Below are 72,089 nucleotides of genomic sequence, written 5' to 3'. Positions count from 1 at the left end.
CGGACAGATTGAAACCCTATAATTTCAATTCCAAAATTTGACATCCATGAGTTGAATCGAAGCAAGCCACTTTGGGAGAAGCATCCACGTCTCAGGGTTCCAAAAGCCCTCAAGAACCACCGGCTATGGTGGCCGGAATCGCCGACTCCGATCAAGGCGATCTGCAGCTCCTCCGCGGCCTCTTCTCGACCTTGCCATGCCCACCATAGCACGACCCACGATGAAACACCTCCACAAACTTGTAGACGAGGTCGAGGCGAGCAAAATCCCCTTTTGAATAGAAGCAAACGGTGGCCGGAGGAGGGAGAACGACGCCGACGAAAATGGAGGCTGCTCACGGGCTCGGGAGAGAAGAGGAAAGCTCGGGTTTCCTTTTTGGGAAATCTGGGCTCTTTTGCAATTTTCCCAAAAATTCGCCCTTTTATACTAAAATGGAAAGTTTTTCCGAAGCCCATAACTTCTTCATTCGAACTCCGATTTCTGCGTTCCGCATATCCACGAACTCGTATCGACGCGCTCTACAACTTTCATGAATGAAGTTTTACGAGAATCCCAATGAATAAAAAGTCAACCCTTGCGCCCCCCCTCCCCCCCCCCCTAAATGACGCTTCTTGAATAATTATTCGCCCGAAACACTTCTGCTCCATCCACGAGCAACGAAATCGTCCAATAAGCACTAATTAAATTCTCAAAATCCTTGAGAAATAAATACGAATTTCGGGGGCATCACAATGCCACACAGCTTCAACCAATCATGTAGCACCATGTAAGCCCTGGGGTGTCAACCAACCAATCAAAACTCTCCAATAAGTCTATATCCCTTAAAATATATTATTGCCGAAATATATAGGATTTTTTTCTTTTTTTTTTCTCCAATTTCGGCCACAATATCTTTAGAAAAAGTAGGGAACGAATCCAGACTTGTTTTGAACCTTTTCTTGTTACACACACTTCTTCTTTCCTTAAAACGCTCCCTAAATCTTCTCCAAAGTAATCTTTTGATTTCTTCTTCATTTTCACGTTATTCTCTCTCCCTTTTCACGGCAACAACACAATTATCCTCCAAAAATATGTCTTTGTGCGTCAAAATAATTCCAATAGGCCTTCATTGTTTTGCCGAAATCCACAATAGTCTAGAAGGATCTTGGGCCTCCTTGCGTCATCTTCAAGCCTTATAGTCTCCTAGTGCCTCCAGGAATCTTCTCTCAACGTCATTTCCCTTTATTATTTCGATCATGCTTCCTGGTTAGCTCCAAAGTCTTGCTTTGACAAAGTTTCCTTTTCTGAACAGGGTTTCCTGGTTGAAACAGGAAAACTTCATTTCTTCATTTCAGCTCATTTATGCAGCCCTTTGTGTCTTGCCTTAGCTCCCTCCAACGTTGACCAGCTCCTCTTTCATCTCTTGAGCTCATTTCAGCTTGTTTGCTACAAGGACCTGAAAATATAAACTATTACTAAAAATAGAAACTTCCTAAAAACGGAAAATATAAACTTTCTACAAATAAGAAATGGAAATTTTATAAAAATAGGAAATAGAAACTTTTCTAAACCAAAAGTATTTATTTAAGGAAATAAAAAAGTAAATATGAGGAAATAACACTTAAAACGTCGCATTAAAATGCTTCTATCACCAGATTGTGAAGCGGCATTCCAGAGCTTGAAGGAATACTTGGCAGCAGTCCCACTTCTTTCCATTCTTGTACAGGGGGAGGTATTGTACATCTACCTGGCGGTATCACCATCAACGGTAAGTTACGCCATTGTACGACGAGAGGGTCAGGAGGAGCTCCTAGTATTCTACGCCGGCAGAGGCATGAACGGGGCAGAGACAAGATATACCCCCCTGGAGAGGCTCGCTCTCGCACTCATTGTCGCCGCTAGGCGCCTCCGCCAATACTTCCAGGCCCACACAACTCATAAAACCGTTTCTAGTACAAAGTATGACCGATGCTTATATAGGCATCAGTTGTCCTAATCATAATAGAAGTAGAAAACATAAATAAGGAAAGTAAATATCTGCTATTAATAGTGATGATTTATCTAATGAAGTTTATTATTCTTGGAGCAGTTGTAGTAGCAAGAATCAACATAGCTTTCTACATAGCTTGTAGTATCTACATGACAAACAATCATATCGTAAATAATTGGAAGCACAGTGAAATTATGAATGAGAAATAGATAACTTAAGTGAAAGTATAGGTACCAGAAATGGAGGGTTTGGTAATGTTGTTTATGACTTTGCTGATAGAACTCACACAATTACGAGTACAACCAAAGGCAATGTTAGAAGTTGGCACAATCTTGCAAGCAATCATGCAAAAGCCCACGCACTCTGCATATGTTGGGGGTTCAATTACACTTGCAGTGCAAGAGATGGCACACTTCTCGACACATTTTAGAGTACTTGTGTCTGGAATAACAACATATTCTTCAGGAGCTGGGGCTACTGCTAATGACTGCACAAGCATGCCTAGCAGACCCACACATCTCAACACAATATTAGTAATAGCCTCAATTGCTAAGCTCTCTTCTTTTTCTTGGTTTTGGTAGTGCTAGCTAATTGTTTTTTGTTGCTGAATGAAGTGGAAGTTAACTTCAAGCCTTAATTTTTAGGGTGATACTTTTGCCATCTATGGAAATGCTATCAATTTCCCTAGCAAACAGTATTTGAAAATAATGTGATATTTGTATTCATCTCTTAAGGAAACACACACACAGTATTACGTCCACGTTAATAAGCGAAAATAATTAATTCTAATCTAAGGGGATGTATTCATTTAAGAGTCAATAAGATTTTTTTTATATTTTAATAGGAGACTAAAATTCGTTTACCGCCCATATTTATAGTATTTTTATTAGTTTTGGTTAGGGAGCTTCTATTCATACCTCTATAATTGACACTTAGACCTCTCTATTTTTCTAAGTTATAGTTGACTTTGTTAACTCATGTTAAATTACCAATAAAGACACAAAAGAGGGAAAAAAATCTTCTTTTTTTTGTCGAAAACCTTTACTTTTCACCTTTACTTTTCATTGGTATGCAGATTTCAATCCCAAGTATCTATCGCACTATAGAAATGGGTGCCGGAAAAGAATAACTTGATAGACAAATTATGGACAGAAAAATGTAACAGTCAAAGTAAGGAAGAAGAAAAGCCCTATGATTCTTTACTTCTTTCTTCTTCTTTTTGGTTTGATACTGGTGTTGTCCAGTATTGCTTAGCCACCAACAATAGCTTTTATCTATGATGAGGACCCTCTTCATGGTCTACAATTCTGGCGTCACATATTCATATTGCATTGCATATAGGAGTGCTTAGCCTTCACAACCATATCAACATCATCCCTGAAAATTATATTGCCTTGTGGCCTTAATCCTATCCATTTCTAAAAGAATGTTTTCCTATCCATTTCGCATCTGTCCTTATAAAGAGTGAAAATTGAATCGAAGTAGATGAAGTCATACGTTCTTGGGTAAATAGACATGGCCTCACACCAATTTTGATCAGTTCTGATCAATCCACTTGATATACTTGCTATTAGTTGAAATTTGATTCAATGGTGGGGAGTAGATTCATAGTGTTTATAATAAATTCTAGTTGTGCATAACCCGCACATTAGCCACCAATATGTATCATGGGTGTATTTACTATCTTTGCAATTTTAAATATTTCAGCATGCGAAGCTTTCTTCCTCTTCACTACTGAACCAATTATTTCCCCTAGTTCATGGCCATCAGCACCCTGCCGAAGTGGATCTCTTAAGATGACCTCTGAAGGCCATGGACTTCGAGGCTATCCTCCTTCAAAAAAGAAAAAAGGCTTTTATAGATTTTATTGGAGGATGGGCATTGTGGGAAAGTCAGGGAGGTGTAAATAACATATTGGTTATTTGTAAAAGTAAGTTGGAGGTCTACTAAGTAGGGAGGTCTAAATACCAATTATGGAGGTATAAATAGAAGCTTCCTTTTGGTTATGCTAGCTAGTTTTCTTTGTTGCTGGACGAGGTGGAAGTTAACTAAGCCTTAATTTACGGAGTGATTCTTTTGCCATCAATGGAAATGCTATCAATTTCCTAGCATACAATAATTGAGAATAATGTGTTATTTCTATTCATCTCTTAAGGAGATTTATATACTATTCCGTTCATGTACATAAGGGAAAGTAATCAATCCTAATCTAAGGAGAGTGTATTTAATTTAAGAGTCTACAAGATACCTTTTTTAAAGAAAAAAAGAAAAAGAAAAAAAAAGGGGATTAAATTCAATTTACCACCCGGTAAATTTTTTTATATTCTAATAGTGGACTAAATTTCGTTTCCTACCCTATACTTAATTACTTATACCCGAAAATTATGTTAGTCCATACTCTTTTAATTTCATTAGCAACACCCTTACTAACCAATGTTCATCAGTCTAGTCTAATAGTTAACCAATCAATCAATTTTGAGCGTTAGGTAGTGACGTGGCACAAATGGGATCCACTCTTCTATTAGTACTAGCCTCCATTGCTAAGCTCTCTTCTCTATATATTAGTTTTGGTTATGCTAGCTTGTTTTCTTTGTTGTTGGATGAAGTGGAAGTTAACCTCAAGTCTTAATTTATAGAGTGTTTCATTTGTCATCCATGGAAATGCCATCAATTTCCTAGCAATAGTATTTGAGAATGATGTGATATTTCTATTCATCTCTTAAGGAGATTTATACAGTATTATGCTCATATACATAAGGAAAAGTAGTCAATCCTAATCTAAAGGGAGTGTATTCATTTAACTACTTAAGAGTTTACAAGATTTTTTTTTAAAAAAAATATTTTTAAAAGGGACTATATTCAGCTTACCGCCCTATATATTTTTTTTGTATTTTAAAACGGGATTAAATTCCGTTAACCACCCTGTATAGCTATATTTATACTCAAAAATCACTTTATTCTCTGCTCTTTTAATTTCATGAGCAACACCCATATACTTGCCAATTTGATCAGTCTAGTCCAACCGTTAGCCAATTCGTCAATTTTAACCATTAAGTGGTGACATTGCACAAATATTTTACATCTCGTACCCAGTTTTGGCGACATGGTGGAGTTTTCCATTTGTTGGCTAATATGTTGAGATTTTGGTTATTGGGTATCAACTAGAGCAAGAATTTTGTTTTGGTATGTGTTCAGAAATTAGTTTTATTTCGAGTTTTGTGATTTTAGATTGAGCAGATGCAAATGTTATATTATTTTATTGTTGTATGGTGATTATTGACATTTTCATATCATTTAGGAACTAAAGCTTCCTCTTGCATTATGCAAATTTGGGTATATGTGATTGTTGTTTTCAATTTGTAAATGGTGATCTTGCACTCATTATTGGCCCTCAATAAAACTGCCCATAACCCATAAAAGTAAGAAAATGGTGATTTAACACTCATTATTGATATGATAAAATTGCTCCTAGTACAAAGCATGATCGGTGCTTATACAGGCATCCAAGTCCTAATCATAATAGAAGTAGAAAACATAAATAAGGAAAGTAAATTTCTGCTATTAACAGTGATGATTTATCTAATGAAGTTTATTATTCTTGGAGCAGTTGTAGTAGCAAGAATCAACATAGCCATCTAATGAAGTTTCTTATTCTTGGAGCAGTTGTAGTAGCAAGAATCAACATAGCCTTCTGCATAGCTTGTAGTATCTACATGACAAACAATCATATCGTAAATAATTGGAAGCACAGTGAAATTATGAATGAGAAATAGATAACTTAAGTGAAAGTATAGGTACCAGAAATGGAGGGTTTGGTAATGGTGTTTATGACTTTGCTTATAGAGCTCACACAATTACGAGTACAACCATAGGCAACGTTGGAAGTTGGCACAATCTTGCAAGCGAGCATGCAAAAGCCCACACATGATGCATATACTGGCGGTTCCTCTATGCTTACAGCGCAAGAGATGGCACACCTTTCGGCACATTTTAGAGTACTTGTGTTTGGAATAACAACAGATTCTTGAGGAGCTGGGGCTACTGCTAATGAAAGCACAAGCATGCCTAGGAAACTCACACATCTCAACACAATAATATTAGTACTAACCTCCATTGCTAAGCTCTCTTCTCTTTTTATTGGTTTTGGTTATGCTAGCTAGTTTTTTTTTTTTGTTGCTGGATGAAGTGGAAATTAACCTCAAGCCTTAATTTATAGGGTGATTCTTCTCCATATATGGAAATGCCATCAATTTCTTAGCAAACAGTATTGGGAATAATGTGATATTTCTATTAATCTCTCAAGGAGATTTATATAGTATTATTGTATTACGTCCATGTATATAAGAGAAACTAATTAATCTTAATCTAAGGGGGATGTATTCATTTAAGAGTCTACAAGATTTTTTTTGTATTTTAAAAGTAGACTAAATTCAGTTTACAGCCTTGTAGATTTTTTTATATCTTAAAAGGGGACTAATTTCTGTTTACCGTCCTGTACTTAAACTTTAAAATCATGTTAGCCTCTGCCGTTTTAATTTCATCTACAAACTGCTATTCTTATCAATTTGATTAGTCTAGTCCAACCGTTAGCCAATCCGTCAATTTGACCGTTCAATGGTGAAGTGACACAAATGACACCCACTTTTTTATCAGTACTATCATCCATTGCCAAGTTCTCTTGTCTTTTTATTAGTTTTTTGTTATGCTAGCTAGTGTTTTTTTTTTTTTTGCTGGATGAAGTGGAAGTTAACCTCAAGTCTTAATTTATATGATAATTCTTTTGTCATCTATGGAAATACCATCAATTTTCTGGCAAACAGTATTTGGGAATGATGTGATATTTCTATTTATCTCTTAAGGAGATTTATATAGTATTAAGGTCACACTAAATACAGCACAAAGTACACAATTCACAAAACACAATTATATGACGATCCAACAGTCGGATCCTCATCTAAGACCATCCAACGTCTTCGGAACACTTCGACGATCAATAAATCAAAACTACAAGTCGATCGAACGGCTGAATCCTCACGGATCGAAAACCGAAACGAATCGAAAACCCTAACATGCTCATACGATCTCCAAAAATTACGAACTATATATCGAAATGCTCGTATCGACGAGTAGATCGAAATCAGGAACATAAATTGTCCCTGAGGTGGCCGGAAACCGCCCGAAAACACCACCACAGTGGCGGCACCGCCACCGGCCCAAAGTCGGAATCTGGCAAAACTTCCAACACCAAAGTTCATCATCTCAACTCCAATTGAAACTTTCATAACTAGCACAAAGTCAGAATCAAAGCCATTTGGCCGAAATTTACCTCGCAAGTTTTGAAAACCGATGAACCCTAGATTCCCAATCTTCCAAATTCGAGCTCCACAGGTTGAATCTTTGCAAGCCGCTTGGAGGGAAGCATCTACGTCCTTTGGGCTTCAAAAGCCCCCAAGGATCACCGGCTATGGTGGCCGGAAACGTGCGGGTGCCAAACTTCCTGAAGTTTCTGCGTCGTGCACAGGTCTACCCACACAGTGAAACTTCACAGGGTGCTAGGTGGGAGTGAGGCGAAGAAAAAGGGACAAAAATCACGGCCTATGGTGGCCGGACGGCGGAGAACAAAGCCGCCGAAGTTGGCTGGGCAGAACTGAGGTCGGGAGAGAGGAGAGAGAAAACTTTCCGAAAATGGAAGGTATTTTCTAATATTTTCGGATTTTTTTTGCTATTTAACCAAAATGGAAACTTTTTCCAACAGCCATAACTTCTTCATACGAACTCCGATTTTCGCGTTCCACATGTCCACGAACTCGTATCGACGCGCTCTACAACTTTCATGAAGGAAATTCTCACATAATCTAAACGTATAAAAAGTCAAACTTCGTAACCCCCTAAAACGTGCACTTCGAATAATTATTTGTCCGAAAATAATTTCACTCCACCCTCGAACCACGAAATCGTACAAACGAACACTTTATTAATCCCAGGAAACATTTAGGAATTAATAACAAATTTGCGAGGTCTTACATGCGAAGACACCAAAAAAGGGATTATGGCGGCATGATTGATCCCTTCGTCCATATGGACACATTCAGAAAAGTCACTGACAACAAGAGATTTGATGACGCCACACTCTGCCACTTGTTCAGCGAAACGCTAGATAATGAGGCAATGAGCTGATTCTTTGAATGCCCACCGGGATCCCTCGACTCATTCCATGCACTATCAAAATGCTTTCCTTTCTCGGTTCATCCTGCTGGCCGCGGGACATCACAACACAACTCAACTGTTCAACGTCAAGCAGGGGAAGAGGAAACTTTGAAGGCATTTGTCACCAGGTGGCGAGCGGCGGTATCTCAGTGCCGTGATCTTGATAAAACAATGGCATTAGCAGCCTTCAAGCAGGGACTCCTAAAGGGACCATTTCTCTATCATCTCAATTACAACCATCCAAACGCTGCGTATGACCATGTCATGAGCGAAGCCGTCATCCATGCACAAGCATAATTCATCACATATGGAGAAACCCCACCATCACCACCATCACCGACAAAGTCCACTCAGCCCTCCTCCAGCCATCTGGAAATCGCTAACAAAACCGCTGCTACGCCGCCAACCGAAAAGAAGATAGAGTGGCAATGGGGCAACTACCAGAGCAATGGCAAAGTGACCAGCATTACAACAAGGGAAACCGCTCATCCCATGGGGATAACAGTAACAAACAGACGAAGTCCTCTCAGCGGTACGCAGTGTTTACAGTCCTCACAGCCTCGTATGAAGAGATTTACAGTCAGTGTAAAGACCAAATCCCACCGCCACCCCCAAGAAAGTACCCAAGAGTGGGAAAACCAAGAAACACCGGCAAGTGGTGTAAATACCAGGAGGACAGCAGTCACAACACCAACAATTGCAACCTCTCAAAACAGCTATTGAGACTTTGTACCGTGATGGTAAGATGGAATAATTCAAGGTGCGCCAACCGCCGCCTGTGGTCGCTAACATTGGGGCCATGCACTGCATCAACACCATGGATGTCGGTGCTCCAATCACCAACGTGTCTAATAGGGCAAGAAAGCTCTATGCACGCGCTAACTACCCCAAAGAAATTTGTAATATTCGCTATGAGAGATCCGCTAAACTCCCAAGACCTGGTTGGGAACCCATTACCTTCTCGGAGGACGAAGAGCGCGGAGAACATCTACCCCACGACGATCCATTCTTGATTGACGCCATGCTCGATAAATGGTCAGTGGGAAGGGTCCTTGTCGACAGCGGATCCGCTGTCAACGTCATATTCAATGGCTGCTACAACCGACTCCAGCGACATAGGAAATTACTCCAGGATCATGAGCCACTGCTCAATTTCTCTGGTGACGTCACCCAACCACTAGGTTCTGACTACATGCGTCTAGTCATTGGCGCTAGTGCATGTACAGCGAAATACATACGGAGTTCATCGTTGTCCATTGCTTCAGTTCATAGAATGCCATCATTGGTCGACCGACACTCAACAAACTCAAGTGCATCATAGCCGGATACATGTTTCTCATAAATTTCCCTACACCCAAAAGGACAGGCTGTGTGAAAGGAAGTCAACAGTTGGCACGAGAGTGTTACTCAATAACGGTGGCACGGTCGACACGCCGCCATGAGATCCTAACAGTGGGAAACCATGTACCAGCAGCCAATATTTTTGAGGATCCTCAGAATGACGAGGAGAAATATGTTAAAAAGGAGCATGTCAACCCAGAGACATCCTTGAGGGTTATCAGCATCTTTGACAAGCACCCTGAGCAGACGGTCAGCATCAGCGCTCAGCTAGCCCCAAAGATAGCGGCCGAACTCACTCATTTTCTACGTGACAACGCCGCCGTATTTGCATGGTCCTACGCTGATATGCTGGGCGTCTCCCCTGAGATCATAACACACAAGTTGAGTTTCAAACCATCCTTCTATCCTGTCAAGCAGCGGCGAAGGGCCTTCGATAAAGAGAGATATCGTGCAATAAGGGAGGACGTTGCTAAGCTTTGGAGCATTTGGTTCATCCGCCAGGTCAATTATCCCCAATGGATTTCCAAGCTGGTCATTGTCAAGAAACCTAGCAAAAAGTGACGGATGTGTGTCGACTTCAAAGGTCTTAACAAGGCAAGTCTAAAGGATAGCTTCCCGCTATCCCGCATTGATCAACTTGTCGATGCAACCGCTGGACACGAGCTACTCAACATGATGGACGCCTTCTCCGTCTATAATCAGATCAAGATGCACCCCAGCGACCAGGAATGCACCACCTTCACCATCAACAACGGCCTATACTGTTACAATGTCACGCCTTTCGGTTTGAAGAACGCCGGTGCAACTTATCAGCGGTTGATGAATGCCATATTCGCTGAGCATCTCGGCAAGATAATAGAGGTATACGTGGATGACATGTCGGTCAAAAGCATCAAAGCCAGAGGACACGTGGCAAACCTCAGAATCATATTCGCAATTCTCTTGGCTTATGGTATGTGCCTCAACCCAGAAAAATGTTTCTTTGGCGTCACCGCTAGCAAATTTCTGGGTTACATCGTCAGTGAACGGGGCATCTAGGCCAATCCTGACAAGGTGCAAGCCATCCTCAACATGAAGGCTCCGGAATGGAAGGTGCACGTGCAGAGCCTCCAAGGCAAATTAACCACCTTCTCTCGGTTCATCTCCAGACTCACTGACAGGTGCCTCCCATTTTTCAAAGTTCTGAAGAGGACCCACAAGAAAGAAATTGACTGGACACCAGATGATACGCTAAAAGTAAGCGTATAATTTAACCCTGAAAATGTCTTCGTTAGTATACGGTAAATAGGGATCGTTCAAATCCGGGGATTGAGGGTACACCTGTCATTGTAAAACAAATAAAGAGTTAAAATAAAAACAAAGTATAATATTTACAAAAATATATACAAGTAACTAAATTAAGGGGGGTTTTAACATTAGGGTTTCGAAAATTAAACTAAAGAAAAGTAAGAAAATACAAAAACACATATACAAAGGTGGAACGTAGGAAACAAAGATCAAAACCAATTCCATATCATCAAATTCGATTAGAACCCTATAATTGATCATCTAAGTACGTTATGAGAAAGAAGTTGATCATGTAAACATTTGAAGCAAATGATTTTCCATATTTTACTTTCCTTTACTAATTAACCTAAGTGAAAGCACCTAGATCAATCCTATTAAACATGCAATCAAAGTCTAGAAAACTAGCTAATCAAAACATATTCAAAGCAAAACACAAAGAGAAAGGTTATCAACTTAAGTGCACAACCTGGTATGAATAAGTTCATCTATTTGCAATCCTTTTCAATTGAATTTGATTTTTGTCCAAAGCCTTTACTACTTTCGATCTATGTTCCCAAAACTATTAGGTGAATTGTTTATCTAAATCTAGCACCAATTACATGCAAATCCTATAAGTGTCGACCCAAATAAGATAAACATATAAAATATTTCTATCAAGCAAATTCAATCGAACAAACTCACATAAGCAACTTAGAATCACAATTATGGAATTCGAAATCTTTATTTAATCATAGAAATTGGGCTTAAACTTTTCCCTAAACGTTATATGTTAATTAGAACAAAATCATACAAATTCAAACAAGGAAAACCAAAAGAGGTTACAAGGAAAAATGTTGAATTACACCGTGAATGGAGATGGTGATGAAGAACTTGAACGTTGAACTATTGAATCTTGGAAGCAAGCTTCAAAACTCACGGCTTCAAGGTGGATTATGGAGGGATGGTCACGGCTTCTTCTTCCTTCTTCCTCCCTTGCTTGAAAACACAGACTTGCACTAGAGAATGGAGAGAGGGCTTTGACGTTTTTGTGTGAATTTTCTGAATGAAAGGAAGTGTTCAAAACGTCAAAGAAGGGGGAGTATATATAGGGGACGTGAACTTGGTCTCCAAGCTTCATTAATCTTCTATTATTTTCCCAAAAATTATTAAATCACGCCTATCACGCCCCTGATTTTTAACACAAATAAAAATCGATATATTATCCCATAATTATACATGCGCGATCGTTCAAACATTGATATAAAATACATGGAGACATTTTCCCTTTACAACAAGTACATATTGATGCCCTGAACCCACAATTTCAAATATTGACCCGCTTCACAGAGTCATGTATTACACAACTTACGAATTAAATTGTCATCACAAAATAAAACGTAATGCTCCTCAGGGCTTACTGTACAGCAGAAGTCATAACAATAGCAAAGCCAACAAAATTTGCTTCCTACCCGTTCAGCTACCAACAAGCTACCTCAGCTTCAGCCACGATTACCCTGACTTGCAGGATTAACTCCTACACTATAGAATGGTGCACCGAGTTTCCACACAACCAAACCCGGTAAGCTTATGAAAGCTCGAATGAGTAATTAATGAACATCAATCAACAACTCACATACATCAGCTTCAGGAAACCATGCAACCATGATTCCTTCTAACACTCCATAACCTTTCCATCGAACGGACAACATAAATCACCGCTGTGACAATGTTCTATTTGCTCACTTAACCATCAAGAACCAATTCAAGTCTCATCTAGACAATAAAGGAAGAATACTCTCGGAAACTCTCCTTTAAACTATATACTTATGAGTCTCCAGCAACCTCAACTGTTTCCCCCATAAGCTATAATGGCAAACAGACTATATCTCTACTGAAATCGTAACCACTGGTCCGGCCACGAACGTGATCACCTATTTCCTGCCTTGGTCACCATCTGTGACATATGATTTCAGGCCCCGTCTGGTCTCAAAGTCAAACGTTAAGTAAGTCGCACCTGACTGAAAAACGTTACAAACATCTAGTTTTGGCTTTCCCCATCCCTGCTCACCATATTTCACGTAAATATATATATAAATAGTCATTTACTCAGGAATGCCTACTAATACCAACTATAGTTTGCAGTTAAACAATTAACGCCAAAACAATAATGGTAATTCCGTTCATAATGAACCTTGAATGAACCTTGTGAGATTACTCACCTCGAAACTCTCGCTGCGTCTTCAATATAGCACAAAGCAGCCAATACACAAAATAACTGTCCAAAGTACTTCGTCAAGTACCTTACACATAAGGTTTCAACATAGTAATGATTCATATTTGATTTAAGTCTGAAACCCCTGTATTGAACTAAAATCCCCAAAGTGGCGCCAATCGCGGCAAAACCACATCCGAGACCTCCCAAAGTCTCTGGAATACTTCCACGATCAATATGTCCAAACCACAAGTCGATCGGAAGCTCGAATCCTCACGGATCGAAACATCGAACGGTCCGAAACCGTAAAAACCCTAACATGCTCATACGATCTCTAAAACTTACATATTGTATAACGAAATTCTCGTATCGATAAGTAGATAGAAATCAGGAACAGAAACTATTCCTGAGGTGGCCGGAAACCGCCAGAAAACACCAACACAGTGGCGGCGTCGCCGCCAAACCAAACTCGAAATTTGGCAAAACTTCCAACACCAAGGTTCTTCATCTCAACCCCAATTTCAACTCTCATAACTACAACAAATTCCAATTATAAACCAATTGATCGAATTTTACCTTAGAACAAATCGGACAGATTGAAACCCTATAATTTCAATTCCAAAATTTGACATCCACGAGTTGAATCGAAGCAAGCCACTTTGGGAGAAGCATCCACGTCCTCAGGGTTCCAAAAGCCCTCAAGAACCACAGGCTATGGTGGCCGGAATCGCCGACTTCGATCAAGGCGATCTGCAGCTCCTCCGTGGCCTCTTCTCGACCTTGCCATGGCCACCATAGCTCGACCCACGATGAAACACCTCCACAAACTTGTAGACGAGGTCGAGGCGAGCAAAATCCCCTTTTGAATAGAAGCAAACGGTGGCCGGAGGAGGGAGAACGACGCCGACGAAAATGGAGGCTGCTCACGGGCTCGGGAGAGAAGAGGAAAGCTTGGGTTTCCTTTTTGGGAAATCTGGGCTCTTTTGTAATTTTCCCAAAAATTCGTCCTTTTATACTAAAATGGAAAGTTTTTCCGAAGCCCATAACTTCTTCATTCGAACTCCGATTTCTGCGTTCCGCATATCCACGAACTTGTATCGACGCGTTCTACAACTTTCATGAATGAAGTTTTATGAGAATCCCAATGAATAAAAAGTCAACCCTTGCGCCCCCCCCCCCCCCCTAAATGACGCTTCTTGAATAATTATTCGCCCGAAACACTTCTGCTCCATCCACGAGCTACGAAATCGTCCAATAACCACTAATTAAATTCTCGAAAATCCTTGAGAAATAAATACGAATTTCTGGGGCATCACAATGCCACACAGCTTCAACCAATTATGTAGCGCCATGTAAGCCCTGGGGTGTCAACCAACCAATCAAAACTCTCCAATAAGTCTATATCCCTTAAAATATATTATTGCCGAAATATATAGGATTTTTTTCTTATTTTTTTCACCAATTTCGGCCACAATATCTTTAGAAAAAGTAGGGAACGAATCCAGACTTGTTTGAACCTTTTCTTGTTACACACACTTCTTCTTTCCTTAAAACGCTCCCTAAATCTTCTCCAAAGTAATCTTTTGATTTCTTCTTGATTTTCACGTTATTCTCTCTCCCTTTTCACGGCAACAACACAATTATCCTCCAAAAATATCTCTTTGTGCATCAAAAACCCTAATTCCAATAGGCCTTCATTGTTTTGCCGAAATCCACAATAGTCTAGAAGGATCTTGGGCCTCCTTGCGTCATCTTCAAGCCTTATAGTCTCCTAGTGCCTCCAGGAATCTTTTCTCAACGTCATTTTCCTTTATTATTTCGATCATGCTTCCTGGTTAGCTCAGGAGTCTTGCTTTGACAAAGTTTCCTTTTCTGAACAGGGTTTCCTGGTTGAAACAGGAAAACTTCATTTCTTCATTTCAGCTCATTTATGCAGCCCTTTGTGTCTTGCCTTAGCTCCCTCCAACGTTGACTAGCTCCTCTTTCATCTCTTGAGCTCATTTCAGCTTGTTTCCTACAAGGACCTGAAAATACAAACTATTACTAAAAATAGAAACTTCCTAAAAACGGAAAATATAAACTTTCTACAAATAAGAAATGGAAATTTTATAAAAATAGGAAATAGAAACTTTTCTAAACCAAAAGTATTTATTTAAGGAAATAACTAAGTAAATATGAGGAAATAACACTTAAAACGTCGCATTAAAATGCTCCTATCACCAGATTGTGAAGCGGCATTCCGGAGCTTGAAGGAATACTTGGCAGCAGTCCCACTTCTTTCCATTCTTGTACAGGGGGAGGTATTGTACATCTACCTGGCGGTATCACCATCAACGGTAAGTTACGCCATTGTACGACGAGAGGGCCCGGAGGAGCTCCTAGTATTCTACGCCGGCAGAGGCATGAACGGGGCAGAGACAAGATATACCCCCCTGGAGAGGCTCGCTCTTGCACTCATTGTCGCCGCTAGGCGCCTCCGCCAATACTTCCAGGCCCACACAATTCATAAAACCGTTTCTAGTCACTACACCAATTTTTCAATCAGACGACAGTTTTTCACTGTCGTCTGATTATAGAGTTTGCTGTTGTCTATCTCAATGCCGTCTGATACATAATCAGACAATACCAAAAAACTGTCGTCTGATAAAGTTTACTACAACAGCGACTACTATATTGTCTGTTATCTGAATACCACGAAGAACAACAGCAATAATACCAAAAAACTGTCGTCTGATAATGTTTACTACAACAGCGACTACTATATTGTCTGTTGTCTGAATACCACGAAGAACAACAGCAATTGGCAACTTAACTGTTGTGCAAAGTAATTTCAGTTGACAGACCCTAGAAGAATATGGATGTGTAATCAAAATTTAGAGAACATTGATTTGTAAAAAAACTGTTGTATGAAGGAAGCTTGTACATCTGCAAAGTAATTGAATACTATTGACTGACTTTGAACAAGACAAGAGCAAAACTATTAAAGCCATTGTGTATCATTGCTTCATACTATTGCATCCTAAAATAAACTATTGTCTGAGATTTTGTTGAACTACAGCTTTCTTGCTTCATGGATCCTTAAAGTCTCTTTTCAACCATATGGCCTCCCAAGTTGCTGTACTAGTTGATCAATTCATACAATTGTAGCTTTTCAATTCTTTGTGGTCTTCGTTTTCATTAGACAACAGAACATATTATTATTTTTTTGTGTTATATCTTGTTAGACAACTGAATATGTTTAATAACTATTGTAGATAGATGATTCAGACAACAGATTTTTCTTTCTTTTTTCATCATGTTCATTTGTTAGACAATGGTTTGCTGTTGGTTTTGAATTGTCTGAGATATAAGAGAAGACATACATTCTGTACAATTGAACACATCCTTGATTCCAAAAGCCATTTCATTCATCAGCAATATTCATCCCAACATTTACATAAGAATTAACATTGCCTAAGTGGCTATAACTGCATAAAGCCGGAAAACATAAACGCGTCCACATTGCATTAACCATGCCTATAACTAAAGCAAAAACTAAAACTAGCTAGCAGGAGGCTCATCAAAATACCAAAACAAAAATGCCTTCAACTGCGCATTAACCATGCCTATAACTAAAGCAAAAACTAAAACCAGCTAGCAGGAGGCAGGTGATCAAAATACCAAAATAAGAGCCCTGCCTTGAACAACCATCACAGCTATGCAATATGATACTTCATCACAAACTTAGCCCACTCTGACCTCACAACATCAACATCCTTTTGGGTGTAGAACAATTCGGATTGTCGCTGCCACTGAAACAAAAGGCATAGTTAATGCGCAGGAATTATTGCTAGGACTTTGTAAAATCCTTGCATTAGTATACTTTTACCAATTATTGTCCTATCCAAATGATATCTGACTTTGTTAAATTGTAGGTAGAAAATGGCAAAAGAAACCAATACATACTATGATATCTGACTTTGTTAAATTGCAGGCACCAAAACAAACTCATATTATTTTGTCACTCCTTATACTAACAAAATCAAAAGAAGATTGAATATTTGGTCCTCTACTATGTCGATCTCAGATTATAGGAAGTCCCAATCTATTACATACTGAAAAGCTAAAAACAGAGGTAGGAGATCAACAATACGGACCAAAAGAAAAAACACCGACCTTGCACACCTATTTCACAACAGATAAATCAGTTGCAGCAATAATAGTAGTAGCAGGTGAAACCTGCATACAAAATCAATCACAGTTTAACATTAAAAACACAGATGTGATATATCAATTCTCAGTTTTCTCTTGTGCAAATTGAGAAAGAAATGAAAAAATGCATGTATGTAAATATAATCGAAACCTTGGTCCCAGCATCCCCTAGCAATAATATCAAACTGAGAAATTCATTGCAACAGAAGTTAAAAAATTATTGCTAATACTCCCAATGAACTTTAGACTGTCGAGCACAAAAATCATTACTCATGTATACTTTGTTTTCTTCATCTGTTCTTAACATTGAATTATCAGTTAAATCATTACTCATGTATGCTTTGTTTTATCAGAGAAGTTAAACTGCATATATACTGATATCATATACTGAATGGATATATTCATGGTCTGTCTCCTATGATGGTTGGTGGCTCCCAATGAATAACACCCATCTATGCTTTGTTTTATCAGAGAAGGTTTCATAAGCAAGTTAGAGGAATCCAACATCACCTCCTAGTAAACCTCCATATCATAGATCAAACCACAAAACCCAAAAGAAAAACACAAATTAAAACCAAAAAAGCCAGATACCTCATATCAATTCCCAATTACCCAATCTGACAATCGCAAACTCCTGCATCACCGAAACCCCAAATCAATGACATGCAAAGAACAAACAAACCATAAATCGAAAGAAAAATAACATGATGAAGACATGCAGAACCTATTCTCTGCAATTCTCTCCCTCTCTTTCACTCTATGAACAACAGAAACAGCTCACCTTAAAAGAAAGAACAAACCCATAACTCTGCAGAGCAAGGAGAAGCAAAAGGGTGACACCTAATCAAAGGCATAGTTATTCGGATCACCTGACATAAATAATTGGTAAAATCCTGGCATGCCTTGTATAATCTATGACCTATTATTGTATTTCCATCATACCTGACATAAATATAGAAAGTGATATAAAAACCAAATTTGCTATTAAACACATGAAATTCATCGTAACATATCAAAACATTACCAATAAGAAGTCCTCTTTTCGTCTCCTCCTATCTTATCTTTGCGGAATGAAGAAATTTCAGTTCCTTGTTTCAGAGCATCATTAATATAAGCCACTGCATCATCTTGCTGGATACAAAAAGAATGAGTTAATTATTTCACGCAACCAGAAACTAAAGGGAAAAACAGAACAGACACCTGAATATACTTGGAACATGTATTGACATGTTCAGGCAACAACAATTGCTAACATAAAGCTAGGATATCCGGTATGTACACCACTTGACATTAAGAAACAGAAAAAATAATGACAAAGGAGTAAATACATCGGCTCGAAGTTCACAGAGTGCTTTTAACATTAGTAAACGCTCTGTCGGATCAAGTCCTTTATAACGTGCTATCTCCTCTCTGCAGGGAAAAGAGATTGCGTTTAGTTGATATCACTTTTTGAATCATATTATATATAGTAAATCTAGCTTATTTCAGTACCCTTTAGCTACCACGAGTGGAATCTACCCCTCAGCAACCTGCAGTAATGTAATCACATACCAGTGAACATTTTAATCATGAATTACCACTCTGACATATATTGTTGGAACAGAAATCTCTTCCTTTGTACAAATAGAACTTCCTTCATAGCTCATATATTGCTGGAACATATTGAGAAGAGATATAATTGAAAGACTGTGACCAAGCCTGCTCAAGCAAATTAACATTTAGTAGTATTCTCAAGCAAATTAATATATGCATACCATTAAGAGTCACGATGTTCCGGTGCTTTATATCTCTCATTTCTTCAAGTTCCCTCTCAAATCCTCGATCTCTATCTGCACTTCCTCTGTTCCCTCCCATTGCTTGAAGGAATGAATCCATGGAAAAATTAAACATCTTAAAAGAGCTTGAAACTCCAATGCTTTTCAGTTTCGTTTCACTTTGGATCCGCTTAGAATACAATGCAGTGTTCCAATCACCCTAATACATCATCTCCATATATATGAGTACCATATTTGTATACCAAAGTGAGTTAGTTATGAGGTTTCAAACTATACTATAACGTTGATGGAAACTTGAACAAATTTAATTACCTTTATTCTCTTCAAGCTTTCATTTGTGGCCCTCTGATTCACACAGTTCCTGCACAGAGGATGAATAAAAGAAATCAATATTCAAGCATCTCCACTCAAATGTATTAGCCTAATTCAGCAACCCACAAATTCATTAGACTGCAAATTAGATAAAGCTAGATATCTATATAGGTACGTAGTAGGCTAGTAGCTCCTCTCTTCGATCAAATTTTTCGTTTTGGTATAGGTCTCTTCAGTTTAATCAGTAACACAGGATTTTACAGTGAGGAAAATTTGCCTCATACTCCTTATACCACATCAAACGATGGACTTCGATATCATTCCAAATTCCAAGCAATGATGTCAAAATTGGTATTTGAATTAAATGAATGACTAGCTAGAAAATTACACGCACAAATTCAGCAAATCCAATCCACCCAAGAACTGGGATTTATCAGAATTAACAATTTCATTAGTTTTAACAATTTCAATTTGGGTTTTATCAATTTGGAGATGAATTGGGTTGTCTTAGAATACCTCTTTAACATCCAAGATTCGGTGGAGTGACTGGAGTGAATAACCCAGCAAGGCAGCAACTGATCATGCCTCAAGGGCCGAGCTGCTGAAGAACTGATGAAGATCAGAAACTTCAAAAAATAAATGGAATATTCAAATATAAAGGAGAAGAAGAAGAAGAAGAATAGAAGAAGATGAGGAGAAGAAGACGGAGAGGGTGAGAGAGATACCTGGAGGCTGGACCGCTGGAGCTCACAGCCAGCTGCTTCACCACCCAACTAGTCTTATCAGACGATCTCCGCCACAGCACCACCAAAAACCCAATTATCAACTCAATTGAAGTCGTCGCTATCACCACCGCTATGTCCGTTACCGAGCCTCCCAGCGAAACCCCAAGCGCCGACTCCAGCTTCCGCACCAATTCCGAATTCAAACTCACCGTCGGGAAATCTCCGACCTGAATCCCTCGATCTCTGTGAAATGAATAGGAGCCGCGGAGCTCTTGATTTTCTCGAGGTTGGTGAACTAGAAACTGAGAGAGAGAGAGAGAGAGAGAGAGAGAGAGAGAGAGAGAGAGAGAGAGAATAGGGTTTGGAAGGACAAGGAAGCGAGAGAGAAGGAGAAGAGAGAAAAGTGTTGGTCGGAGGCGGGGAAGGATGAAGAGGAGAGTTGGGAGAAAATGAGTTGTTCTCGGTTAGGGTTTGGGGAGTAAATGCAAGTGTGGGAAAATATATCCAAGTGTGGGAATTAAAATTTTTGTTCCCACCTTCAACTGTTTTAATTTTAAGTTCACCGCTCCGGTTTTTGTGATTCCCGCAAAAATTTTAACAAAAGTTTTTTAGGGAGGGGGGGGGGGAATCTAGGGGTCATCATGAATGCGGAAATTGTTGAAATTTCTACCACTAACATATATTCATATGCAAACAACATCCAGCGGTTCATTTTAAAAAATTTCCATTTCGTCCCCCATTTTGCTCATGGAGGGTAACAAGCCTAATAAACTAGTTACACTACATTACAAGACATATAAGAATTATGTGCGATCCAAAAATTTTGAAATGAAAATCGATCAATCGGAAAATTCTTATATGTTTATACAATAGTGATAGGTATTGTGTAAAGAAATTAGGCCGATCCGCCGTGAATAAGCCACCTAACGGAGCGGTCAACGCTTTGCACAAGCAAACTTCCCTAAGGGGAGCGGCACCATGCGTGGACAAACGTTGCGGAATTTTGACATCCGTAAGTAGACCCCCTACCCATGAGAGTGTGGGAGCTGAAAGATCGAAAAAAGTGAATTGCCAAGGACCGATTAAGAGCATATTTGTTTTATGTTCTATTTAGGGTATTTAGTTGACCGGGTAGATCGAGGTCCAACCGAATGCGGAAATTGTTGAAATTTCTACCACTAACATATATTCATATGCAAACAACATCCAGCGGTTCATTTTAAAAAATTCCATTTCGTCCCCCATTTTGCTCATGGAGGGTAACAAGCCTAATAAACTAGTTATACTACATTACAAGACATATAAGGATTATGTGCGATCCAAAAATTTTGAAATGAAAATCGATCAATCTGAAAATTCTTATATGTTTATACAATAGTGATAGGTATTGTGTAAAGAAATTAGGCCGATCCGCCGTGAATAAGCCACCTAACGGAGCGGTCAACGCTTTGCACAAGCAAACTTCCCTAAGGGGAGCGGCACCATGCGCGGACAAACGTTGCGGAATTTTGACATCCATAAGTAGACCCCCTACCCATGAGAGTGTGGGAGCTGAAAGATCGAAAAAAGTGAATTGCCAAGGATCGGTTAAGAGCATATTTGTTTTATGTTCTATTTAGGGTATTGAGTTGACCGGGTAGATCGAGGTCCAAAAGAAGGAGGAAATTGCTGAAATTTCTACCACTAACATATATTCATATGCAAATAACATCCAGCGGTGCATTTTAAAAAATTCCATTTCGTCCTCCATTTTGCTCATTAAGAAGTTAACATTACATTGGTAAAAAGGTTTCAACTCGACCAATTGATTATTTTTAGTTATGTTGATTACTTGATTTATTTCAAAATTGGTATTACATGAATATATTGTCCAATTTGAAATAATAGCTTTGTAATTATTACAGTTAATTAGTTAACAGTAATTATTGGTAAATATTAAAATACCCATAAGATTATATTAAAACGGCGGCATTTTTGCCGAATTAACGGTTAATTCTTTAAAAAAAATTATTTTTCTTCTTCTCAAAATATGGCTCAATTTAAAAGACTCATTTCCTAATATGGCAGATTGAAATAATTTTCTACACTTCCATAGTTTTATACATATAACACATGTAATAGAAAATAACAAAAATAAAATATAAATTTTAGGGCCGGGCCGGGCCGGGCCTATCCCTTACGGGCTCAATCGGGCCGGGCTTTATTTGTGTGACCCATACCCTACCCTAAATAAAAAAGGGTCGGGCCGGCCCTCCCTAATGGAAGGGCCGGGCCGGGCTTCGGCCCTACCGGCCGGGCGGGCTTAGGGCCCAAGGGCCATATGATGAGGCCTAGGGGAATCTAACTTCAGACAACAGCATTTATGGTGCATTGTCTGATGATAATGTGACAACAGATGAATAAAAACAGTTGTGTGAAACCAAATCAGACAATATCTTTTAGCAAGTATTGACTTAAAAGTTATTGCACAACAGACAATGAATAACAGTTGTGTGATTGAACAATCAGACAACATCAAAAATCAACCATTGTCTGAATAAACCTTGGACAACATTGAAATAATAACTGTTGTCTGAATTGATCCATTCAGACAACATCAAAAATCAACCATTGTCTGAATAAACCTTGGACAACATTGAAATAATAACTGTTGTCTGAATTGATCCATTCAGACAACATCTATTATATCAACCATTGTCTGAAAAGTAATTGCACAAGAGCCAAGTAATGACTGTCGTTGGATTCGAAAATTCAGACGACATATATTTTTTTGCTGTTGTCTGATTATTTCAGACGACAGTTAAAATGTTTGCTGTCGTCTGATATGTGTTGTCTGATTGAAAAATTGGTGTAGTGAGTACAAAGTATGACCGATGCTTATATAGGCATCAGTTGTCCTAATCATAATAGAAGTAGAAAACATAAATAAGGAAAGTAAATATGTACTATTAATAGTGATGATTTATCTAATGAAGTTTATTATTCTTGGAGCAGTTGTAGTAGCAAGAATCAACATAGCTTTCTACATAGCTTGTAGTATCTACATGACAAACAATCATATCGTAAATAATTGGAAGCACAGTGAAATTATGAATGAGAAATAGATAACTTAAGTGAAAGTATAGGTACCAGAAATGGAGGGTTTGGTAATGTTGTTTATGACTTTGCTGATAGAACTCACACAATTACGAGTACAACCAAAGGCAATGTTAGAAGTTGGCACAATCTTGCAAGCAATCATGCAAAAGCCCACGCACTCTGCATATGTTGGGGGTTCAATTACACTTGCAGTGCAAGAGATGGCACACTTCTCGACACATTTTAGAGTACTTGTGTCTGGAATAACAACATATTCTTCAGGAGCTGGGGCTACTGCTAATGACTGCACAAGCATGCCTAGCAGACCCACACATCTCAACACAATATTAGTAATAGCCTCAATTGCTAAGCTCTCTTCTTTTTCTTGGTTTTGGTAATGCTAGCTAATTGTTTTTTGTTGCTGAATGAAGTGGAAGTTAACTTCAAGCCTTAATTTATAGGGTGATACTTTTGCCATCTATGGAAATGCTATCAATTTCCCTAGCAAACAGTATTTGAAAATAATGTGATATTTGTATTCATCTCTTAAGGAAACACACACACAGTATTACGTCCACGTTAATAAGCGAAAATAATTAATTCTAATCTAAGGGGATGTATTCATTTAAGAGTCAATAAGATTTTTTTTATATTTTAATAGGAGACTAAAATTCGTTTACCGCCCATATTTATAGTATTTTTATTAGTTTTGGTTATGCAAGCTAGTTTTCTTTGTTGCTGGACGAGGTGGAAGTTAACTAAGCCTTAATTTACGGAGTGATTCTTTTGCCATCAATGGAAATGCTATCAATTTCCTAGCATACAATAATTGAGAATAATGTGTTATTTCTATTCATCTCTTAAGGAGATTTATATACTATTCCGTTCATGTACATAAGGGAAAGTAATCAATCCTAATCTAAGGAGAGTGTATTTAATTTAAGAGTCTACAAGATACCTTTTTTAAAGAAAAAAAAGAAAAAGAAAAAAAAAGGGGATTAAATTCAATTTACCACCCGGTAAATTTTTTTATATTCTAATAGTGGACTAAATTTCGTTTCCTACCCTATACTTAATTACTTATACCCAAAAATTATGTTAGTTCATACTCTTTTAATTTCATTAGCAACACCCTTACTAACCAATGTTCATCAGTCTAGTCTAATAGTTAACCAATCAATCAATTTTGAGCGTTAGGTAGTGACGTGGCACAAATGGGATCCACTCTTCTATTAGTACTAGCCTCCATTGCTAAGCTCTCTTCTCTATATATTAGTTTTGGTTATGCTAGCTTGTTTTCTTTGTTGTTGGATGAAGTGGAAGTTAACCTCAAGTCTTAATTTATAGAGTGTTTCATTTGTCATCTATGGAAATGCCATCAATTTCCTAGCAACAGTATTTGAGAATGATGTGATATTTCTATTCATCTCTTAAGGAGATTTATACAGTATTATGCCCATATACATAAGGAAAAGTAGTCAATCCTAATCTAAAGGGAGTGTATTCATTTAACTATTTAAGAGTTTACAAGATTTTTTTTTAAAAAAAAATATTTTTAAAAGGGACTATATTCAGCTTACCGCCCTATATATTTTTTTTGTATTTTAAAACGGGATTAAATTCCGTTAACCACCCTGTATAGCTATATTTATATTCGAAAATCAATTTATTCTCTGCTCTTTTAATTTCATGAGCAACACCCATATACTTGCCAATTTGATCAGTTTAGTCCAACCGTTAGCCAATTCGTCAATTTTAACCATTAAGTGGTGACATTGCACAAATATTTTACATCTCGTACCCAGTTTTGGCGACATAGTGGAGTTTTCCATTTGTTGGCTAATATGTTGAGATTTTGGTTATTGGGTATCAACTAGAGCAAGAATTTTGTTTTGGTATGTGTTCAGAAATTAGTTTTATTTCGAGTTTTGTGATTTTAGATTGAGTAGATGCAAATGTTATATTATTTTATTGTTGTATGGTGATTATTGACATTTTCATATCATTTAGGAACTAAAGCTTCCTCTTGCATTATGCAAATTTGGGTATATGTGATTATTGTTTTCAATTTGTAAATGGTGATCTTGCACTCATTATTGGCCCTCAATAAAACTGCCTATAACCCATAAAAGTAAGAAAATGGTGATTTAACACTCATTGTTAATATGATAAAATTGCTCCTAGTACAAAGCATGATCGGTGCTTATATAGGCATCCAAGTCCTAATCATAATAGAAGTAGAAAACATAAATAAGGAAAGTAAATTTCTGCTATTAACAGTGATGATTTATCTAATGAAGTTTATTATTCTTGGAGCAGTTGTAGTAGCAAGAATCAACATAGCCATCTAATGAAGTTTATTATTCTTGGAGCAGTTGTAGTAGCAAGAATCAACATAGCCTTCTGCATAGCTTGTAGTATCTACATGACAAACAATCATATCGTAAATAATTAGAAGCACAGTGAAATTATGAATGAGAAATAGATAACTTAAGTGAAAGTATAGGTACCAGAAATGGAGGGTTTGGTAATGGTGTTTATGACTTTGCTTATAGAGCTCACACAATTATGAGTACAACCATAGGCAACGTTGGAAGTTGGCACAATCTTTCAAGCGAGCATGCAAAAGCCCACACATGATGCATATACTGGCGGTTCCTCTATGCTTACAGCGCAAGAGATGGCACACCTTTCGGCACACTTTAGAGTACTTGTGTTTGGAATAACAACAGATTCTTGAGGAGCTGGGGCTACTGCTAATGAAAGCACAAGCATGCCTAGGAAACTCACACATCTCAACACAATAATATTAGTACTAGCCTCCATTGCTAAGCTCTTTTCTCTTTTTATTGGTTTTGGTTATGCTAGCTAGTTTTTTTTTTTTTGCTGGATGAAGTGGAAATTAACCTCAAGCCTTAATTTATAGGGTGATTCTTCTCCATATATGGAAATGCCATCAATTTCTTAGCAAACAATATTAGGGAATAATGTGATATTTCTATTAATCTCTCAAGGAGATTTATATAGTATTATTGTATTACGTCCATGTATATAAGAGAAAGTAATTAATCTTAATCTAAGGGGGATGTATTCATTTAAGAGTCTACAAGATTTTTTTTGTATTTTAAAAGTAGACTAAATTCAGTTTACAGCCTTGTAGATTTTTTTTATATCTTAAAAGGGGACTAATTTCTGTTTACCGTCCTGTACTTAAACTTGAAAATCATGTTAGCCTCTGCTGTTTTAATTTCATCTTCAAACTGCTATTCTTATCAATTTTATTAGTCTAGTCCAACCGTTAGCCAATCCGTCAATTTTGACAGTTCAATGGTGAAGTGACACAAATGACACCCACTTTTTTATCAGTACTATCATCCATTGCCTAGTTCTCTTGTCTTTTTATTAGTTTTTTGTTATGCTAGCTAGTGTTTTTTTTTTTTTTTTTTGCTGGATGAAGTGGAAGTTAACCTCAAGTCTTTATTTATATGATAATTCTTTTGTCATCTATGGAAATACCATCAATTTTCTGGCAAACAGTATTTGGGAATGATGTGATATTTCTATTTATCTCTTAAGGAGATTTATATAGTATTATGTCCATGTACATAAGGGAAAGTAATCAATCCTAATCTAAGGAGGGTGTGTTCATTTAAGAATCTACAAGATTTTTTTTGTTTTTTGTATTTTAAAAGGGGACTATATTTAGCTTACTGCCCTGTATACATATATTTTTATTTTAAAAATGGACTAAATTATGTTTACCGCCTTATAATCGAAGATCACTTTATTCTCTGCTCTTTTAATTTTATTAGCAACACCCCTATACTTACCAATTTGATCAGTCTAGACCAACTATTAGCCAATTTGTCAATTTTGATCATTAAGTGGTGACATTGCACAAATAGGAGCTATTTTTTTATGACTTGGCAAAAACGTGGAGACCGATCATCTTAGAGTGTTGACATGACCAATAGAGATCCATTTTTCTGGAAGTGACTGTATTTTTTTTTTTTTCGAGAGTATTATTTTCTCTCTAGCCGCAAGGCACTAGGGCTTGCTAAAAAGCTGCTTGCTTCCGTCCTACGGCGCATCCATTGACGTTGTCGTCGGACATGTGTTGTTGATGGGTGGGTATGTTTATCTCGATCGATGCAGTTTCACTTTTGATCGCTGGGATTGGGGGCAGGTCGCAGGAGAGTTCGATACCGGTTGGGAGATTGGGTTCTGTTCATGCAAGCTGGGATTATAGGAGGAAGAGGCGTCAGGCAACTTGTCTAATGTTGCTGGTTTGGGGTTGAAGAAGGAGAAGGAGGCGGGAGTTGTGGCGGCGATTTGCAATCTGGTTGTACGGAGATGGCGGTTACTGGCTGTTTGTTTCTGGGTTGGATCTATGAATCATTCCATATCCAATCTAGGAATGGTAGCTGGGTTTGTTATGTCTTGGGGCATCCGGCTTAGAGGAGCGCCGGCTATGGTGACCAGATGCTGCTGGTGGGGCGATGGTGGGAGTGGGACGTAGGTGGTGGCTGGTGTTGAACTGGGTTGGGCCTTACACACGGGTTATGTTCTCCTTGTTATCTGGGTTGTTGCTTGGGTTTGGGCTCCTTGGTTGGGCTATCCCTTGGCTGTTTGCTTTTTTATTGCTTCCATTTTATGCTATTTAATTTTATTGCATGTTACTAGAGTAATAAGTCTTTGCATCTATGGAGTAAGGCTAGTCGGGCTGTATGCATGTGTGTGCACCCAAAGTGCCTTGTCTGCCCTGGGTAGGAGGCGAGTTACTTGCTTCGTCAAATGGTCGCTTCCGCCTAATGGAAGGGTGAAGCTAAGTGTCGTTGAATTTATTGTTCGGCAGCAACATAGTAGGAAAGCTGTGCTTTTGGTAATTATGCTATGCTGTAATCGAGTTATAGATCAAGTTATCTTTCCATTATGTCACCGCTATTTCAAAGCAAATAGAGTAGCCAGTACAACACTCTTTGCTAGTTAGTGCCTGATTGAACACAGTTTTTCAGTAGAGACTCCCGATATCATTTTAGGATGTTCTTATATGCTTAATATAATCAGGGGTTTAGGCTCAATGTCCCCCCCTGTATTCGACATCATTAATCAAGGCTTGAGGGTAGCCGCACAAACCCTTTATTGAAAAAAAAAATGATTGCTTTGTCCAAATTCCACAAAGAATAAACTAGAGTTCCAAATTAAAAGGCACAGTTTGCTTAGTTTATTTTTTCGGTTTTTCCTTTTTCAATATTTTAGTATCTAGTTGAATGGGAGATTTTCGCAAATTACCCACAATTTTTAGTATCTAGTTGAATGATAAATTTTCAACTATGTCAAAATTTTCAACAATTTTTAGTATCTAGTATTTTTTCGGTTTTTCCTTTTTCAATATTTTAGTATCTAGTTGAATGATAAATTTTCGCAAATTACCCACAATTTTTTTATTTTTTTTTTGAATTTGTGTCTTTATGGTTACCCTGAAGTTTTGATTCACGAAACTACAGAATAAATGGGGAGACATGATGTCTAAACCTCATATTACAATAGGGATAATGACCATTTACACAATTTTAGACTAAAAAATGTCCACTTACCCAAACACTCTAAGAGATCATTTCCCTAATACCCAATTAAGTTTTTTTATTATTTATTTTTATTTATTTTTGGGACAATTTTGCCCTCTCCTTCTTTATCACTTAGAGAGAGAAGTCATAGGAGACCTTACCGGACTCCCGTGACCAGTGGCCGGCTGCGGACTCCGGTGACCGGCTACAGGAATCCGGCGACCGGTCACCAGAATTTCGAATCCGACTACCGGACCTGTGACGGGATTCCGGCGTCTGATTTTATTACCTCTCAATCATACCCAGTAATCATATTATTGCTCCCCAATAAATATATTATTGCCCCCAATAAATATATTATTGCCCCCCAATAACAAGTTTATTAGGGATCAATATTTAGTGAAAAATGAAGATGTTTTTAATTTTGAAAGTTTTAGTAGGTTTATCCAAATAAATAATCTTATTATCGCCCCCTAATAATCTTATTATTGCCCCATAATAATCTTATTATTGCCCAAGAAATATTTATTGCCCCTCAATAATCTTTTTACTGCCGCCCCCCCCCCCCCAATAATCTCATTATTATCTTCCAATAATCATTTCCACACATTTAATCAAACACCTTCTGTGCATTACCCGACCAACTCGCCAATTTCGCAATAACCATTCATCAATTGGCCCAGAAAATGCTGTGGGTAGCAAAAAAAAAAAAAAAACCATAAATTGATTTGGGCACCCAGAAAAGCTCTGGGCACCCAATCACCATCTTCGCCGCTCTCTTGCATCAGAAACACCTCCTTCGTTCCTTCCCAACCTCACAGCTCCCTCGAATTCCGAAAACCCCCGGGATCCTTGAGATCAGAACATTTGAATTGAAGAGTCTCCTAATCATCTTCCAGCCATAGACAGCTAGCCACCGACTGTGCAGATCCTCATCAATGTCTCCGGCGTTGTAGATCCTTATCGACCAACACCGATTGCCCGGCTGTCGGCGTCGGAGTCGTTGTCGGAGTCGAAGTCTGTGCTGCACGTCAGCGGATTGAGCCTCGAAGACGGACCGATTTGTGGCACAACAATTGCGCCTGAGTTTCTGTCTGAGTCGAAACTGTGCTGCACGACGACAGATTGAGAGCCTCGATGCGCGACAGATTTAAGTTTAGACAACGGTGCGTTTCTGGTGGCCTCGGATTGGTCCTTGACGACGTCGCTGGGGGAGGGAGGGAGAAAGAGACAGAGAGAGACTCAGGGAGGAGAGAGAGTTTGAGAGGAGAGAGAGATCGATGAGTTTTAGTGAATTGATAGGGCAAAATTGTCATTAAACGTTAAATTGGGTGAATGGGAGTAAAAAAACTCTCAGTGGAGTATGTAGGAGTATATTGGCCTAAATTTGGGTATTGGGTCAATATCTCATTATAAATTTATAATAAGCATCAAGAGGACTTCATGAGATAATATCAATTTGTAAATGGTGACTTTGCATTCATTATTGACCCTCAATAAAACTGCCTATAACGCATAAAAATAAGAAAATGGTGATTTAACACTCATTATTAATACGATAAAACTGTTCCTAATACAAAGTATGACCGGTGCTTATATAGGCATCTAAGTCCTAATCATAATAGAAGTAAAAAACATAAATAAGGAAAGTAAATATATGTTCTTAACAGTGATGAATTATCTAATGAAGTGAATTATCTAATGAAGTTTATTATTCTTGGAACAATTGTAGTAGCAAGAATCAACGGCATAGCTTGTAATATCTATATGACAAACAATCATATCATAAATAATTCGAAACACAGTGAAATTATAAATGAGAGAATTTAAGTAAAAGTACAGGTACCAGAAATAGAGGGTTTGGTAATGGTACATGTTTATGACTTTGCTCATGGAGCTCACACAACTACGAGTAAAACCATAGGCAACGTGGGAAGTTGGCCCAATCCTGCAGGCAACAATGCAAAAGCCCACACAGGTTGCATATGATGGGGGTTCCATTATGCTTGCAGCGCAAGAGATGTCACACTTTTCGGCACACGTTAGAGTACTTGTGTTCAGAATAACAACAGAGTCTTGAGGAGCTGGGGCTACTGCTAATGAAAGCACAAGCATGCCTAGCAAACTCACACACCTCTCAACACAATATTAGTACTAGCTTCCATTGCTAAGCTCTCTTATCTTTTTATTGGTTTTGGTTATGCTTTTTTTGTTGCTAGATGGAGTGGAAGTTAACCTCAAGCCTTAATTTATGATGTGCTTATATTTTCCTATACTTCTATACCCTTAATCTTGATTTTTATGCTTAGTTCTCTTTATTTATGATTCACTAACATTATTTTAGTGTTTTTGTAGGTTTAATTGTTCCATAGAAAGAATAAAATAAGATCAAATTAGCTAACTTGGATTGAAAGGCGATTCGCAATCCCAAGTCCTAGAATCTACCTATGCAGAACATCCAACTTTGCTAAATTACTGGGAAATTCTCATATAGAATCAGACAATGAGCTTATATCAATATCGATGGATGTCTACTTTCTATAGACTTTTACTGATCTCAATTAAAATACTTCTAGAGCAAGTTATGATTGTTTGAGTGAAGATAGGTCAGAACAGAAAATCTGCTTGGGATTTTACAAACATTAATGGAAAACTCAAAGTTCTGTGGCATAAGATAGTCAATCCTACTGTTTCAAGGAAGTTAAATCAGATGAGGATTTATTGATGAACTTATTCCTACTTTTACTAGAGATATTTCAAGCTTTTCCCATTCCAAATTAAGAAGGGAATCTAAACCCAAGTCTTACAAGGAAACTTGAAGCCAACGATGAGTATGAATCTTCCCTATATAAGGGAGAAAGAATTTCACATGAGGAGAACATCTCAGGAGAAAATTTAAGATGCCTTAGGAGCAGAGACGACTCATCCATCCTCCCCTTCTTTTCTTTTTTCCATTCTTTTTATGTTTATGTTATGTTTCCCATCCTTGTGCCATACCAAAATCCTAGAAACCTAGCATCCAGAACGGCCTTTGCGTCGTGCTTCCATTTGCCCTCCTAGCCACCATACCAGGCTACCAGCCCTCATATCTACCGCTATCACTACCTCCTCCTCTTCACCACATCAACTATTGACACCATGACAAAAAGCTTTGCAACATCTCTTGCCATTGCCAGCAGCGAGGTAATTGACATCTTGTGCATGCCTGATGGTAGTGCTCAGCAAAACTCTCAATCTTATCTTCATGCTAGACCTCTGACAACCAAGAAAGTGACAGTACCGGATCTGAAGCGTCACTTTCATCATTTCTGGGTTCTGGATAACAGTTTCAACATTCAACATAAGGCACCGGATCCTTTTTTTTCTTTTCTCTTTTGAGCTGCGAAAGGACAGTAGCAAGGTTGTAATGGGAGGGCCATGGAGTTTCCAGCGTGCTTTGGTGGTTCTGTAGGCCTATGATGGAGTATCCCCACTGCATTTAATTGAACTCAAATACCCGTTCTTTTGGGTTCGTATAACGCACATGCCTCCAGCATTTGAACAGAAAAATATCATCATGAATGTAGTCACTGGTAAGTACATGGATATTGATCAAAAGCTTTTTGACACTACTGGTGAAATTAGGGTTAGGGTTTTGCATGATCTGTCAAAACCCTTCTTTCTGAATAAGTCTCTAAAATTTGCTCCGGGTGTGGAACAAGAAGTTCACTTCTTTTTTGAAAAGATGATTGGCAAATGTAAGGATTGTCATTTGGTTTTCCATCCCAACACGGCCAGCCCTGCGACGCCGACTTCACCTCAAGACAATGCTCAAATGCCTGCAATATGAAGGCTTGAGTTTTTGGACCCTCACATAGCTGCAGGGTAATCAGTATAAAGATGGTACTTTTCATTTTCATGGTATCAATACCCCTATTCTACCACCTGCGAACAGAGTCCTATTTGAGAGAACTGAACCAAGCAAAGTACGTAAATCTATCATCATCAAAAGTGCAACTCCTATTGTGTCTGATGATACGCTAGCCCTAGTTCCCATTGAGACTGAACTACAATCAAAGAGGGAATGCTTTTTCCCATCTCCAAAAAAGCTTCAATTTCTTATGGTTAACTTGCTGCAAGGAAAAACCAGTCTTGTTGCTCTAACAAAGAGAGTGAAGGTGTCGAAATTCCCCTCAAAACTCATAGCCAAATCCCTGGGTCTAGAGGAATCACCAGAGGGATTGTTGGTATCTGAGGAAAGCATGCAATTGTGCACTGAGCAAAATAATCAAACATATGCAAGAAAGAAAATAGGCCAACCCTTGGGTTCTAAAAATAAAAACCCCTCTAAAGCAAAGAAAGTCCATGCTGAAGAGGTCTCGAGTGTGTTGTTTTCAGATAAGCCTCCTAGCCCTAGCCTGAAGGGAAAGGAGAGGATATAGTTTTCTTTTATGTGTTTTCTATGCCTATAAACTATGTAATATTGTCAAGGTTATAGGCTAGCTTTAAATAAGTGAGCGATAAGTTCCGTATAGTTGGTCTATCCTATGTATCACTGTGGTAAAAACTACGAAGCCTTGTTTTGTCTATTATGAGGCAGCGGGTAGATATGTAATGGTCTTCTTGGCATGAGTTTTCATCATTGAAGTTATCATTATTTTGAGAGAGAAAAAATTAAAAAAAAAAAAAAACTTTTTCTAGTGTTAGCTAGGATGACCCCTTAGCCTAATTGTTTGTGTACTTTGATAATTTATTGATGGATTTATAGTTTCTTTATGATGAATTCTTAGTCAGTATTTGAATTGATGCTTTATGTTTAAGTTGTTTGATTGATCACCCACTATGTCAATAACCTCATCAGACAACAGAGCTCAGACGACAGACATGTTGTTTTCTGTCGTCTGATATATTTTAATGACAGATAGTCCAAAATCTGTTGTCTGAATATAGCAACATGCCATGGTAAGTTAGTTTTGAGAATTAAGTTTATTTTCAAACAACAATTATCTGTCGTCTCATCAAAGGAGATAAATTGATTTCGATCCGTGTCGTAGCTGATTTTTTTTTTTTTGTGTTCAGACAACATATATATGTTGTCTCCTTAAAGAAGATAAATTGACTTTGGATTTTGTCGTAGCTATTTTTTTTTTGGCACAACATGAAGGAATTTAGTTCCAAACTTTTAATGATTTATCTCTCCCGGAAAAATTTATCAAACTCAAAAGAATGGTTTCGCGCTGCTCAACAATGCTTTCGCTCCCCAATTTTCAGATTCCCTCCTCATCCTTTTAAAAAAAAATATAAAAAATCCCTCCTCATCCAATTTTCTTATTCCCTCGTCACCCACATCGAACTCCCTCTTGGCTTGCTCATTACAACAGAACAAAAAGAAACAAATTGGTTTTCTCTCTTTTAACCCAAGCCCACTCATATCTCGCCTCCCAATCTCGCAACCATGTCCAAAGCTCGCGTCTACACCGACATCAACGCACTCTGCCACAAGGAGTACTGGGACTCTGAGTCCTTCACCGTCCAATGGGGGTAAGTGAACCCTAATTCTCTAAACCCTAATCTAATCTGATTCCTCAATTTTTTTCAATCTGATTTTGGTTGTTATTGGTTTTGGTTTTCTAATCAAGGGATAAGGGTGAGTTGTTGTCAACTGGGGATGAATGGGATTAGACGGAGAAAGAAAAAAAAAAAAAAAAGGAACGGAGACAATGAACAGAGGAGGAGAAAGGGAGATAAGAAAAGAATAGAGGAGAGGGACGAAGAGAAAAGAAAGGAGAGAAAGGAAAAAACAGAAGAAAAGAAAAAAGAAGATAGGAAGGGAGAAAGAGATAGAGATTTTGGGCTCAATGATGAGTCGGTCTTATGGAGAGTTTATGTTTTAGAATAGGATTTTGGTCTAGGAGTTTCGGATACTGCAACTAGGAGGAAGATGTGAGAATTTGATCTCATGATCATGGAACTCCACCATCGAAATTCCGGATGTTGAAGACTTGAAAGAAGTTTGGCATAACTTCTTGAGCCTTGCTTTCATTCTAGTTCTGGTCCTGTTAGATTTGAGGTGAGTGACTTCTTTTCTTTACAATTTTACTTGATTTCTATATTGCTCTATTGGTTTATGCTTTGAATTGAAATCATGGTCTTGAGAAACGATAATCTGCCAAGTATTAGTTCTCTTAGTGATTCATTTGTGATGATTGAGTATATGAACAACGATGTGGTCTCTTAGTATGTCATTTGTGATGATTGAATACATGAACATCGATGTGGTTTCTTTGCTTGGGGAGGTTTGATTTTTACCTGTTATTCTGCACTGTATGAGTGGCTTTTCTTTTGAGCAATTATACTTTGATTTCTTAAACCAACTTGATTGTAATGTATGCTTTCTATTTCTGTTCTGTAGGTGGAATATTGGTAGGAGTGGCGGGTCCTTCTGGGGCTGGAAAGTTTGTGTTTACTGAAAAGATATTAATGGCAACTTATGGTAAGTCAGTAGCTCGCGGTCATATCCATGGACAACAACAATGACGCTAGTCGAATTGTTGATGGCGACTTTGATGGTAAGTCAGTAGCTCAGCTGCTTCTCTCATGTTATAAAGCTTTGTAGATTTCTTTTCTCTCTCTCTCTCTCTCTTTCTCTCTCTCTCTCTCTTATCAAAAAGTAAAATAATAGAGATGTTCTTGCATAAGTTTCCTAGGGAAATAAGTTCTGCTTTATTTTCATACAGGTTAAGGAAGCATATCATGTCCCTGGACATATTAAATATGAATTTCTAACTGTTGAAAAAAAAAATTGAATGTAGTGAATAATGAATATATCTGAGCTTGCTTATTGAAATCATAATCCTCCTTTGTCACTGAAGGATTTAGCATTGTTAAGAATCTTAATGTTGAAAAAAAAATTGAATGTAGTGAATAATGAATATCTCTGAGCTTGCTTATTGAAATCATAATCCTCCTTTGTCATTGAAGGATTCAGCATTGTTAAGAATCTTAATGTTGACCTTTCATCTCAAAGTCATCCCCCCCCCCCCCCCCAAAAAAAAAAAAAACAAACAAACAGACACACAAAATGCATCTTAAGAATGATGATGATTATTTTTGTTAATTAAGAGAATGCTTGTAGGTGCTAAATAGTGGCTTATTAAAATTATTTATTGATAGAGATTGTATTTTCTACAACTTTTCATATTATTTGATCTGGCTTAAATCTTATGTTAAAGAATTTACTGGTGACAGGACAGTTGAAGTCCCAAGCTCCCATATTGTGATCATTGAGGGCATCTATGCTTTGAGTGAAAAGTTGCGGCCTTTACTGGAGCTACGAGTATCTGTCACAGGTGATGTTCACTTTGACCTTGTTAAAAGGGTTTTATGGGACATACAGCGAGCTGGCCAAGAACCAGAAGTAATAATTCATCAAATATCTGAAACAGTACTTCTCTGCTTCCCTCATTACCAATAAGCACTTGACAAATTGTTGTTTTCCCAGAAGCTCTGAACTTCTTTCCCATGTACAGGTATACCCGATGTACAAGGCCTTTATCGAGCCATGTAAAAATTATCAAAAAGTTTAATCCATTTACTGGATTTCTAAGTCCCACTTACATTTTAAAGGTTAATCTCCATTCCTTTATGTAAATGTGCTTGTGTTGGTGTTGATTGCTAACCTGAAGTAGTTACACATGCATCTTCACTGAAAATTTAGTGCACCATATATATTGTAGTCAGCGAAGCCCTTGTCAGTGGATCAAATAAAGGCAGTCTTTACTGAGGAGCATACATAAGCCAAGGAGGAGACCTATGACACATACCTTCTACCACCTGGTGAAGATCCAGAATCTTGCCAATCATATCTTAGGATGTGGGATAAAGATGGGAAATATAGTTTCATGTTTGAGGTTTGCCTTTCAAAGTTTAGTTTCTATATTTTGTGTGAGATGAGATATGTTGTGAAGGACTTACTGAGGTCAAAATTATATATAGCCTCAACCTTAAATGATAAGAGATATAGCCAAAGTCAATATATTTTCATGTATATGATTAGACATCGTGCTGCCTATTTCAGGAGTGGGTGCAGATAATCCATTTGTTATATCACCAAGAATAACTTTTGAGGTCAGTGTGCGTCTTCTTGGTGGACTAATGGCTCTGGGATACACAATTGTTACTATCCTTAAAAGAAGCAGTTAAGTATTCTTCAATGATGGTTTGGACATGGGTTTATATGAGGAAGGATGATGGAGATTACACATCAACAAACACATTACTTGTCTTGCCCCACTCTCAGAGAGGTAAGAAGGCACTTGACCTTGAGTGTGGAGGGTTTTTTGCCTAACTAAATGAACGGTTTTTGCTACTATTATCGATCATTTTAACCCTAGCAAAGTAGTCAATTTCAGGCTGGATTGATTTTACTTTGTTGAAAATTTGGAACAATTGATGTAGTTTGGTCACTTGGTGGTTGATTGAAGTGGTAGTACAATGTTATTAGTGGTTTCTAGGTTTTTGATGAATATATGGTACAAAGCAATTTCCAGTTTCTATATGAATGGTATATTGTGGTTTATATTTCCAAGTTCTGATGAATGTATAGTACATCATTGTGGCTTCCAGGTTTTTGAATGTGTGTTGCTTCATTAAAAAAAGAACAATATATGGAAGCCAAATTCTGTGGTGGTAAACCAAATCACACAACATATAAAGCATAACAACTGAACATCGAACAACATAATTCAAGCAAAATTATGTTGTCTGAAACAACCAGAATCTATAGATAACTCACCGTAGGTGTTGTTGGAATAAAGTTCACACAAAAGATTTCCCAAATTAACTTCTAAATTATACACATTCAGTCGACACTTTATTGTTGTCTCATATAAGATCAGACAATAGACAATTGTTAAAGTCTATTGCTAAAGTTATACTACAACAACATTTGACTATCGTTTTATATCATATTTAATTACATATACTTATATTTTGTGCATATCTGGGCACATTCAGACGACAGAAATATTTTTGGTGTCTGTCGTCTGAGTTACCTTCTGACGTCGGGCTTTACCCGTCGTCTGAACGTCAATAAGATATCAGCTTACTAGACTACAGATTTTTTGCATATCAGACGACGGTCATTGTCTGTCGTTTGATGAAGTTATTGGCATAGTGACCTTAGGGCTTTGCATCTAATAATTAGAAGATGAATTTGAGGCGTACATGCAATATAATTCATATTAGCTTTTTGTGATTAAGAGTTGTGAATTACATTATTGTCGTACCTGAAGTAATGGTTTGCATGATTCCCTTGTTCTCTAGAACGTAATGAGTCCTATATGTTTCTGTCGTACCTGGATAAACTGCATGATAGGATATACGACCTCTACCGTACCTGGAGAGAATCATATACTTAAAAAAAACTATGGTCTACGTGCTGTACCTAGACTTAGATACGGGAATTGTCATCTAAAGTAACAAAAGAATATGTTAATTGCACCGAAACATAAATAGGATTGTTAGTGGTTGATTATGAAACCCTAGGTCCCATCATCTTTACTTTTCAACTTATATTTTGTTTTGTTTTTTTTTTTTTTTTGAGAATAACAAACCTTTATTGATAACCAAAATTACATAACATGGGAATGACCGGTGGTGGACAAGAACTCTCCACTCTCCTCCCTAAAACCTAAACCAGTTATGGGTCCGTCATCTAGAATGACCTCCTTGAGCCGAAAGGGCCCAACCCTTAACCACCTATATCGCCCAACCCCTCGGGCTATAGAGAATCCCGAGAATCTCGATACCACCTCATAGACAACCGCCATAAAAACCAACGCCCTCTTCCACACCGTGTCCCAATGATACCAAACCACGTGCAAGGATCGTTTGTCAGCACATTGACCATAAGATAAAACCGAAAATAAACCAACTCGTCCCCAGGAATGACACCAAATCCATGGCACCTCAATTTGACCCAACCCTAACTCAAAAGAGTAGGGACATACAGTCAAATATAACGAAAAACAAGAGATAATGTTGGCTGAATAACTTTGATATCTCATTCACCTTACAAGAAGGAATTATATACAAATTCTGATAAGACAAGTACTACTCCTAAGGTAAGTAGTAAACCTAATAATACTACAGATATTACATAATATTACATATCACGGAATATTACAGAATATCTACATAAATAAGGTAAGTATGACTCACGCCAACACTCCCCCTCAAGTTGGCGCATACAGATCACGAATGCCCAACTTGTCAAGTGAGTCATGAAATGCCTTACTCGATACTGCTTTTGTGAGAACATCAGCTAACTGTTCTTCTGAGTGGACAAAAGGAAAAGAGATAAGCTTAGCATCGAGCTTCTCTTTAATGAAATGTCTGTCAACCTCAACATGCTTAGTTCTGTCATGTTGAACTGGGTTGTGAGCAATATCCACCGCTGCCTTATTATCACAATACAAATTCATGGCTCGTTTGGGTTTAAATCCCAAATCACGAAGTAAATTTCTCAACCAAAGTAATTCACAAACTCCATGAGCCATACCTCTATACTCTGCTTCAGCACTTGACCTGGCCACAACCTTTTGTTTCTTACTTCTCCAAGTAACAAGATTACCACCTACAAAAGTGAAGTAACCAGAAGTGGATTTTCTATCCGTAACACAACCTGCCCAGTCTGCATCTGTATAACCACTAATATCCAGATGACTATGCTTTGAAAACATCAAGCCTTTTCCAGGTGCAGACTTTAAATACCTTAGAATACGGATCACAGCTTCCATATGAGTTTCACTTGGATTATGCATGAATTGACTCACAACACTGACTGCATATGCAATGTCTGGACGAGTATGTGAGAGATAGATTAATCAACCAACTAACCTCTGATAGCGAGCCTTCTCTGTAAGAGTTTGATTAGGGTACTCAGCCAGTTTATGATTCTGCTCAATAGGAGTATCAGCAGGTCTACACCCTAGCATTCCTGTCTCTGTCAACAAATCAAGCACATATTTTCTCTGGCACAAGAAAATTCCCGAACTTCCCCTGGCGACCTCAATCCCCAAAAAATATTTAAGAGAAGCAAGATCTTTCATCTCAAACTCTGATGCAAGCAGATCTTTTAATCTTTCAACCTCCTCTGAATTATCGCCAGTAATTATCATATCATCAACATAAATAATCAAGGCAGTTAATTTACCTTCACAGCGTTTCAGAAACAATGTATGGTCAGAGTTGCTCTGCTTGTACCCAAAACGACGCATAGCTTGAGAGAATCTTCCAAACCAAGCTCGTGGTGATTGTTTGAGTCCATACAAGGACTTATTTAACTTACACACAAATCTACCTCCTGTGCTTGCCTCATATCCTGGTGGTAGATCCATATAGACTTCTTCAGATAGCTCTCCATGTAAAAAGGCATTCTTCACATCAAATTGTTGCAAGGGCCAATCTAGATTAGCTGCTAGAGACATCAACACTCGAACAGTATTAATCTTTGCTACTGGAGCAAAGGTCTCCTCATAATCCACGCCATATGTTTGAGTATATCCCTTTGCAACAAGTCTTGCTTTATACCTGTTCACTGAACCATCTGCATTATGTTTGATAGTGTACACCCATCTACATCCAACAACTCTCTTTCCTTGTGGAGGTGACACCAACTTCCAAGTATTATTCTTCTCCAATGCCTCCATCTCTTCATTCATTGCTTGAGACCATTTGGGATCCTTGAGAGCATCCTGCACTTTACTGGGAACACATACAGAGGATATTTGATTCACAAAAGAAGCATGGGATTTGGATAACCGGTGGGTGGATACAAAGTTAGCTATGGCATACTTAGACTTAACATCTAAACTTGGTTCATATTGACGAGGTGGTTTACCACGGGTGGACCTAGGAGGCAAAACATGCACACTATCACCAATATCAGAGTTTGAAGGAACACCACTAACCTCAAGATTGGGACGCTCCTCAGGGATTGGTTGACAAGGGTTATCTGTATCTAAGAGGGGTGGAGGAGCTTGGCCTTCTCGGAGGGTAGATGATTCGGCAATTGTTTTTTCTATTTCGGAACTTGCAATGCTCTGTTCGGCAGTTGCATGGTGAAGGGTAGACGATTCAGCAATCGCCGTTTCTGTTTCGGAACTCGCAATGCTCTGTTCGGCAGTTGCATGGCGAAGGGTAGACGATTCAGCAATCGCCGTTTCTGTTTCGGAACTCGCAATGCTCTGTTCGGCAGTTGTATGGCGAAGGGTAGACGATTCAGCAATTGCCGTTTCTGTTTCAGAACTCGCAATGCTCTGTTCGGCAATTGACTTTTCCGTTTCGGCAGGAGTGACGTTGGCTTCAATGGGCTGAATTTCAATTCCACAAGATTCTCTTCCAAAAAAGTGTGTTTCTCCCCCTGAAGTGAAGGATTGGTGGGAGAAAAGTAACATGCATCCTCATAAAAGGTGACATCCATGGTAACAAAAACTTTCTGTGTAGGGGGATGGAAACACTTGTAGCCCTTCTGATTAACACCATAGCCCACAAAAACACATTTTAATGCCCTGGCATCGAGTTTGGACCTTTGATTCTTAGGAACATGGACGAACACAACACACCCAAAGACACGAGCAGGGAGATTAGAAAACGAAGGGACAGACACATGATTTGAAAGGGCAGCATAGGGGGTTTGACCATTGAGAACAGAGGAAGGTAGCCTATTAATGAGATGACAAGCAGTGAGAATTGCATCTCCCCAAAGATACTTAGGCATATGAGCACTAAATAGAAGAGACCGGGCTATGTCAAGAACATGACGATTCTTTCTTTCTGACACCCCATTTTGTTCAGGGGTTTGAGGGCAAGTAGTTTGATGAATAATCCCATGAGAATGAAAGAATTGGTGAAACTGAGAATTGACAAACTCCCCCCCATTATCAGAACGAAAGACTCTAATATTGGCTCCAAATTGATTTTGAACAAGAGCAAAAAATTCTTGGAAAGCAGAGAAGACTTCATATTTGTGTTTCAATAAAGCGACCCAAGTAAGACGGGTATAATCATCAATAAACAAAACAAACCAATGTTTTCCAGACAAGGTTGACTCACGGGAAGGTCCCCAGACATCAGAATGAAGAAGCTCAAAAGGAGAAGAACTCCTAGTAGTACTCAAAGGATAACTAGTACGATGACTTTTAGCTAAGACACATGACTCACAATGCAACTTAGACTCATCAATGCCCAGAAACAAGGATGGCATAGATTTCTTCATGACACTAAAGGAAGGATGTCCCAATCTCCGATGCCATAGCCATAATTCTTCAACTTGATTAGTAACCCCAGTCGAAATCAAAGCTGCTTGGACTGCCTTCTCCGGCTTCATTCCGGCGAACATGCAATCCAGATGAAATAGTCGACCCCTCAGATAACCCCTGCCGATTATTTCCCTGGTGAGGAGGTCCTGAAAAATTACATACAACGGAAAAAATGTTACAGAACACCAAGATTGAGTATTAAGCTGAGGCACAGATATAAGATGATGAGAGAGATCAGGGACATAAAGAACATCATGTAGTGTCAAAGAAGGGGTGAGACGAACAGACCCTATTCCTAAAACAGGAAAAGAATCACCATTGGCATTGACAACAGAGGAAATAGAGGGTGGATTGAGAAAAAGAAAGAAACTACGATCATAGGTCATATGGTCAGATGCTCCAGAATCAATTATCCAAGTATTGCCACCAGTAAAGCCAGAAATTTTTAAAGCAAATCCAATCTTACCATTACCACCGCAACTTACGGATGCGGTATCCTTACCAGCAAAGTTGGTGTGATCTGGTTTTGTCACTGCAGCCTTTCCCTTGGGTTTGTTGTCCTGAGGTCGGGGCCTATCAAAGTAGCCTGCTGGAAAACCAACCAACCTGTAACAATTTGCTTTGATATGGCCTGGATTCTTGCAGTAGTTACAAGTCAGACTTGAGGAGAACACGGGGGAAGAACCTTGAGGAGAGGGACGCATAGAAGAAGGAGCTTTCACCATGGTGAATATGCAGCGGAAGGAAAAACAACAAAGTACTTGGAAATATAAGAAGGCAACGGTGATGAAAGGATCAAAGGACAAGGAACAAATCCAAGCACAAAGAACAAGAGTCAAGGATCAAAGAACAATGAGTCAGAGTCCAGGATCGGATCTCTGCTCTGATACCAAGTCAAATATAACGAAAAACAAGAGATAATGTTGGCTGAATAACTTTGATATCTCATTCACCTTACAAGAAGGAATTATATACAAATTCTGATAAGACAAGTACTACTCCTAAGGTAAGTAGTAAACCTAATAATACTACAGATATTACATAATATTACATATCACGGAATATTACAGAATATCTACATAAATAAGGTAAGTATGACTCTCGCCAACACATACTACTAACCAGAAAAAACCAAAAGCCTAACTAAAAATAAAACGCAAAACAAGACCCGACCAACGCTATTACAATCAACTTCCCTCTCTCCAATTTCCCCACAAGCAGACCACCTCCACAAAACTTGCCCTTCGAGCTCACCTCCCCGGAGATACCCAATCAATACCACAAGCCGCACTGATACACCTGCCTGTCGTTGCCGGATCCAGATCCGGAAACAAATCCACTCCAATCCAAACCACCAAGAAACAAGAAGGGAATCACCGTGCCCTTCCACCTCGGAACAAAAACGCTCCACCCATCTATGTCCATCCGCCTGGGAGCCCGAACCCACCTCTGCAAACATCGCTGAGCGACCAACCTCCGAACAGAGACCAGCGCCATACGATCCATGGCATGCCGCTGCCACGATCTGGCCTCTGGCCCCTTGCTCCAAGCCTACGCCGCCGCCGAATTCCCCCTCCATGCCTGCACCTCTGCCTGAGAGTAGAGAAGAAGCATGCAAAGCCCCGACCAACGAAGAGAAGACAAAACCCCCATCTCCCGTCCGGCAACACCTGCCATATGTCACTAAGGCGGGAAGCCATGGTCGACGAGGAGGCGCCACCGGACGAGCGTCAAATTCTCCTTCGCTCTTTCCAAACCCTAGCTTTCTCTCATGTTTTCTCGGTGCTCTCGGTCTAATATTAGAAAACCTATATTTTGTTTGTTTATAATATAAAGAAAAAGAAAAAAAAGTAAAGAAGTCAGGCCAGGTCACAAAAAGAAAAAGAGTCTTCTTTATGATTATGAATTTTCAATACCCTATTTCTTGTGATGGGCCTTTTGTATTGGTTACATTTGGGTTTTTGCTTCAAGAGCTTGGCCTTAATATCTGATCTATCTGGGCTATCTGAATCAATTTCTTTTCAGACAAACAAAAAGCTGAAGTTCATCGATCAGCATATCTATTATTCTGGTCACTTCTGATAGGGTTGTATCACCACATATCAATCATTCCCACTAAGCTGTGATTGTGATTCTCTCTAACTCTCACCAACTACGCGTTTCGAGCTTTTCCAGCTTTTGTATTCTAGCCTATCCTACCTAAGCTCTCCTTTTGTTTCTTTCTCTAATTCGACCTCTATATACAAACCTCAGCTAGCTCCTCTTTTTCCAGCGCGCGCAACTGAAAGCGATCCTCGATCTCCAACTTCCTTTCTTGCATGCATGGCCATTTGGACGACTCTCTATTTCCAATTATTGCTTCCAACAATCCTTTACTTAATTGCTAATCATTCTCCACCGTCTAAACTAAAACGACTTTTAGTCCATTTCATATGACGTTGCTGAAAGCCAAAGACTAGGTTAACGAGTAAAGTACTATCTTTAACCTAACCCTGACCTTAACCCTAGCCCTAGCTAGCTAACATTGTGAACATAAGCATTCATATCTGATTAGCTGGATCCAAGTTTTCAACCCATCACTGTCTTTTGCCAGTTTGGTCGTGTTTTAGCATTAAACTAAAAGTCTAAAACCCCATGCAAATCGCAAAGCTATTAATTTTCAGAGATCGAGGAGGGTGCTTGATTGCTTTACCGGGCAAGCTTTTCCACCAAAATTATAGAATCTTAATTCTTAAGCTTTTAGGGGTTCCATTAACCAATTAATAAACCCAAATCTGGAATAATATAAATTTAGATTCATAGCTATGGTGCTTTTCATGTAGTGAGAAACAAGTAGGCAGGTCTGGGACACATCTATATATATCTCCCAAAGCTATAAAAATTAGTCCCAAGCACCTTCTTCCCAAAATTAATTACTGGTCGGTTTGGTATTTGGTTTTCTTTTGTGGTTTGAACGAAGATGGTGATGGTCCTGATGGATATGTACACATGTAAATTTTCCTATATAAAAAAGCTCTTTAATTAATTTTGTCGGTGGAGTTTAACGATTTGCCCATGTATAGCTAGGAGAGTAGCTAGCTACCACTCAACTATATCCTAACTAGCTAGCTAATAACTATAAGCATAACGACTATAAGTCACGCTCAATTTATTGTTTAGAGCTAGAGATTATGGAATATTTCCGAAAATATTCGTTTAAACATTTTTATCGGAAAGTGACTCTCAATCGATAGACATATATTAATTTAGATGCATATGTATGAAAATTTTTAAATCTTTAATCCCCCCGTGGATAAACACATTTTTCATTTATTATAATGGATTAGTGTAAATGAGATAAAATGAGACGCAAAATGTATATTTGTCAGTATTTTTTATTTATTTTTAATAGGAGTTGATTTCATTAGATAATCAAGCCATAAAGTAGGTCAGAGTTTAACAAGCACTTATACAAGCAATCTGGCAAAAAAAAAAAATCAGACAACCTATCTAAGCCAAAACTAAACTCATTAAAGTCTATGGGACGCTCGCATGAAGCAAGCCTAGCTAAGCAAGAACAACCTCGCTTTCTAAGGAAAAATAATTCATCTAGTCTAATTTGTCGGCACGCAATTGTGGTACAAATAACAACTAGAAACATCTTAGAAAAGCTCATAGATATATCAGTATTATGTTTGTTTTTCAAGATATATCTCTGTTCTGTGGACAATTAAACAACTCAAACTTCGAATCAATATCAGGCAAAACAACCAACATGATTATTAACTTTTTTATCTAATTAGTTTCTTTGTACAATAATATTTGAATAAAGACTTAATAAAACAATTTATCTGAAATGATGGTAGAAATAATCTACAACACTAAAATTCACGAGATACCTTGGGCATGATGGTTTAGCAAGAAAATAAAGATAGAACCACATAATGTGTCTTCATCTTACAATTTTCGACAATGTTCAACCTACATAGATGAAAATTAATTTTTAGTTTAGTAAATTAAGATCAAATTTTGAATCTCATTAATTCTAGAACAATAAACAAATAAAAGGTAGCTAGCTTTGTAAATTGCAAATGCCGAATCTTACAAATTATGAAGTGCCGGACTGGAATTAATCTTAAAGTTGAATAATCAAAAGGAATAAGAACAGACAGAAAAACTATGAACCAAATCAATAATTTTCTATAAAAATAAATTAAAATGAAAGCTCTTGTAGTTTTGTCCTGGAATTGGCACCATAAGATGAGACATGGTAAGTAAAAGCACAGATCTTGTTCATTTTTGCAGCAACATTTCCAGAAAATCTAAATTAATTAAATGTTTGAGTTTTTTCATTTTTCTAAAAAATTTCAACTCCAAGAATTGTATAAAATGATTGACACTTTCTCGTGATTATATGCCAACGCGTGTCTCGAATCCACCTGCGGTATGGACACCTATGCAGCTGAACAAGAATCACAGGCTCAAAGGCAAACAAAGCCAGCCAAGCTAATAATAATACATATAAATTTTCCAAAGAATCAAATTTGGTTATAGGGCTCACATATTACACGCAACAAATATAGGCAATGTGCATGTGTTTTTCCACAATAAAGCTTTAAGATATTTTTTAGGATTTTTATACCATTTTAAAGTCAATATAAATCTTATAATGCATTATTTGAAGGTTTCAACTTTAAGAGAAAAACTCAATTGAGAAAAAGAATTCAGATAACTTTTGAGTTTGATAATAGTTATTCATCTATTTTCTTCGAATTTTAATTGTGGTCGAGACTATTAGTTTGTTTAATACATAACGAGTTTCGGTTTAATTAGTATCTTGTAGTGACGATTTTAAAGATTTTTTTAGAAAAACAGAGCCTCCATTATGAAAATTTAAGATGATATTTCCTAGTCAAAATGAAAGCGAACAAGATTGTTCATCCTTACATTGAATGAGCTTGTTTATCCTAAGGCTTTTTTTTAAAGGACAGATAAATTTACAGTCATAGTAATAATAATATATAGATAAATACTTCTAATGACTCATGATTGAACTAAAAATTTCTACTCATAAAAAGTATACTGTATTAATGATTTGGGTTCTCAAATATGATTAAGTTCAATATGCAAATTGGGTGATTGAATAACATTGGTAATCGTTAGGAATTATGATTTAAAATGCATGGTTTAGCAAAAGCTACATGATGCCATACACAATGAAGCCTCCTTTTGTCTTGGCCATGTCCTTTGTGCTATATAACATCCATCTTAAATAAACATGTCCTTATACCACTTGAGCAATCTTTATCAAAATATGACGACCCCCAATTACTTTAATCAAAAACCCACAAAGAACAAGTTGCATTTCTTCCCCAACAAGAAAAAAAAAAAAAGTCAAATTGATAACTCTTTCCCTCTTATCACCAAGGAAAGTGGACTTCTCTAGTTTTATGAAAGTGAGTCCCTTTATTTAGGCCAAGATAGAGAATCCAACACAATTTCAAATATTTTTTTTCCTAATCATCACTATTTTCTTATAAACAATGAAAAAAATACCAAAAAAATAATAAATTATTCCCCCTCTTTCTATCTACTTTTCTCTGTCCTAGGTGGGCCCATATGCATTGCTGGCTTTCAGCCATGGCTTTGTTCGTTTTCTTTTTTATAGAGAGGTTTGTCTGCTGAGAAATACTAGAGGGAGAGAGAGACACACAGACACAGAGAAAGAGTTTCAGTTGGTTCAATCACACACAAACTGATTTGAAAGCTTCACCCTTTTGTTCTGATTCCCCCATATCTCTCTCTATCTTCTTCTTCTTCTTGTTCGTCTTCTACTTCCTTTTCTCTGTGTCACCCACAAACCCAAAGACCAGAAAAAACAAGTTGAGCAAGTAAAGTTACAATCTTTATTTATCTTTTTTACGGGGAAAAAAAAAAAGTGGCCATATCCAAAAACCCTTTTGCCCACAGTTTTTGGTTTGATGGATCTACAGATCTAACGCGTCAATACAATACCCACATGTATTGCTCTGTTTCTTTTAGATCTCCATCGTTTTCATCTGCCGTGACTCAGTACCTGACCCTGCAACACTCAAATCAAACTGCCTAATTGTACAGCTGACCCTGTGAGTTAATATCTCCTCAGTTTTTTTGTTTTTCCTTTCTGTGTCTGGTTTTTTTGCTTTGTTGGATTTGAAAGGTTGGAAATTTGGTAGTAAGGATCATAAAGTTTACTGAATTTTTGGGTGTGTAGTTGAGTAATTGTATAGTTGAAGTTTGGGATATGGAGGTAGATATGGCTGTCACTATTTCAAGCAACTCTATACTGCTTGTGTTGCTTTCTTCAGTTCAGGATAGTATTGGCATCATGCGGGTGATAGTCTTTTTCAGGTCCGAAGTAGAAATGCAGATGGGTTCATTGTTATCATGTTGAATAAGATTGTTAACTGAATTTTACATAATTAGCTGGTTTTTTTTTTCTTTTCCGGTCACCTATATGATCAATTAGGTTGGTTTTGTATTATTCTGTATCATGTGGTCGTTTTCGGTTTTATATAGGATTTTTTTCTGCTCTTCAGGGGTTAAGGCTGGTGGGGTTATTGGTTGGAGGAAGTATTGCATCCATTTTGGATGTGGAGGCATTTGAGGCTGGCCCAGGTGAAATGAGGGATGTTATCAAGATTGATGAACTTTCTGAGGGCCTGCTGGCGACCATCTTCGGACGGATATGTGCATGCAGGTTCCGATGCAGCTGGCAAACAAGAAGGATTACTTTGGTATAAAGACTTTGGGCAACACTTGAATGGTGACTTTTCAATGGCTGTTGTACAGGCCAACAATTTGCTTGAGGATCAGAGCCAGCTTGAGTCTGGTCCCTTGAGCTCGCTTGAGTCTGGCCCCTATGGCACTTTTATTGGAGTTTATGATGGGCACGGCGGCCCTGAGACCTCCCGTTATGTCAATGATCACCTATTCCAGAATTTGAAAAGTAAGTAGCAACTGTTCATATTGGCATTTAACATCAAATTGTTTCTTCGAAGATTACATTAGACTCACTGAAACTTGTTCTTATTAAGATTTTCAGAAATAATGAAGCTGAGTATCACAATTTAGGGGATATGTCTATTGATGATTATCATTCAGTGATTAGTTTTTCGGATTGGAATAGTTTCACTGTTAACAATTCAGTAAACCTTACTTGTAGGGTTCATGTCAGAGCAACAGTCCATGTCGGTGGATGTGATACGGAAAGCATATCAAGCAACAGAAGATGGATTCCTCTCTATTGTTACCAAACAATGGCCCGTGAAGCCCCAAATTGCAGCCGTTGGATCTTGTTGCCTTGTTGGTGTGATCTGTGGAGGCACACTTTACATTGCCAACGTTGGTGACTCCCGCGCTGTGCTGGGGAGAGTTGTGAAGGCAACTGGAGAGGTACTTGCCATCCAGCTGTCAGCAGAGCACAATGTAGCGATAGAGTCTGTCAGACGGGAGATGCATTCTTTGCATCCAGACGACTCTCATATTGTAGTTTTGAAGCATAATGTATGGCGTGTAAAGGGATTGATACAGGTAACTTTGATATATGTTTTTTTTTCCTAATGGAGCAATTAATGCTTTAATGTTTGTTAGTTAGGCCAATGTTGTGCTGCTGCAGTCTTAAAGACCTAAAAGGTTTTACTGGTGATCACGGGACTCTGTATTGTCGTCAGTATTTTAATGATGAAAACCAGGAATAAACCATAAGCTTGAAAGTAGATCCATGTTGCTTTGGGTTTTCTTTAGGTTACACATTGATGAGAAATCCCCCTTGAACCAAGATTTTGAGTGCAGTGCTGGACATTCACTGAAATGAATTGAAGCTTTGTTTTTGTCTCATTAAACACATGTTCTTTCTACTTAAAAACATAACCGACAGTGACTGCCTCTGTATTCATGATAAAAGCATTGTAACTTGTAGTGTTTTTAAGCTTGCATGTATCTTTGTTGGTTTAAATGTTTGACATGAAGGTTCAAATGACTTTCCAGTTGGGAATTCTTGGAGAGCACTATGATTTATAATTGTACAAAGTGATGTTAATATCTAGCATATAAAGAAACTTGCATGTTGGCTTCACTATGGTACTTGGACTTGTGGCCTAATTTTTTTTTTTGGTTGAAGGCAAGGTTGCATATTAATAATTATTGACATGATCAATGAATATAATGCCGGTGAGATAAACTGGCATGAGTGTGATTCATGCAGTGATAATCTTTTTCTGTTATTAGGGGTTGGCATTGATATTCTATTATCTATATTTATATGGTTTGGAATCCATCGAGTACATGCGTGGTTTTACTGGGTTGTAGTAATAATTTCAAGCAGCAGATCCTAGCCTTGTAATTCACAGTGAAGAGTATTTTTATTTTTTGGAGATATTTTTCTTTTGCAGATTTCTAGATCCATTGGAGATGTATATCTAAAAAAGCCCGAGTTTAACAGGGAGCCTTTGTATGCCAAGTTTCGCCTGCGTGAACCTTTCAAAAGGCCAATTTTAAGCGCTGAACCAGCAATTTCTGTGCATGAACTTCAACCACATGATCAATTTCTCATATTTGCTTCGGATGGACTCTGGGAGCATCTTACCAATCAGGAAGCAGTTGATATAGTTCAAAGTCACCCACACAGCGTAATATACCATATCTTGGTGCTAATTTAAGTTTCTATTTTGTTTGAAAGTTTCTATTTTATTACAAACATGGCCTAATAAAAAGAAATTGGTGGCTGTATTTGGATTTTATCTCGCCAGAGTAAAAGTTTACCGTTCCCTCTGTGAAGTTAAATGTTGTTAATGAATATAAAACAAGTAGCTTAATGTGCAAGTGGAATATGAGGAGAATACAAATGGCTGCATTAATGTCAAGGCTATGGTTGACAATGCAGGAGCACCAAAGAATATTGTGTTGTACATCTAACACTATTGTAAGTGATATAAAGAAGGTAGAAGTCTGACCCGGCCCTCCCTTCTCATTTTCAGGGAAGTGCTCGGAGGCTTGTCAAAGCTGCATTGCTGGAAGCAGCTAAGAAGAGAGAAATGAGGTACTCCGATTTGAAGAAAATAGACCGTGGTGTCCGCAGGCATTTCCACGATGACATAACAGTCATAGTTGTATTTCTTGACTCGAACCTTGTGAGCAGAGCTAGCTCAACCAGGGGCCCTACTTTGTCTGTGAGAGGAGGTGGTATTAATCTACCCGCAAAAACTCTTGCCCCCATGGAACTGAATGCTACCTGATGAAGCAGCCAGGTCATTGTAATATTGTACCTATTGTTGAGTCCTTCTGAGAACTCCGGTGATCCATCTGCTTGTACATCCGAGATAAGAGAAGGTGCAGTCTTTTTTACCTTCTTTACTGTACAATGTAACAATTAACTTGGACCTGTATGTTATTTTAGTTTCTGAGATATTGAGAGGAGTAGAGGTGTATAAGGAAAGAATCAAAAATATAGAGCTTCAAATGTGACGATAAAGATTCTTTCTTCAGAAAAGTCCTCTCTTCAAATGGATCCTCTTACTTTTTCCACTTTATTTTAGAGCTTCTGGGTATTGTACATTAGTTGTGAAAAAGGACAGATAACTCCTGATAATGGAATCTCTAGCTTGCAGTACATTGCTCTGAAACAGTACGACGATGATGTGGATACAATCTGTACTTGGAATATTTTGCTTGAGGTAGGCATGAGAGTCTCGTGGGCAGAATGGGGAATGTGCAGTGCTAGCAGAAAAGGAAGTGAATGTGCTTGAACACTGAGCTTCCTGAACTGTGGTGTTGTTGGGCAAGAAAGGAGTGCTGGTTCTAATGGATGTTGGCTCTGAAATGAAATAAAAGTTAAAGATGAAACTAGAGCTAAAGACCTTCCTTTGGGGCGTTTGGATAAGAAAATTATGAATTCTGTAGGAATTTATAAATGATGGAATCTTTAACTCCATTAATCTAAAATTTCATTAATTACAATTTCTATTGTTTGGTTGTATCTATTTAAGATTTGAAATGTGTAATAAATTAAGAAAGTTTAAACAAATAAAAAAATAAAATAGAAAAAAGTCTTGTTTTGGAAATGAAACTTGAATACTGTAAAAGAATTCGTAAATGACACTTATTTTGGTGAAAATTGAAGTGAGGAATTTATATAATAAATTCATTCGTTTTTTTCTACAGAGAAATTTAAAATTTCTAATCTGATAATGGATAATTAACTTGTAGAAATTATGATAACCTCACTTTCAATTAAATTCCATTATTTTTTTCCTCATCCAAACACACTCTTAAGTTTGTTGAAGATGAAAAAGTCACTGATACAAAATTGATTTTTGTGCTTCTTTTGTGTTAGAAGTCTTTCACATTCCAGCTGAGAGGGTTAAGCACAAAAGATCTGTGATGCAGAAAATGAATCTTTTTTATGCCTTTGGTGTTCTTTTTGCTGAAACTGGTTCTTGTGCACTTGTTTTATCAGTGTGGTGTTTCCCAAGAATCCTTTTACCTTTTGTCTTCGGCTTTTCTTTTGGCTCTGGTCAAAACCCGAGAATCCCCCTTATCAAATCTGGAAGAACAAACAAGTGCTGGGGACCAAGGAATATGCAAAGCTAAAGCCAACCATGGAGAGCTTTTCTTTTGTTAGTGTTACCAGTTACCCTCATCTGTTATATTCTTGTTGGGTACTTGAGGTTTACCATGGGAACTGTGTTGCTAATTTCAATTAACAAAATTTTTTAAAAGTTAAGACGGTGTTAATTTGGTGGGAATTAGTTTATTGATTGATTAAGACAGTATTATATTTTACCACTTTTGAGAGCATATTCACATTCATCCACATGAGTGTGAGGCCAAACAGTCCTGCTCTATTATTGTCCATTTTCTTACCACTTTTCTTTTCGCGTCTTTTGGGCACAATTCTCGATGAGATTATGCTTGTCATTATTACCCCATAATCTGTGTGCTTCATAGTTATAACCAGAAGGCTGTTTGAAGTTGTCAAAGGCGACATAAGTTATTAACCTTTCAACTGTAAAACTAACTTTCGGATTAAATGGTATGTGAAATTTAATCTATTGCACATTTTGGTGCTTGAACTTTTATATTGACCAATAAAATCACATGCTAACGACTATCAAGAGAGAAAACACACTGATTTGGTATCTGTTACGTCCATCTTTTGTGTAGCATTTAACGGAATAGCCGATACATGTACTATTTACTTATTACGATACTAAATTAATTTTTTTTATTTCTTTGAATTTTTTTCTATTGATTTTCGCTTATATTATCTTTCACCGTAAATTTGAACATAGAACTTTTACAGTGTTGATTTACAAATAACAAATAGACTTTAGCCGGATGTAGTTATTTATTTGTCACAGACATTTAATCGATAACTTGTAATGCGAGCTAAGCTCACAGACCAGCGTTGGCCGTTGGGTATTCAACACACTGACCCCTGAACCAACCAATGTAATTGACTGACAGTAAAGAAAGAGGTGGGGTTATTTGTTTCCAGTACACAATAAATTATCTTATGCCAGGTCAAGTTTTTGTACAGTATTCCTCAATGAGGAACAGTTACTTTGACTTCTGGTAGACCAACTCTCCCCTCATTAGCCTAATCAAACACCCTTCTTATTATACCAACTGGTTTTTTGGGCATGTAAGAGAGACTTGGCATATGTTAGTGAAGTGGGAGAACGAATATTATGGAATGTGTAAGCAGTTGCAGAAACCTTACTAGCTCCAAATTAAAGCCTTAATTAACTGACATTTCACTGATTTCAGCAACCCCATGATAAACCCTTTAGCATGTTCCAGCCGATGAACCTCATTTGGTTTCAATCTCTAACTGACAAGTGTTCAACATTCATGCATTTTCCTAAATTCTTCGTCTTAATTAGCTTATAAGTCAGAAATTGTATTAAACTAATAAGTCGTTAGATTAATCATTATTTGCGGTTTCTCATATACAGTATAAATGGTATCTAAAAATGGAGTAACATCAGTCTAGTCCTCAAAAGATTTGGTATTGGGATTTTGATACCCAAGATAGAATCAGTTTTGTCTCATTTTCTGACAACCCACTATTTCCTCTCTCATTTTTCCCACCAAAAACTAAAACCCACCTCAGTTTTCCAGTCAGAGGCAAAACCCTACAGTACTCCTATCAGTTACATAATCTGCATTTACATTATGACATGATTTGATTCTCTACAAAGGTCACGGCTTTTTCCAAAACCGTTTTCTGGGTTCTCAAAACCACAGCTTTTCACAGCTAAAAAACCCACCTTTCTTCACCAAAACCCACCTCTGGAGTCTGGAATCATGGGCTGTGTTGTGTCAAAGAAAAAGGGCGAGGGGGACGACGTCGTTTGGCTCTGCAAAGAGAGGAAGGGGCAGCTGAAACTGGCTGTGGAGAGAAGGTATGCTTTTGCAGAAGCACAATGCAAGTACAATCACTCACTCTACTCAGTAGCAGCTGCCATAAGGATGTTTGTAGCAAGACATTCCTCACCATCTTCACCATTTCTGATCACATTTCCTTCTGTGAATCTTGAAAATGCTGAGCCCATTGTCCAAAACAACCCCATGTTGCTTCAGCAGAGGCCATCTGAGCCCACCACCCACAAAGCCATTGCTGCTGGCCCAGTTTCTGAATCTGCAAAATTACAAGAAAACCCAGATGGTGAGAGTGAGGAGGGGGAAGTGGTGTGTGAGCATTTTTATGATGGGGTGGAGGCAGCAATGGAGTCACCAGAGAGGACATTTGGGTGGGATTTCTTTAATCCTTTCTATGATGGTGTGAGGTCAGAAGTGGTAAATGGGTTTGGGCAGAGTTTTGATGAGGACTTGAGGGCTGTGAGAGAGAAAGAAGGGATTCCTGAGTTGGAAGATGTGGGTGAAGGAGTAATGAGTGAGGGAAAGGTTGGGGATTTGAGTAATTGTGATGTGGGTCATGAGGAGGAGAGTGGAATTGAGGCTGTGAGTGATGCTGATGTGAGCCAAGAAGAGCAAAAAAGTCTGAGCGTGATTGATACACCCAAAGAGGGGAGGGAGTTGTTGGATGCTTTGAGAGATGTTGAGGACCATTTCATGAAGGCCTATGATTCTGGTTTGGATGTTTCAAGGATGCTAGAGACTAACATGGTTCAGATGCAATCTGCATTGGAGGAGATTAAAGGTGGGGTCTTTCTCTTTTTTTTACTTGTGTCTTTGAAAACAAGTTTTGTTGTTCATCTTTGCTTGGTGTAGTTCATTTCTTTATTTGATTTGAATAGAAGACATTAGAGAGAACCATTATTGAATCCATAAGAAAAATGTTGCAATTTCTGTTAATTATGCCAAATCTTTTCCTTCTGCATATGTAGAACTGTTAAGATTGCATCTCTTTGTGGCCCAACTTGGCCTTGTTCAAACTTTGTATTCTGCATGGATTGGCTTTTAGAGCACTTGTCAAGTTGCCTTGAGGTCAAGTTATCCGCTGAACACCTCATTTGGTATTCCATTGAGTTTCTTGAATCAGTTACTGGTGGTGTGTGCAGCAAATTGCATATGTAGTAGTGATTCCCATCATATTATAGCTCTACTATCAATTCATCTATGATTTTGGGTGCAGAGAACTCAACTAAGCTCATCCGTTCAATCACACGGAGTCGCTCCACCTCATCCACATTATCTTGGTCTTCCTCTGGCAAAAGTCTGCTTACATCTAGTTCCAAAAGTTCTTCAACTTACACTCAGTACAGCAATGATCTCTTTGATGACTATGGAGCAATGGGATCCGGGAACCATTCTTTGACATTAGGAAGGTTATATGCTTGGGAGAAGAAGCTATTTCAGGAGGTGAAGGTAGAGTATGAATCCAACTATTTGTGCTTCAATCAGTTTATGATTTCTTCTACAGCGAATCTGATCTTTTAATGATTATTAATTTTTCTCGAGATGTACCATCTACATTGGTAGTCTATAATTAGAACAAAATATATGAGCACTCTCTTGTTATATGTTTCTTATCAGTAGAAACGAAATCCTTTTTATGAAGTAGATATGTGATTAGTGTATTCCACTATGTTTCACATTGTCGTATCCGCCATATGTCCTGATTCCATTAGTTTTTAGCTTCTTTTTACCCCTTCATCTGGACATTCGAGATAATTTTGAATGATATATCAAATATTGCCAACATCTTTACATTCATGTATTCAGGCTGGAGAGGAAACCAGGAGAACTTATGAGCGAAAATGCTCCCATTTGAGAAACCAAGATATTAGAGGAGATGGCCTTGACAGTAGGGACAAAGTTGGAGTTGAAGTAAAGGACTTGTATGCCAGAATTTTGGTTGCCATAAGAAGTGCTGAATCAATATCACAAAGAATCGAAAAACTGAGAGATGAAGAGCTGCAGCCACAACTTATCGAGCTGCTAAAGGGGTAAGACAGCTACCGTCATCTATGTTTTGTTGGGAAGCTGTGAGAAGCCTTGGCAATATTTGAAATTTGTTATAACCTTCATTTCTCCATTACTGCAGCTTAATGAGAAATTGGCAGATAATGTCGGAATTGCATGAAACTCAAAACAAAATCATGTCTGAAGTGAGATCGCTCAACTGCCCCACCATTGGAATGTTCTGCAATGACTCGCACCAGCTTGCTACTTTCAAGCTTGAAGCTGAAATTCAAAACTGGCGTGCTTGCTTTGCATCATACTTTTCTTCCCAGAAGGGGTACATTGAAGCTCTTCATGGTTGGCTGTTAAAGTTTGTTGCCCCTGAAACTGAATTCTACTTGAAGGGCATGTCTCCACTTCCATCGTGTACACTCAACGGGCCACCATTACTTGCAATCTGTCATAACTGGTTAACTTTTATGGATAAACTGCCAGATAGGGCAGTGACTAGTGCCATGAAAAGCTTTGGGAAAGATGTCAGAGCCCTGTTGGTTCAACAAGGGGAGGAGCACCAACAAAAGAGGAAGGTCGATGGACTCGCCAGAGAACTTGATAAGAAGGTTTTGGCATTTGAAAGGACAGAGAGAAGGCTTCTTGGATTGAAGTTTTCTGAGAAAGAAACAGAACTGCATGTGCCAAATCGAATTGAGTATTTGACTGGGATGAAGGATCAGCTGGATATGTTTAGGAAGAAGCTAGACACTGAGAAGGCAAAACATCAAACCAGCATGCAGGAGACACAGCACATTGCAGTGAATGGATTTCAGACGGGGTTTACTTCAGTTTTTGAATCCTTAGCCGAGTTTTCGAAGACTGCTACAAAATTGTACGCTGACATTATAACTTTCAGCGAAAATGCAAAGGGGGTAGATGACAAAAGTAGCAACCCTTCCTGAAGTTGCAGCATTCATGTAGTGTTAGGCTAGCTGTTGAAGAATTGGTTCATATGATAGGTTGTGTCAAACCTGCTCTCATTGAAATGGTTATGCATTGCAGGCTCTTGCTATGTAAAGTTTATATTTAATTTCTCTTTGTTTTTTAAGAATATATAGGATAATAAGGATATGGTGTTTCTTAAAATTTAGCATATATCACAATTCAGTAGATTCACAATGTACCTACAATCCAAGCACAGATAAGTTTCATTTTCTCACACACAGTCACACAGATACATTGAAACATTCATTTCAAGTTTGGGTCTTCTTCTGTACTAATTTCCTCTCGTATATCTTTCAAATCGTCCCCGTCGATGTCGATGTCGATTTCAATACTATTGTTCTCTAAACACCTTAAGCTTGTGCTCTGAAAGGACATGCTATCTAGGTCTACATGAAACTTCTGGAATCCAATGCCATCTAGGCTCACAGAGTTTAGAGATTGATCATAGTCAATTGATCTCCCAAACCCTAGGTCTGTTGGTCGACGAGGTGCACCATTTGATCTTCGACTCTCTCTCAACTGCTGTTTATTGTCTGCAGAATAGAGGGCTTCTTCGAGTTCTCGACACACCTGGGACATTGTAGGACGGTTCTTGGGTATTTTCACAACACACCTCAAGCCAAGTTTTCCCATCTTTAGCATCACCTCTGTGTTACATGGTTCTGATAAAAGATTAGCATCTAAGATCTCCTCAACACGACCTCTCTCTAAGCTAGGCCTTGCCTGCACCAAAGAAAACATTGTCACATTATTTGATGAACAAGTTCGGATAGCAATTAAGGTCATGATAAATTGCTCACCCAGTCAATGATGTGAAAATTAGGGCGATTTCCGGTCATATCAACAGCAGGCCGGGAAGAAACAAGTTGGAGAAGAATGATTCCAAAGCTATAGACATCACTGAATTGGGATAAGTGGAAACTTGCACAATAAGCAGGGTCGAGGTACCCTGGAGTTCCTTTGATTTGGCTACTGACATGTGAATCGTCTCCTACAGGCCCTGATTTTACAAGTCCAAAATCTGAAACCTTGGCTTCAAACCCATCTCCTATCAAGATGTTACTTGGCTTTATGTCACGGTGAATTATGCTTGGGTTAACCCCTTCATGCAAATGAGCAATGCCTGTGAAAACAGTAAAATTGTAAACCAACATTAGTGACATTAATTTTCTTTCTTCAAATGTAATAAATATAAGTGATGGGAACCAACCTTTTGCTGCTCCAATGGCTATGTTCACTCTTTGCCTCCAACTTAAGCTTATCCATTTCTTTCCTACATGGTAATTGAACATGATTTAGCAAACACAGACCTAATTAACACCCAATTTAAGAATCAAAGCTCAAATTTGGATCATCTAACGGGCATTTAGCCAATTTCTTAGATTTTAGAAATACAAAACTCCTCAAACAGTCTGAAGTAGTACTCGAACCCTCTCGAGTAATACTGGAATCCCTTAGAGTGGTTACATACTTACATATGTAACAATTTAAAATAGTTGGTCAATTATTTTTAAAGGGTCTTGACTTTAAGCAAAGGAACGTACCCATTATATAATCAAGCAGAGAGCCATTGGGTACGTATTCATAGATCAAAACTTTTCCCCCTCTTGCTCCAACTAAGTCACAACCAATTCAGCCTTATTAGTATATAGAAAACAAATATATATAACAATAGGGTAAAACTTGATAATCATATAACATATATATGCATACCAGGTTCTTCACAATATCCAACCAGTCCTACAAGGTTTCTGTGCTTAACTTTAGAGAGTAGCCTCACTTCTGTTCGAAGAAAAACACTAAACAAGAATCAGATTCAGCATTCATTTAGTTATGAAATCTTTTCTTTCTGGTGTCTGAAACCTATGCAGGCTTTATACCGTTTCTGAATTCTTCAACACTCTGAAACGAATCGGCGTGAGCTCTCTTGATGGCCAGGGTTCCCAGATCATCAAAGTTCCCCTTGTAAACATTTGCAAAAGCACCACAGCCCAACATGCAGTCTCCGTTGAAATTATTTGTAGCCTTCACTAGTTCCTCCAGATGGAATCTCCTCAGATCTATCTTCTCCTGTTTCAAAGTTCCTAAAAATGCAGAGTTAAAAATTGCACAATTATCTCCTTGAATTACACCGAAACCTTTTGAGATAAACCCAGCATGTTTTTATAAAGTGGTGCAACAATTGAGTTAACTGAAAAGTACATAGAGATATAATGTAAAATGTACAATCTTCTTTCTTTCGTGGTTTGGCCTCCAACTATTCAACTATATGGCAAGTAAATTGCTGGAAATAGGTCAAGTTTTGCTCACTTTTTAGAGCGAGTTTCTTTGGTGACAACTGCCCTTGTTCTCGCCGGCGCCTGAGAGCCGGTATAAGCTTCCTGCTGCAAAGGAAGTATAACAACGCAGCTATCACGACTATTAGAATGCCTATAACGAAGCCTCCCCATATATGTGTTTGATGACTAGCATGAGGAACAGAATCTTGAAGAGACTGTGGTGAATACATTTCCAATTAATCACCTCCAAAGCTCAAAACCCTAAACCCTGAAACAAGCAACTCATTCTATATACCCAATTCTTGCATTATTTTGCTTTAGGCATTTTCACTCACTCTCTTTCTGTCAAGCTTATAATCTGATTTCTTTTTTAAGATAAAAGGAGGGGAAGGAATATTAGAAAGAGGACACTGTATATAAGCTGATCACAAACTGTTGCATTGCCGGCTAGCTTTATATTATGTATTCAGAATTTGGAAGTCTAGCTATGGTTTTTAAGAGTCAGTCTTGGGATTAATTAACAAGAAAATAAAAAAGAAGGGTGGTCACTCTCCTACTCACCACTTATGACTTAGTCCTATTATGTAAGACGGCATATAGGCCAAAACAACAAGTATTGTCTATCTACGTATCTGTGAATTGATGTTGCAAATGTATGCGTTTGCTTCCCACGGGCAGAGAATCCTCGTGCATGAGGATGGACTTGGTCAGAGGTCCAATGGATCTTTGGTGAATCACTTGAAATCAATATATTCAACTTTCTTTTTTGGTCTTGACTATTTACTCAATTTGAGCCCAATAATGACACGTTTACTTACTTGAAATGTAAAATAATCATGAATCGGAGACAAGTGGAATGGGAGAAGAAAGAAATCGGTATTGATTCCGGATGAATGATTCCTAAACCTATCTCCTCCCTTCGTAATCGAATTCCTGAGTATTCAGGAATCGATTCCTGATAAATAGGTAGGACCTACACCAATTCCGATTCCTTCATGTGTTAGTAAACACATGAATTCTTTTACCTGGAATCATTCCGATTCCTTTTATGTGTTAGTAAACACAAGGGTGTTTTTACTCCGTAATCATTCCATTCCATTCCAAGTAAGTAAACGTGCCCTAAATGTCAACTTACTCCACTAAAAGATTTGTGTGCTCACTTACCCAATTTAAATATAAAAAAGACAAGTTTGCCCTTTAAATAATTAAAAAGTCATTGAAGACCTCACGGGACTCCGGTCACCGGCCGCGGGAATCCGGTCACCAGTGATCGTCTGTGGGACTCCAGTGACCGGCCGCCGGAATCCGATCACCAGTCGCTGGAGGTTTCCAAAGAGGTCGCCGGAGACTTTTATTACCCCCAAATAAATTTTTATAAAGTTTATTGGTGGGCAATAAAATATTTATTGGGTATTATTTGAGGCAATAAACTTTATTGGGGAGTAATAAAATAAGACGCCGAACTCCGGTCACCGGTCCAGAGGTTGCCGGAAGTTCGCAAAGAGGTTGCCGGAGACTTTTACTAACCCCCAATAAATTTTTATCGGGGGGCAATAAAAAGCTTATTAGGGGGCAATAAAAAGTTTATTAGATATTAGGCTCCAGTTTTGTTGCAGCTGGTCAACAGTCTCTTTTCTGCGCGGGCGTGCCAGCACCGTTCGGGTGCGGTCGTCGGATGTATCCCTTGACCTGACTTCTTTTGAGCAATCGTGGACGAGGAGAGCACCAACCTCGTCGCGGGATTCTTTGTGCCTCTTGGTGAGGACTTTTGCTAAGCTTCTTCAAAATCACACAATCGATAGTCGACGTCGTAGATCGAGCAGAGAGAAAATCACTGGGAAGTGGGGAGAACTTGCTAAAGCGTGACTTTAGCTTGGCCAGTTTGCGAGGGTGTTACCCTTGCTTGGCTGGTTCCATAACCGTTGTGGTCAGGGTAGTACAGTTGGCTCCCGAGGAGACTAGGACCGAAGCACATTGACCGAGGGTTTGATAGCACTGACAGTCGGCTCTTGAGGATTCTAGGACTGGAGTGTGGTCACTAGTAAAAGAATGAGAGGCGTTGCTCTAGAGAGGCTTGGATAATCATAGAGATTAGTTGATGAATTGTGTCTTGTTGCTTGTTGTAGCCTCTATATATAGGCTACCAAGCCATAGTAGTTGGCCTTAAACAAATCATGATGGGTTTTCCATTTAAGCACTAATGGAATCATGATAGGTTTTCCTATTAAGCACTAATGGAATCATGGAGCACTTAATGGAATTATGGAGCACTAGATGGAATTATGGTGGGTTAGGCACTTAAGCACTAATGAAATTGAAAATGATGAGTTTTGGAGTGGTTTTGAGTCACTTTCTGCTCCTTTATGCCTTCAATGAGCACTAGATGGAATTATGGTGGGTTAGGCACTTAAGCACTAATGGAATTGAAAATGATGAGTTTTGGAGTGGTTTTGAGTCACTTTCTGCTCCTTTATGCCTTCAATGAGCACTAGATGGAATTATGGTGGGTTATGCACTTAAGCACTAATGGAATTGAAAATGATGAGTTTTGGAGTGGTTTTGAGTCACTTTCTGCTCCTTTATTCCTTCAATTATATTTTCACAAGAATTCAGAATGGGCCTTCGACTTCTTCATATCAAATGATCCACCATGAGTGTAGATCATTCTGGTAAAATTTTAGAGCTTACTTCCATGTGGTTGGGCTGGAAACGCTGTTGGACTCCTTACAGGTCCGGTTTTCCAATTTTATCTTTAAGAAAATTGGATTGATTGTTTGAAGATTTTCCACTCTAAACTAGCTCTTGTACTATTCATAAGAAATGATTCTTGGGATGTCTAGAATGAATCTAGAAAGTTTTAGCTTATTTGGATTTCGTTTGGTTAGTCTACCGCCCCTCCTTCCTTGTTTAGCTCGGTTTCTTCTAGCCGAAGTAGGAAAATGTGCTAAAGTTGACTTTTCTTTTCCATGCTTCCATCATTTCCTTTTCTTGCAGCTCGCATAATCTTCCATAATTCTGCATGTAGATTTAGCCTCTAAATAATATATTTCAAACTTGTCGACAATATATAGTTTGAGCCACTGACATTAGCTCAATTTCTCCACGACATGCCTTGTCAGGTCAAAATGCTCATTATGGGTTCAAATAAGGGTAATAAAAAGTTTATTGGGGGGCAATAAAAACCGGACACCGGTCGCCGGTGATCGGATTTTGGCAGCCGGTCACCGCATTCGGACGACCGGCGACCAGAGTCTAGTGAAGTCTCTCTCTCTCTAAGTGACAAAGGGAAAGAGGGCAAAATTGTCCCAAAAATAACAAAAATTAATAAAAAAAAAATAACTTAATTGGGTATTAGGGCAAAAAATATGTAATTTGTTGAATAAGTGGGCAATCTTATAAGATGTTTTAGTAAATGAGATTAGTGTGGCTCAAATTTAGGTAAATGGACATTGTCCCTTCTTTTTTAAGTTTAGAAACAAACCCTAACAATTTGTTATACCATATATGCATTAAGATTAGTGGCGGATTTAATAATTAATTTTTGTTGGCGAGCTGTGACATGTTGGTAAGTTATAATTCCAACATTATAAAGATCGTGGGTTCGATTCTCATTTACATATGTAAGGGTGGAGTGAGTTAAAGATTTTTTTATAAAAAAAAAAAATTTTAATTTCATATTCCAATTCTCGATATGAATTAATTTAGTGAGCTTGTTCTCAACTCATTAGAAATTAACTTTTTGTGCATCTACTAAACTACTATTGCTTTCACCGTTTCACGTTTATAAAGAAAGAAAAAATCGAGGAAATAAAGGATTTAAAGGGAAGTTTTAATTACAGCTCTTTATCCATCCATACCTCTTTTTATTTTTTAAACATTCAACTTCACCCTTAAACACCTCTAATCTCAACTGACTAACCGTAGAGGCGGCAGTTCTGCCGCGCATACTAGCAACGGTCCAATTAAATGGAGCCATGGGTGCCAATCTTTTCTTTCTTTCTTAGGCCCAGTTTGGCCCTGCTGGTATTATGGATTATCAGCTTTTTTATTAAGTTAAGTTGGTTGATGTGTTTGGTGAAGTAAGAAATTGCAGCATATTTCTCAAGTTCACAACTTCAATGCAGATTATAGAAGGGGTTAGTTTGGGATTGCTATGACTTTTAAAAAAAAATTGTTGCTGCTGTGTTGTGAGAATAATTAGCTGTGAATTAAAACAGTTTCGTGTTTGGTAAATAATATTTTTAAAAGTGCTGTCAGTACATAAAACAATTGCATAGTGTGTTTTGATCTATAGCAGCTTCTAAAAGCAACATCTAGACTGCTTCTAAAATCTGCTGCCAGTGACCTGTAACTTTTAATTAAAGCTACTTTTTATTTATTTACCAAACACAATAAAATCTAAAATTTTGAACAAAAGCTTATTTTTTAAAAGCGGAGCAATCCCAAACGGGGCCTAAACCATGCTTTTAGAAGCAGCTGCCAACAGAAGTAGCAATTGGATTTTTTAAAATACCGAAAGAGTCCTCATCTGCTCATAAGTTCCTCTATTCCTTTTATCTCACTAAACACTCAACAACTTAAGTTGACATTTGATTATTCTAACAACACAGCGTAAGTCATTTTTTTTTATAATCACAGCTACATCAAGCTCGACCTTAGACTACAAAACTCTCCGACCTTGGCCATTTGATCAAATAATTGTTGTGATCCACATTCTGGTTGTCATCCATTATTTGAAGTATCTTATTAAACATTTTTTACTTTTCTCTAATTAAAGAAGTAACGATTAAGGAAGTTAATAACAACCTTTCTAATATGATCTGCAAACAATGTGTGGGAATCCCATCACTAGGGTAGACAGACAAATTAAGGGCATAATCATCTTTTTTTGTTTCATTCAAAAAGAAGAAGGTAGTTTTCATACTTCTGAAAAACTAGTTTGCGCTATAATTTTTAGCAGAAGATGCCAGGTGTTCCCAAGTTTTGAAACCTCTGAAGTCATTGTATGACAACATCAATGGCCTGGCTACGTGCAATCAACCAATGTCCTAGGTTTTAAAAAGAATAAAAGTGATGGATTAAAAAAAAAAAACTAATCTCCATGAATCATGATTCAACAAACAGTATCAGTGATAGGGTGGGACAAAACAAATGAAGAAGAACTGTTTTATTAGTAGAGATCCATAAGGACTGATTCATCTCTCTAATTAATTGCAAAATGTAGTACTCTAGCCATCTAGAAACAAACATGACTGTATGTACAAGTCAGAATGATGGACAGGTAAGTGTTAGAAAAAATAAAAATTTATTGCTTTCTTTAGAGTAATCTATACTCAACGGGTCCATTCGAAACTATGCAATGTCTTTATGTATAGTTGGCCTATTGTATTGACCTGACTATGAATTAGAAAAATAACAATGATAATTAAACATGACCTTAACTTTGGATTCTTTGGACATCATGTCCCTAGTCTTTGATTTTCATAAGATTCTCTTTAGAATGGAGTACGTTACAATAATATATAGATATATAAAACATAAGAAGAATAGTCACTTTGGTCACTCAACTATGACTCATTCGACACTTTGGTCACTCAAGTTTCAAATATATCACTTTGGTCACTCAAGTATTATACTGTCATTTACAAAAGTCGCTTTGTTGTGAGAAAAAATGCCCCTTGGGTGACTTTTGTGAATGACAGTGTAATACTTGAGTGACCAAAATGATACATTTGAAATTTGAGTGACCAAAGTGTCGAATGAGTCATAGTTGAGTGACCATGTGTGGAATTCTCCCTAAAACATAACATCCTTTTTTTCATAGACAATCTCTAAAAGAAACGTTAGCAGAAGTATGTCCAGAAAAGACAAGATTTCAAGGCCCAAAGAAAAACTCTAATCACTCCCCCTCTCTCTGTCTATTGGTGCTGTCTTCATATGGACGCGCTGATCAAGAAGGCAACGCTAGTCATCGTACTTGCAAGGGCTTCCTCCTACCTACTTGTAGCTAGTTACCCTTATGTAGCTTGTTGTCTCTTACTACTTCTTTGCGTCTATTTTGTCAGAGGAGATGCGACTCTCAATTATACCAATGTGATGCATCATAGAGACGATGCGGTTAGGAGCCGAGCTATAGTTCGTCTTTTGTTAGAAGATTGGGGAGGAGAACCAAGACTCATTTAGTTTTACTCTTTCGTGGTTGCCTTGCACAGCATGAATCATCAATGTGATGCATAGGTCACCTATGGCTTTGGGCTAGCACTGGCTGAGATGAGTTTTCTTCCTCCTTGGTTGGTGATTTGCTCAATAACTGGTCTCGATGAATTGTGAAGGGGACGATGGCTACCAGCAACAGATGGGAAAATTAGGGCTGGGCATATGTCGGGCCGGTTCGATCTGAGGCCCAAACCTTTTTTGAACCGAAATAGTCAGTTAGGCCCAAATCCAAACCGAGCACAGAATAAAAAAAGAGTGGGCCGAAATTTCGGGTCAGCCCGGTTTGGTTTCTAGCTGGGCCGAACTTTCAGTTCTTGGCTCGTTTTATTTTTTAATCACTTTTGGCCCAATATTTACAGGCCCAAATTTTTCATTTTCACATTTTTCTTGCTTTTTTTTTATCATTCAGCTATTCTCAAGCCCATCTACAAGGCATACAATTCAAATATAACACCTGCTTTTACATCCTAAATGACCTAAACACCTAAACAATAAACATTTAAGCAAAAGAGCTGCAGCCATACATTTAAGCAAAAGAGCTACAGCCATATTCCATACTCCATAGTCCAAACTCCAAACTTAGTTAATACTTAATAGTTACAGACCTAAATAAAAATAGAGAACAATTCAACCAAACTCCAAGTTATTACAAATATTCCATACTCCATAGTCCAAACTTATTGACAAACCTAAATAAAAAGAGCTGCAACTTGCAGGTTTGCTTCAATGCTTCATCAGTCTCCCAATTCAGCATGTACATCACCTTGAGTAACACCAAATCTGCAATTAATCAGATTCAACATCAAATTCTAAAAGGCCAAAACATAAACAGACCTGTGAGTAGTTCATTTAAGCTACCTGCTTCTATCTTTTCCAATTCAGCATATTGCTCCATTTCAATCCTAGTAGGCTCCTTGAACAATGGCTTACTAGCAACCCTCAACCAATCACTTGAACAGACAAGAGCCTTAACCATTTTAGCTTGCCCTAAATGGATCCACAATCCTCTTTCCAAGACTGAAGGAGCTTTCGGAAGCTAAGGTTGATGCAGACACAGCAAAAACATCCCTAGCAATCTGCGATAAGATTGGAAACTCCCAACATTTTCTTTCCACCAATCCAACAGTTGAAAGCTTTGATTTGAACGGTCCTCGGACGGCTCCAGCAGGTATTTGTCTACTTCATTCTTGATCTCGACAACATCCTTTTCTTGCCTAAGCTTCATGAACTCATTCTTGCTTGCAGCATGGCTATCCTCATCCTCGAAACTTGCATTTGCAGCGCCAAACAGTGGCTGGGTTGCAGAAAAGGAAGCTTGTGCTTCCTCGAGATCATTTTTTGCATACTCAGCAAAGAGCTGTAGAAACAAGCTCCTGACTTCAAGTACCATCGTAGCCACTATGGTCTTGTCTTGCTCCAGTTTTGGAAAGAAATACTCCAAGTACAGCAGTTTGTACCTTCACAAAACTTAAGAAAGGCCATTTCATTATCATTAATCACAAAATCGAGGGCTGCACTGACAGGACCTGCCCCGGATTTCACCCTGAAATCAGAAGTGACCCTGCGTGGCTCACATTAGAAGAAATTATACCAAAAATTTGGCGGAACTTCCCCTAAAATGGGCTACCCAAACCTGTAGAAAACATTTACACTTCTCAATCAATTCATCCTTATGCTCCTGGAGCCACCCTGCTTCCCAAATCAACATCAGTCTCCAATTCACAAAACACACATCTCAACTCAGATAGCATAAATCCCATAGGTAATCAGAGCAATTCTAACAGAAAGGTATAAGAGGAAAACCTAATTCAAAGATAGATGCGGAAGCCATGCTGTTGACTATGCCTCAACTCCGTGTACGCCCGACCTCAACCAATTCGCCTGCAAACTGGGCATTTGAAACCGAAGGGCCCAGGGGAAAGTACATAAAATACGTTAGCGTGAGTGGACAAAAATAAACAATTTTTAAACCAAATGGATTTTATACTTTCCCACATTTATTTCTGTTTAAAAACAAAAAATTTCCCTATGCATGCAAGGATTAACGAAAATAAAACAAGAGGAGTTCCACTCAAGAAAACCGACTAGCCCCGCTAGTCACATACGATTTAAAAGAAAAAGTTGGAACTCTGATCTCAAGGAAAATAAGACCAGCCCCGCTGGTTAAACGAAAATCGAGCTAGCCCCGCTAGCTTAAGTAGTAAAATGAGTAGGGGAAGGCGATAGCCATACGAGTGAGCCTCCCAGGCTCGGGTGATAGCCTCCCAGGCTAAAATACTCCCATTACTCCCGTAATATACCCTTACGCCACTATGTGTAGCGATAGGATACCGGGCTACAGAATTACTGTCACAGAGACAGTAACCTGCGCCACAAAGGCAGAGGGCTACGGTGATCCCATCACCGCGCCACAAAGGCGGAAAATCAATGCTAGCAATGATAAGTCACCCAAAGTATGGCAAAAGAAACCCGAAAACAAAGTAAATCCATAAGTACATAAAGCTTCCCCATCTCTCGTAAATGAATTTCCAACGACATGTCCCACACGCCAAGATAATCTCAAGTTCGAAATAAATAGGAGATAAATAAATATAAAGATTTACTCCATCAAAATCTCATTTCGAAAATCTCATAAAAATCTCAAATCGCCGAATATAAATATAATATAAATAGTATAAATCCGGAAATCACATCGGAAATAAATAAATAAAAGAAAATAAGCATAATCCAATGACGTGACCCCGCACGCCATAAAACCTTCAAATAATCAAATATCCAAAACCATTCCTGAAATTAACCATATGCTCGGGAAATTAATACGATAAACAAATCATAACCTCGGAACCAATTAAATAAAAGCATGCATCATTCTTTGAAAAATAAAAGTCCACTCACAGTACTATTCCGACGATCACGCATTCGTGTTCCGTCATCGAGCAGTAGCTCGGTACGTCGTCCTGTACACAATTATATTCCGTGAATAATTCTTCAATAATTTAATACAATTCCTAAAATCAATTCCTCATAATTTCACCTCCCAATTCTCCTCGGATTTAGCCCAAATTATACCACTAATACCAATTCGTTAATTTAAAGGTTCCAAGGCAGAACCGAGAGATATCAGACGGTCGGCTTCTCGTAATTCGATAATCGAAACCCTAAACTTCAAAATTCATAATTAATTCCAAGTTTCTCCAAAAATTACCAAACTTCACATACAAGCTCTACACAATTTATAGGATTTAATGGGCTAAAAACCGGAATTAAAACACTGCCTTACGCGCCTTCACGCGCCACCACTGCCTTACGGCGCGTGGGGCTCACGCGCCGGTGGCCACCACCTCCAATGGTCACCAAATTTCAGCAGCGCCACCTACTCATCAGACCCAACATTTTTCTCAACTACAACACAATCCAATTTTACCTTTAAGAGCTCCAATTTTGCCGGTGAAAAATTTCCAGAAAAATCCCAAACCCTAGGATCGGGCTTTCCTTGATTCTCCTTCCACGCTGCAAATCGCGGCTCAAGGCTAGGGGGGAAATGATCCTTGGCAAAAACCCCACCTTCGACAATGGCTGAATCGCCGGCAAAGCTCAAACTACCCCCGTGAGGTTACTTGCTTCGATCCGGAGTTTTCCGGCCAAATCGCCGAAACACAAGGGCACTAGCGTCAAGAGGAGGAAGAGGCGATCACGTGGTGGCCGGTTGCCCACCGGTTAATGGCCGGACGGCGGCGAATCGAAGGGGAGAAGAAATCACCCAAAGAGGAAAGGGGAGAGATCGGGGGAGAGGAGAGAGAAAGGTGGGTTTCCGGATTTGGAAACCTACCACAGTAAATTTTCATTATTTATACCAATTTCTACCATGAACAGTAACTTTACCTTTTCTCTGATAACTTTCGCATACGAACTCCGATTTTTACGTACCACATATGCACGCGGTTGGTTTAACGTCCTCTACAACTTTCATGAAGAAAACTTTCTCAAATTTTGACCCGAACAAAAGTCAACAATTTAGGGCCACTAAAGTTACCAAAAAAGAGTAAAGGTAAAATAAATTGTCGTTCACTGTCCAACAACTAGTAAACCGGTGAATTTAGGTTCGGGACGTTATATGCACTATCATTATCATTTCACAACAATTCATGTCATTAACATTATAACATCATTATTAACTGAAGAAGACAAGTCAAACCATCATGCCAATAAACATTAATGCAATTCATTATCAGTTAATTAAATCAGAAATCAAACTATGACATTAACAGAAAATTACCTTAGATCCAACACCACTGCTATCAGCAGTATCTTATTCAAATCTTCAAGCCTCCCCCAATATTTGTCGAACTTCTTTTTCATTGAATTCCCAATGTTCACCATCAATGCATCATCACTTTGTAAAGACATAAATAAATCCCCAATTAGAAATCACAGAAAATTGACAAGTGAAAAAACAAAAAAACAAATTGAAAACAGCAATGTTCTTTACCTTTAATACACTTGTCCAGCTCTCCAATGATGGTACACATCAAAAGCAATGGCTGGTTTGCTGTCACAACACTTGTCCCATTAAACCTGAGCGTTGCATCATAAAATATCTTCAAGAACTTGACCAGCCTTGCAGCCTTCTCCCAATCAAGTCCAATCGGAGGTCCATCTCTCTTCTTCCCACCAACTCTCTCATTGAAATAGGATCCAAACTATGAATCCTCATCCTCCAACCTAAGAAAGGCTTTCCTGTACTTTATTGATATGTCTAGCATAAAGTACGTCGAGTTCCATCTAGTGCAGACATCTAAAGGCACTATCCCACCCTTGTGGTCGACTTTTTCTTAAGCTGCACACTTACTGAATTTTTCCAGCCTAGCAGGACTTGACCTAATATACTTGACACAATTTTTGATCCCCTCTATTTAGGAATCCAGCTCCTCCATTCCATCCTTAACAATTAAGTTAAGGATGTGGCAGCAATATCTCATATGTAGAAATTCCCCATGTAAAACCAATTCTCCAATTCCCTATCTTTTCTCTCTTGTAATCTAAAGCCACTTGATTAGGAGATGCATTATCCACGACAATTGTAATTACTTTCTCTATTCCCCACCCAATTAAAGGTCTCAACTAGATGCCCTATTTTCTTGCCCCTATGGTTCGGTATCACAGAGAAATTAAGGATTTGTTTGTGCAGAACCCAAACATCATCAATGAAGTGGGCTATGAGAACCATGTAGTTGATATTTTAGACCGAAGTCCAAGTATCAGTGGTTAGGGACACTCTCTGACCATAGGTGGCTAAGATATTTTTAATCCTAGTCCTCTCCGATTGATAGAGATCCCAGATTTCTCTAGCAATGGTCCTATGGGATAGTTGCTTAAATTGTGGCTGAAGTGTTTTCATGAAATCAATGAATCTTTGCCCCTCAACAAAGCTAAAGGGCAGTTCATCCCTAATGACCATCCTAGCATAAGCTAACCTAGACACATCTTGATCAAAAGACCTTGCAACTAGCTTTCCCCCGACTCAAACACTAAGTTTTTCTGCTTTTTGGCTGGAAGGTAAAGTGGCCATTTCTTACCTTGATAGAGCATGTGATTTCTCATCGAGCTTGTGCCATTGGACTTGGAGTGCACCAGGTAAGTTTGCGGGTAGTAGTTGCATTTCGCCTTCGGCCTCAACATCTTTGTACCATTAGGGTTCAACAACTTCGTGAAGTGATCCCATGCCACACTCTTGTTCTTTCTCTTCGAAGCAGACATAATTTCAACCTCTGACGCAGCACTAGGTGTTGCAGTAGCACCAAGTGTTGCAGTAGCAGAAGGCTGAACTGGAATGGTTGAACTGGATGCAGCAACACTAGTTCCCATGCTACAATCCATATCAGTTCCAATGGTTGGACCTCTACAACGTTCTTCCATCATCTGCATTATCAAAAAAAAAATTCCATTAATAAACACATAACATTAGAATGAAACCCGGTCAAAAAAATTTCATAGCAAAAAACCCACAGTTTATCACAAATCACAGTTTATCTTAAACTTTATAAAACCCACAGTTTTATCTTAAACTTTATCAAACCCACAGTTTATCATAGATCAGATCACAGTTTATCACAGAATCACAGAACCACATATCATTAACAAAGCCAGTATCACAGTGTAGCACACAATCACAGATCATACAACCCTATTAACAAAACCCCTAATTCAAAACCCAGAATCTGGTGTTGTGACAGCAAACCCCTAATTCCCTAATATTAGAACGT

General features: G+C 38.3%; 4 protein-coding genes and 1 pseudogene across 6 annotated transcripts; 3 read left to right on the top strand and 2 right to left on the bottom strand.

Moving 5' to 3' along the window:
- The first annotated feature begins 34,077 nt into the window (after nucleotides 1-34,077).
- Nucleotides 34,078-37,103, top strand: LOC112183683 (annotated as a pseudogene).
- A 4,675-nt stretch (nucleotides 37,104-41,778) lies between these two features.
- On the bottom strand, nucleotides 41,779-42,811 carry LOC112185686. Of its 2 annotated transcripts, none has more exons than XM_024323962.2 (2): nucleotides 42,411-42,811; nucleotides 41,779-42,090 (listed from the first exon to the last, which is right to left on the bottom strand). In XM_024323962.2, exons 1-2 carry the CDS (start codon nucleotides 42,667-42,669, stop codon nucleotides 41,960-41,962), a joined length of 390 nt encoding a protein of 129 aa, XP_024179730.1. In that variant the 5' UTR covers nucleotides 42,670-42,811; the 3' UTR covers nucleotides 41,779-41,959. The 2 variants fall into 2 exon arrangements, with proteins under 2 accessions (XP_024179730.1, XP_024179731.1); XM_024323963.2 differs by having other exon boundaries at nucleotides 42,447-42,811.
- Nucleotides 42,812-47,612: 4,801 nt separating this feature from the next.
- LOC112187030 (probable protein phosphatase 2C 60) lies at nucleotides 47,613-51,572 on the top strand. Of its 2 annotated transcripts, none has more exons than XM_024325647.2 (5): nucleotides 47,613-48,048; nucleotides 48,502-48,911; nucleotides 49,128-49,495; nucleotides 50,356-50,592; nucleotides 50,941-51,572. In XM_024325647.2, the coding sequence occupies exons 2-5, from the start codon at nucleotides 48,593-48,595 to the stop codon at nucleotides 51,196-51,198; spliced, it is 1,182 nt and encodes a 393-aa protein (XP_024181415.1). In that variant the 5' UTR covers nucleotides 47,613-48,048; nucleotides 48,502-48,592; the 3' UTR covers nucleotides 51,199-51,572. The 2 variants fall into 2 exon arrangements, with proteins under 2 accessions (XP_024181415.1, XP_024181416.1); XM_024325648.2 differs by lacking the exon at nucleotides 47,613-48,048 and adding an exon at nucleotides 48,124-48,313.
- A 547-nt stretch (nucleotides 51,573-52,119) lies between these two features.
- On the top strand, nucleotides 52,120-57,419 carry LOC112185580 (protein ROLLING AND ERECT LEAF 2). The gene is made up of 4 exons (XM_024323838.2): nucleotides 52,120-55,127; nucleotides 55,563-55,795; nucleotides 56,153-56,376; nucleotides 56,475-57,419. Exons 1-4 carry the CDS (start codon nucleotides 54,272-54,274, stop codon nucleotides 57,286-57,288), a joined length of 2,127 nt encoding a protein of 708 aa, XP_024179606.1. The 5' UTR covers nucleotides 52,120-54,271; the 3' UTR covers nucleotides 57,289-57,419.
- A 73-nt stretch (nucleotides 57,420-57,492) lies between these two features.
- Nucleotides 57,493-60,504, bottom strand: LOC112185581 (probable serine/threonine-protein kinase PBL11). The gene is made up of 7 exons (XM_024323839.2): nucleotides 59,642-60,504; nucleotides 59,212-59,415; nucleotides 59,045-59,113; nucleotides 58,876-58,947; nucleotides 58,542-58,604; nucleotides 58,132-58,454; nucleotides 57,493-58,054 (listed from the first exon to the last, which is right to left on the bottom strand). The coding sequence occupies exons 1-7, from the start codon at nucleotides 59,838-59,840 to the stop codon at nucleotides 57,575-57,577; spliced, it is 1,410 nt and encodes a 469-aa protein (XP_024179607.1). The 5' UTR covers nucleotides 59,841-60,504; the 3' UTR covers nucleotides 57,493-57,574.
- Nucleotides 60,505-72,089: the final 11,585 nt, after the last annotated feature.

The sequence above is a fragment of the Rosa chinensis genome, chromosome 2, assembly GCF_002994745.2.
Source record: "Rosa chinensis cultivar Old Blush chromosome 2, RchiOBHm-V2, whole genome shotgun sequence".
NCBI lineage: Eukaryota > Viridiplantae > Streptophyta > Magnoliopsida > Rosales > Rosaceae > Rosa > Rosa chinensis.
Note: the sequence above shows the minus strand (reverse complement) of the source record. Positions and strands in the feature narration are given on the sequence as shown.

Bases quoted from the DNA above. Each gene is read 5' to 3' on its own strand.
- LOC112185580 (XM_024323838.2), top strand. From the start codon at position 54,272: ATGGGCTGTGTTGTGTCAAAGAAAAAGGGCGAGGGGGACGACGTCGTT. The intron at 55,128-55,562 runs GTGGGGTCTTTC...TTTTGGGTGCAG, and splicing joins TGCATTGGAGGAGATTAAAG to AGAACTCAACTAAGCTCATC. The intron at 55,796-56,152 runs GTAGAGTATGAA...TCATGTATTCAG, and splicing joins AGCTATTTCAGGAGGTGAAG to GCTGGAGAGGAAACCAGGAG.
- LOC112185686 (XM_024323962.2), bottom strand. From the start codon at position 42,669: ATGGTGAAAGCTCCTTCTTCTATGCGTCCCTCTCCTCAAGGTTCTTCC. The intron at 42,091-42,410 runs GTAAGATTGGAT...GTAATTTTTCAG, and splicing joins CGTAAGTTGCGGTGGTAATG to GACCTCCTCACCAGGGAAAT.
- LOC112187030 (XM_024325647.2), top strand. From the start codon at position 48,593: ATGTTATCAAGATTGATGAACTTTCTGAGGGCCTGCTGGCGACCATCT. The intron at 48,912-49,127 runs GTAAGTAGCAAC...CCTTACTTGTAG, and splicing joins CCTATTCCAGAATTTGAAAA to GGTTCATGTCAGAGCAACAG. The intron at 50,593-50,940 runs GTAATATACCAT...TCTCATTTTCAG, and splicing joins TTCAAAGTCACCCACACAGC to GGAAGTGCTCGGAGGCTTGT.
- LOC112185581 (XM_024323839.2), bottom strand. From the start codon at position 59,840: ATGTATTCACCACAGTCTCTTCAAGATTCTGTTCCTCATGCTAGTCAT. The intron at 59,416-59,641 runs GTGAGCAAAACT...CTGCATTTTTAG, and splicing joins AAAGAAACTCGCTCTAAAAA to GAACTTTGAAACAGGAGAAG. The intron at 58,455-58,541 runs GTTGGTTCCCAT...CTGTTTTCACAG, and splicing joins AGCCATTGGAGCAGCAAAAG to GCATTGCTCATTTGCATGAA.